Consider the following 72,089-nt stretch of genomic DNA (forward strand, 5'->3'; position numbering starts at 1 on the left):
ACATTTTGTTGTGTTACAGCCTGAATTCAAAATGGATTAAATATATTTTTTCACCCAATAACCCATAATGACAAAGTGAAAACATGTTTTTTTAAAAATATATATTTGCAAATGTACACCCAGTCAATACAAAGATACAGGATTGAATGAAAATTCAATGAGAAAATCTGCTTGCCAGCAAGTAGGAAGGTTTTTAGCGGTCAAATTAAATGTATTCAGCACGCTCAAGGGAACCTTGCCTGCAAAGCCCATTACATGAATACCAACTACTGAGATGTGCGTAGGAAAGCCATGTGTAAGAAAGGCGTAATTTTCTAAGTTGGAATCGGGCCCATAGAGACTTACCCAGAAAGACTCACAGCTGTAAATCGCTGCCAAAGGTGAATCTAACGTATTGACTCAGGGGGTTAAATACTTATCTAATCAAGATACGTTTCATAAATGTTAGAATTTTTCTTCCACTGACATTAGAGTATTTTGTTAAGATCATTGAAAAAAAATGACAATTAAATCCATCGTAATCCTACTCTGTAACACAACAAAATGTAGAAAAAGTCAAGGGGTGTGAATACATTCTGAAGGCACTGTACTTCAACAGTTTGTTGCTTCAATGCTTGTCTCACTTTCATCTCCCACAAGAGAGTTGAAAACACTATGCTACATTGTGTGGCTACTGTTGCTCTAATCTCGGTTAACCCAGAACTAAAATCTTCTTTATTTGGTCAGATGCTAGATTATGTTCTGGGGGGAGACGTGTTAAACATTGTACTAACACGACTTGCGAAGTCTACACCCTCGTAAATGGAAACTCTCACCATCTTCGCTCAATCCTGACACCTCCAAATAACCAGTGACGAAAAACCCAAGTACCTAAACTACTGATGCTCGTTAGTCGAAACATCCCATAGCCCCTAACAGACTTATGGTACCATTTATGTTACGTAGTCTGTCCACGAGAGAGTACTGCTGCTCTAACCACGTATTGCACTCTTGTTGAACATATGACAAGTGCATCTGTAACCACTTGTAATATAGAGAGATATGCACCATGTTCATTCAATAAATGGGATCAATTGGCATGAATTAGCGATGTGCCACTGGCAAACTGCTGTATGCTCTGGGATTGGACATTCACCCAGCCCTTTGAGTTGATAGGTTATCTGTGTTCCCTGTGGCTACACCAAGGGCACAGCTGATTGGCTTGTCTACTGTATGTCTATGTTGACATGTGGTCTTAGAATTAAGCCTAGCCCTTTAGTATCACACCATCCAAAATGAAAATGGCAACTCACTAAAGAACTGTGGAAGGAGCAGAATGGCTTGGGAAAATGTATCAAACAAAAAGTGTTGAAGTATGTTACAAAGTTTAGTTCAAAGTTTAGTACTCTTAATGCCCACTGGTAGTATTGTGGTAATAACTTGCTATTCTGCAAGCAAATACAATGCCATTGGAATGAGAGGAGGATTAAATCTCCACTTTACAAAGCTATTATCTGATATGATGCCTTTCGGACACAAGTGCCTCTCACAATGTACAATGGAAATAAAACTCTTGAAAGGTAAAATCAATTGTTTTCCCAGCTCTATACTGAATAGCTTGCACAGGACAGGAAACATAATTCAGATAATTCAAACGATATACTCTGAGGAGTACCACCATTGGTTGATTAATGCCATGGTAAGAACCAAGATTAATTTTCCACTCCAGTAAAGCAATATAATACTGTAAATGTATGTGATAAAGGTTACTGAAGCAATGAAAACAAATTAGAGAATGCATCGTGATAACACTATTCAAGACACAAACTTTTGAAATACACTACCAGTCAAAAGATTGGACACACCTACTCATTCAAGGGTTTATTTTTACTATATTTTACATTGTAGAATAATAGTGAAGACATCAAACATGAAAAATGAAATAACACATATGGAATCATGTAGTAACCAAAAAAGTGTTAAACAAATCAAATATATATTTGAGATTCTTCAAATAGCCACCCTTTGCCTTGATGACAGCTTTGCACACTCTTGGCTTCAAGGAGTTCAAGTAACAGACACATCTCAACACCAACTGTTCAGAGGAGACTGTGTGAATCAGGCCTTCATGGTCGAATTGATGCAAAGAAACCACTTCTAAAGGACACCAATAATAAGAAGAGACTTGCTTGGACCAAGAAACACGAGCAATGGACATTAGACCGGTGGAAATGTTTCCTTTGGTCTGGAGTCCAAATTTGAGATTTTTGGTTCCAACCGCCATGTCTTTGTGAGACGCGGTGTGGGTGAACGGATGATCTCTGCATGTGTATTTCCCACCGTAAAGCATGGAGGAGGAGGTGTTATGGTGTGGGGGTGCTTTGCTGGTGACACTGTCAGTGATTTATTTAGAATTCAAGGCACACTTAACCAGCATGGCTACCACAGCATTCTGCAGCGAAACGCCATCCCACCTGGTTTTCGCTTAGTGGGACTATCATTTGTTTTTCAACAGGACAATGACCCATCACACCTCCAGGCTGTGTAAGGGCTATTTTACCAAGAAGGAGAGTGATAGAGTGCTGCATCAGATGACCTGGCCTCCACAATCCCCTGACCTCAACCCAATTGAGATGGTTGGGGATGAGTCAGACCGCAGAGTGAAGGAAAAGCAGCCAACAAGTGCTCAGCATATGTGGGAACTTCTTCAAGACTGTTGGAAAATCATTCCAGGTGAAGTTGGTTGTGTGCAAAGCTGTCATCAAGGCAAAGGGTGGCTATTTGAAGAATCTCAAATATAAAATATATTTTGATTTGTTCAACACTTTTTTTGGTTACTACATGATTCCATATGTGTTATTTCATAGTGTTGATGTCTTCACTATTATTCTACAATGTAGAAAATAGTAAAAATAAAGAAAAACCCTTGAATGAGTAGGTGTGTCCAAACTTTTGACTGGTACTGTATGTAAATTTACATTAAATGTAACATTTTCCCAGGATTTCGTGATCCCACGAACAAAGCATTCTCATGTGTTGTCCATAACGGCATTTCAAAATCAGGCCATATTTTATACTTTTTTTAAAGGCCCAATGCAACCATTTTTATATCAATATCAAGTAATTTCTGGGTAAAAATTAAGTACCTTACTGTAATAGATTTCCATTGAAATGGCTTTTTAGCAAAAAACTATTTCTCAAGCAAGGACTGTCTGGGAGTGGCCTGAGTGGGGAGGTGGAAAACTGAGAACTAGCTGTTATTGGCAGAGAGGTTTGGAATTATCTTTGTTATTGGTCTATTAACCAATTTGATTGTGTTTTCAACCAGCAACGATCACGATTTGTTTTCCACACTTTTACGGTGTTAGTTTCCTCAGCTGTTGTACAATGATACAAAACACAGGAAAAACAGAATTTTGACTGCGCTGGGCCTTTAACTGAAAAGTATATATAATTTTGATTTGTTCAACACTTTTTTGGGTTACTACATGATTCCATATGTGTTATTTCATAGTGTTGATGTCTTCACTATTATTCTACAATGTAGAAAATAGTACAAATAAAGAAAAAACGGTGTTAGTTTCCTCAGCTGTTGTACAATGATACAAAACACAGGAAAAACAGAATTTTGACTGCGCTGGGCCTTTAACTGAAAAGTATATATAATTTTGATTTGTTCAACACTTTTTTGGGTTACTACATGATTCCATATGTGTTATTTCATAGTGTTGATGTCTTCACTATTATTCTACAATGTAGAAAATAGTACAAATAAAGAAAAAACTGTGTTAGTTTCCTCAGCTGTTGTACAATGATACAAAACACAGGAAAAACAGAATTTTGACTGCGCTGGGCCTTTAACTGAAAAGTATATATAATTTTGATTTGTTCAACACTTTTTTGGGTTACTACATGATTCCATATGTGTTATTTCATAGTGTTGATGTCTTCACTATTATTCTACAATGTAGAAAATAGTACAAATAAAGAAAAAACGGTGTTAGTTTCCTCAGCTGTTGTACAATGATACAAAACACAGGAAAAACAGAATTTTGACTGCGCTGGGCCTTTAACTGAAAATTAGGCTAACCCTTCCGGCAAGACATAATTTCATTGGCATTTGTTGTTTGTGTCATAACGCTGTAATGTAGAGTCCTGATTGATGATGATTAAGACGACATTGGCAGCTTTACTTTGTTGTAAAATGCAATAGGCCTAGATGATGAAACACAACCTATAATGCTGTCATCTGGATGAGTCGGACGTTGGCATTGGACATTTCTGTAAGTGACAGAATTGTGGTTACTACAGCTGTACACATCTAGTTAATCTGCTATCAGGTCACATGGCTCCATTTGTGTTCCCTATGGAGTCTGTGGAGGTTTGGGTGAAGGACAAGACCCCTGGCTCTCAAAGCTTGTCGCTCTTCCTGGCCACTGTGGACAAAACAGACAATTAGGGTTAGTTCTACAAGAGTTGGCTAGGTCTCCAAAGCTGCTATTGCTTTGTGTTTAAATATCAGTTTTCTAAAGTACCTGGATTCAAGAAAGCATTAACGATATATTTTTATCCTTCAGCAGTTTAGAATATTAAGAACACTTATTTCCATGTTAGGCTACTTTGAGGTATTTTAGATTTAAAGGAGCGCCATGTCATAGGCTGAGTACTCCTCCAATTCTTGTTTCTTTGTTCAAGCAAAATAGAATGACAAGGCTCTTTGTTCAATGCACAACCACAAGGTGAAGTCTTTCCCCTATGCAATCGATGGGTCTAAATTCAACTACTGTTAATAAGGATTTCTCTGGATAATAAAGATTGGAATGTTTCATGCATTTTTCAAGGATATCGTCTTGTGTTCATAGATTGTGAGTTCTAATAGCACAATCTACAAACATTCTCTACTCTCCTGAAGAGCAAGGAAAAGGGATGGTCCACCACCATAATATGTGGCCCCCAGTTATGGGACCACACCGTAGAAATCAAGCTAGTCCCCCCATCCAACCATCCTGGGTGGATATCAGGGCACCAACTCTCCAATTACTTTAAATGCTTCTATACTGAACAAAAATATAAATGCAACAATTTCAAAGATTTTACTGAGTTACAGTTCATATAAGGACATCAGTCAATTTAAATAAATTCATTATGCCCTAATCTATGGATTTTACATGACTGAGAATACAGATTATGCCTCTGTTGGTCAGAGATACCTTTTAAAAAAAAGGTAGAGGCCTGGATCAGAAAACCAGTCAGTATGTGGTGTGACCACCATTTGCGCATAGAGTTCATCAGACTGTTGATTGTGGCCTGTGGAATGTTGTCTCACTCCTCTTCAATGGCTGTGCGAAGTTGCTGAATACTGGCGGGAACTGGAACACGCTGTCGTGCACGTCGATCCAGAGCATTCCAAACATGCTCAATGGATGACATGTCTGTTGATTATGCAGGCCATCGAAGAACTGGGACATTTTCAGCTTCTAGGAATTGTGTACAGATTCTTGCGACATGGGGCCTTGCAATATCATGCTGAAACATGAGGTGATGGTGGCGGATGAATGGCATGACAATGGGCCTCAGGATCTCGTCACTGCATCTCTGTGCACTCAAATTGCCATCGATAAAATGTCTGTAGCTTATGCCTGCCCATACCATAACCCCACCGCCACCATGGGGCACTCTGTTCACAAGGTTGACATCAGCAAACCGCTCGCCCACACAATGCCATACACGCTGTCTGCCATCTGCCCGGTACAGTTGAAACCGGCATTAATACATGAAGAGCACTCTTCTCCAGCGTGCCAGTGGCCTTCGAAGGTGAGCATTTGCCCACTGAAGTCGGTTACGATGCCAAACTGCAGTCAGGTCAAGACCCTGGTGAGGACAACGAGCATGTAGATGAGCTTCCCTGAGACGGTTTCTGACAGTTTGTGCAGAAATTCTTCAGTTGTGCAAACCCACAGTTTCATCAGCTGTCCAGGTGGCTGGTGTCAGAGGATCCCGTAGCTGAAGAAGCCGGATGTGGAGGTCCTTGGCTGGCGTGGTTACAGGTGGTCTGCGGTTGTGAGGCTGGTTGGACGTGCTGCCAAATGCTCTAAAATGACGTTGGAGGCGCCTTATGATAGAGAAATTAACATTAAATTATCTGGCAACAGCTCTGGTGGACATTCCTGCATACAGCATGCCAATTGCACACTGCCCCAAAACTTGAGACATCTGTGGCATTGTGTTGTGTGACAAAACTGCACATTTTAGAGTGGCCTTTTATTGTCCCCAGCACAAGGTGCACCTGTGTAATGATCATGCTGTTTAATCAGCTTCTTGATATGCCACACCTGTCAGGTGGATGGATTATCTTGGCAAAGGAGAAATGAGCACTAACAGGGATGTAAACAAATTTGTGCACAATATTTGAGAGAAATAAGCTTTTTGTGCATATGGAAAATGTCTGGGATATTTTATTTCAGCTCATGAAACATGGGACCAACACTTTACATATTGCGTTTATATTTTTGTTCAGTATAGTTCAAACTAGCCCTTACATTTCTAGAATCAAATTGGTATTTTATTCTAGTACAGACAACATCCTTGCATCTTTTTAATGCTGCAGTGTTATACATCTCTGTTGAAATTGACAGGGTTATTTCCCCAAGCTCTATGATTGGCTGCAAAACCGCTGGCTTTATCTGCCCTCTCAGAGTGATGCAGCGAAGCATTGGGGGAGCTCTGGAAAGTCCTGCAATTGACTTGTACCTCCTCTTACTTTGAGGGAAAAAAACGAACAGTCCTCTACCTCTCCCAGGGCATGCCAGTGAGTAATGGGCTTGCGTGGGTAGGCCAGCATCTCGTTCCAGTGGTACCTCCCCAGGCCCTCAGCATCTGGCCCCGTCCGACACACACCTATAACCTCGTTGTGGCCCACCCTGTGGGCATCACACACACACACACACACACACACACACACACACACACACACACACACACACAATATCTTGAGTGCACCAAAGAAATATGACACCTAAATGCTGAATGCTAGTTTGATGAAATAATACTAAACCTAGGTTTGGTCATTACAGTCAATTATGTGGTCATGATTAGATTGCAGGATTTGAGTGAAATGTTCTGTTCACCTCAGTTCAAGTTCAACTCAAAGTTAGAACATATCTCATTCCGCCTACCTCCTTTGACGCAAACATTTTTTAAAAACTTGTTTGTTGACTATGTATGTACTGTACAAGCATGCTTATGACCACCATATGTGTTGAATTGTGGGTGTTTCTTTTAATAGTTTTACTCACCGGTCATAGTCCATCACCATGATGGACAGGCTGACTTGTTCCACGTTCTCTGGGGGGATATCAAAGATTATGGCCTCGTTGTACACCGGGTTCAGAGTGCTTTTCTTGGTGGTGGTTTTCCGCTTCTTCAGCCTCCGTCCGTCACAGAGCAGGGATACCTTTACATAGGGATCTGTGTTGCACAAATAGCATCTCTGTGAAGTCAGTCGTGTAGATTGCAGGTAATGGCAACATTCAAATATTCAGTTAGACTAAATTCAGTTATATTGTTTTGACAAGGTAAGTCAAATGTATTTTCTATTACAATTTCACCACAAACAGTGAAAACACATGAAAGAAGTATGTCCCTGCCCACTCTTATCTAAGGCACAGCATGCTGCCTCACGTTACTCTGCCTTCTGATTCATTGCTTGCTCCTTTAGAGCTTTACAGTCATCCCTCATTGTTTTTCAGAGAACCATCATGTTTTAAGGTCCAGCCTAAATGGCTGAGAGTTTTGTATTGTTGTTGTTGTGGTTGTTACCTGAGGAGCCAGTGATGTCCATGGCTTTGAGGTTCCGGCACTTGATGACGGTCAGGGTCATCCGTCCTGCCGTGGGCAGGTAGCATAGAGAGTACATGATCTCCCCCAGATCCACACTCTCCTGGAGAAAGACAAGGAGAACACTCTGCATCAAGGAAAGGTCACTGTTGCTGTAGTAGAACTCTTTTAGGAAAGCAATTAGCCCAAATTGCTTTAGACAAAGTATGAACACCCAGAGGTGTCCTCAAAACTGAGAGAGAACATATAGATTTTCTTACAATGGGTGATTCATCACGAAACTAGAACAAATCCAATTTGTAAACATTACCAACAGAGTGAATGTCGCCTACTGCTAGTGATTTGCAGGATGTGCAAAGATACAAGTAAAAGGAGGGCTGTGATTGGTTACATTCAGGGCTCTAAAGCACTACCACTTTGAAATATTTAGCTGTGTGAATTTTTATTTGGGAGCACCAGTGCACCTAGAAATAAAACCTGCCAGATAATTGTTGTAATGATTAGGCTTCGCTGTACCGCTGTGTCCAAGTGCCCGAGAGATTCGTGACCCTGTTGGTTGTACAATTACTACAGAGAAAACTGCTTGTCTCTTGCCCAAACCGTTCAAAAGTTGTGACCCATATTACCAGCGCTACAATTTTTTCCTTCTATTGTACATTGGCGATGCAGCTCCATTGTCAGGACGCATTTTGCATTCATAACCATGCTCAGACGTTGCATGCATCAACCAATGGTTGCGTGCCATGTCGTCGAATGTGCCGCCGGGCACCAGATTACTATAACATATTGACGTGGTAAACTGATACGTAAAATACCTATCCAAGCATTGAAAGATCTGACATACGTAGCCAACACCTGGGCAGATGAACGCGCCTCATGTTGTGGGCCGTTCTTAAACTACTCACGGGCCATTAACACCTTGTTCAGTCATGTTACCTCATTAGCTAGCTAGTTAACAACCTGGTAGCTTTACCAGTATATCCAAACATTTGGGGGCACAGAAAGAATGGAAAAGGGATAGCTTCTTCAGGAGATCAATGATCATAGCAATGCATGAATGACAGATCTGTATGTCATCACTGAATGTCACTGAGCATCTCCATAGGAAACAGTGCTGTTTACACAACGTAGAAAGCTAATATTCCACAAATTACTTTGTAATTTCAATGGCAGGTATTTGTATCAACATTTTAGATTTTATAATAAACAAATGTCTTTACATGGTTACATATTAGTTTATAGGATACAATATGTGCTTCAAAAGTAGTTAGAATTCAAATAGGCTCAATAAAGGCTGTATCTCAATCAATTTTTTTATTGTATTTTCTGGTTTCTCAAAATGTTTATGTGGTGCTCCTAACTTTTTAAGTTGCGAGCACCAGTGCTACAAACTAAACATTTTCATGTAGAGCCCTGGTTACATTGCCTCTATGCCAATGTCTCTGTATAGAATTGGCCATAACTTTAAAACTAACACAGATCCCACTCTGGAACTTTGATATGTCCATAGAGCATATACTGTATATACAGTGGGGGAAAAAAGTATTTAGTCAGCCACCAATTGTGCATGTTCTCCCACTTAAAAAGATGAGAGAGGCCTGTAATTTTCATCATAGGTACACGTCAATTATGACAGACAAAATGAGAAAAAAAAATCCAGAAAATCACATTGTAGGATTTTTAATGAATTTATTTGCAAATTATGGTGGAAAATAAGTATTTGGTCAATAACAAAAGTTTCTCAATACTTTGTTATATACCCTTTGTTGGCAATGACACAGGTCAAACGTTTTCTGTAAGTCTTCACAAGGTTTTCACACACTGTTGCTGGTATTTTCGGCCATTCCTCCATGCAGATCTCCTCTAGAGCAGTGATGTTTTGGGGCTGTCGCTGGGCAACACGGACTTTCAACTCCCTCCAAAGATTTTCTATGGGGTTGAGATCTGGAGACTGGCTAGGCCACTCCAGGACCTTGAAATGCTTCTTACGAAGCCACTCCTTCATTGCCCGGGCGGTGTGTTTGGGATCATTGTCATGCTGAAAGACCCAGCCACGTTTCATCTTCAATGCCCTTGCTGATGGAAGGAGGTTTTCACTCAAAATCTCACAAAATCTCACGATACATGGCCCCATTCATTCTTTCCTTTACACGGATCAGTCGTCCTGGTCCCTTTGCAGAAAACAGCCCCAAAGCATGATGTTTCCACCCCCATGCTTCACAGTAGGTATGGTGTTCTTTGGATGCAACTCAGCATTCTTTGTCCTCCAAACACGACGAGTTGAGTTTTTACCAAAAAGTTATATTTTGGTTTCATCTGACCATATGACATTCTCCCAATCCTCTTCTCGATCATCCAAATGCACTCTAGCAAACTTCAGACGGGCCTGGACATGTACTGGCTTAAGCAGGGGGACACATCTTGCACTGCAGGATTTGAGTCCCTGGCGGCGTAGTGTGTTACTGATGGTAGGCTTTGTTACTTTGGTCCCAGCTCTCTGCAGGTCATTCACTAGGTCCCCCCCGTGTGGTTCTGGGATTTTTGCTCACCGTTCTTGTGATCATTTTGACCCCACGGGGTGAGATCTTGCGTGGAGCCCCAGATCGAGGGAGATTATCAGTGGTCTTGTATGTCTTCCATTTCCTAATAATTGCTCCCACAGTTGATTTCTTCAAACCAAGCTGCTTACCTATTGCAGATTCAGTCTTCCCAGCCTGGTCTACAATTTTGTTTCTGGTGTCCTTTGACAGCTCTTTGGTCTTGGCCATAGTGGAGTTTGGAGTGTGACTGTTTGAGGTTGTAGACAGGTGTCTTTTATACTGATAACAAGTTCAAACAGGTGCCATTAATACAGGTAACGAGTGGAGGACAGAGGAGCCTCTTAAAGAAGAAGTTACAGGTCTGTGAGAGCCAGAAATCTTGCTTGTTTGTAGGTGACCAAATACTTATTTTCCACCATAATTTGCAAATAAATTCATAAAAAATCCTACAATGTGATTTTCTGGATTTTCTTTTCTCAATTTGTCTGTCATAGTTGACGTGTACCTATGATGAAAATTACAGGCCTCTCTCATCTTTTTAAGTGGGAGAACTTGCACAATTGGTGGCTGACTAAATACTTTTTTCCCCCACTGTATATAGAAAATTGTGCCAAATCAAAATTTTTATATTTTCAATATTAATGTTTGTATTTTTCTACATTCATAAATGTATGTCTTTTTTTTTATTGAAACCAAAATACTACTCATATTACAGAGCAAGTTGTAAAGCTTCATATGACACCAAGCTTTGTAGCACCTACAGGATGAAACATTATTGAGTCTTAAAGGAGGCCTGGGTAAGGCCAACATTTCACAAATGTTCCATCTTCAATTAATAATTTCACATATATGCTTTAAAATACAAATGTCAAATATATGTAAATAATTCTTCCTCCAAAGGACCAATTCTCTGGATTACAATTTGTGAAAATCCCCAAAGTTACGGTCTTTATTTGTTCTAGTGTTGTGAGGAATCACCCCAATACAATGTGTGTTATGGATCAGTTTAGACTGCAGCACCACTGAATGCAAAAGGGCAAAAAAGTGTGAGCAAAGGGCATCAGATGGACTCTTGAAAGAGAAGAACATTACTTGATGTACTGACGTGGTGTGCTTGTATTGATACTGAATCGGAGTCAATAAAAAGTCCCCTAAGGTGGCACTCCAGAGATAAGATTTGATTGGCCAACCAGAAAACACAGAGGACTGACTGGGAGGCATCTCCCTAGTGCACTGATGTTTGTTTAGTGTGTTTACATATACTCTTCCAAAGGGGTTCTTTGGCTTTCCCCATAGGATAACCCTTTTGGTTCCAGGTAGAACCCTTTTTGGTTGTAGGTAAAATTATTTTGGGTTCCATGTAAAACTCTCTGGGGAAAGGATTTTACATGTAACCCAATAGGGTTCTACCTGGAACAAAAAGGGTTCTACCTGGTGCCAAAAATGGTTATTCAAAGGGTTCTCCTATGGGGACAGCCGAAGAACCGTTTTAGGTTCCAGATAGTACCTTTTTTACTAAGAGTGTAGTTAGAAATAGAGCTATGTCACCATATAAAAATACACTTAGAATAAGGGTTGCATAAGAGTTGCTCTCCAAGGACAGAATCCTTACTTGAGATACGTTTGTGCAAAGTCTTCCAGTGTCATCAATGTATTGACATGTAGGAGTTTCACAATAACAATGTAACATGTGAAACAGAGGATGCCTTCCCAGCCCTAGAAGCTCTCTCATACAGCCAATAGGACTTCACTAGCCCAGTTCCTCTGGCCATTCAGCAGATGTTCTGCACATCATAACAGAGAGTCAATACCACCACAGCTCTCCAGCCATGGTGGGTTCCAGAGCACCACCCCCACCCACCTAACCATTGTGGGCTCCAACTGCCTTTGTGTCAACCTCAGCACGGACACCCACAATCAAACAACTGAAGGCGGGAAAAACTCAACGTCTCATCAAACATACCGTGACCCTCATAGGCAGGTCACAGGTTGTTTTAGGCATTGGCACCCCTCCCATTTCCCTGACTTGTTTCTACCCATGATATTGACACAAAAGGTCACATGCATAAAAATACATCAATCTAGCCCAGGGAAATTAGGTTCTGAAATACACTACATAATAACCTTCAGCTGAATGTGAGGCATGGCTAGGGCATATTAATGTCATTTGTTGTGGCAAATTACTGTCATGCAATTTTGCTTCCACATTAAATTGAAAATAGCTTGAAGTGTAAATACACAGAGGGTTTTTCGAATTAGGCTAACCTCTGAATTTCCCGTGTTGTTTCTGTTCATATGTAGTTGCATACTCATTTTTTAAGAGAATTCAAGGAAGGAGGTAACACAAAGTACACACTACTTTGGTACACCAGAGCACGACATGACAGAAGTCTGAAACATCAGGAAAACAAGTTTCTCTCAAGAATAATCAATTCATTGTTGTCAGACAGTGACAAGTAAAGTCATCGCCAAGTAATTGATCATCGCCAAATAAATTGCATAAAGGATGCCACTTTTGAAAGGACTCTCATTAATGTAAATTTGAAAAGGTGGAATGAAACACTGTCAAAATAAAATTAATGGCAAACTGCATTTGCTATGAGTCATTATCCATTCAAACATCCTTAACCTCATTCCCCTCTGTTGGAGGGAAGTTCTGGCAATGTAATTGCCCAGAGACAGTATAAACAAAAACAATGCAGCAAAGTGAGATAAAATGAACCCAAGATAGACATAAATAACAATTGAACACCAGACCAAAGATACGTCTAACCATCAACAACACCACAGGGAGACAAAATAGAAGCATGAATATTTACAATAATTGCTACATTTTTCTTCTATGCTGTAGGCAATATTGAAAGGGGTCTCACATTATATTCAATAGCCCATCTCAATTGTAGCTCTCATATTCAACACTATCAACCACAGTCAAAGTAGCAGTAAACTTGATGTTGTGTGTATGGATGCTCAAGCTTTTGAAAGTGTAATTTCCTCACAGCACACAGTAAACATTATGTAACACATAAAAACTTCCTGGAGACAAACTACACATTGAAGTAAACACCATGGCTATTGACATGGGCTAACTGCATTAATGCCCAGCCAGTCCGCCTCCAATGGCTAAGAACCCAGTCTTCTTTAAACCCACCTAAACCTGCCTGTATAATGTGAAATAAACTGGTGTTACTTTGTTTACCAGAGTCAAATAGTACCTGTAGAGGTTAGGGCTCAATTGTGCTCTTGATGATTCATCTGAAATCCACAGTGCACTTTCTCTCAAGTTGATCCACTCTTGTTCTGTTTTCCACAGTATACCATTCAGAGATCAACTGATTAATGAACCATTAATCCATCTCCATGACCATCAGATACAATAAATACCACCAGAACACACACATATATTCATAAACTGTTGAGTAAACAAACTGTGATAAAGCTACCGAGGCGTAAGAAGTGTGTGGGCTCAGATAAAGCTGCACTATCATACTCAAGTATGTCAGTGAGGGGATAAAGGTGAGGAAAAAGGAGAATTGTGCCCATGGCTATATTTAAGTCTACAGTGTGTACTTCAGTTTTCGGAGGTGTTGTGTGGGTGCTTGGATTCTAAATTCACTGCTCCTGGCAATGGGGTTATGCAACACATGCCATTTACCAGTCATGTAATACAGCACTGATGATTCCAGGACTTAGAACCTCATCCAATCAAATAATTGAAAATGGAGAGATCATTGTCAAGTGTTTCCCTAAATAATTCAGATCATGTGCAGTGCACGACCCCATTTGAAACTATGCTGATGTTAACTACGGCACACTGACCACAGCTCCACCCTGAAATCTACACCACCATCATTGCCATTGACATTTTTGAGTCATTTAGCGGACGCTCTTATCCAGAGCGACTTACAGAACGATCAGTTGCGGAGATCACTGTTCCAATAATCTCCACACATACTGATATCCTCCATGTACTACACCTATCTCAGCTAGGTGAGGCCCGGCCCACTCACCGTGGTCGCGGCGTGAATGTCCTTCCACACCACTGCTTCCCTCGAGAGGTCGGAGAGCTCAAAGAGGTTGTCCACCACCACCTCGCCGATCATGTCATGGCTGGTGAAGCGGTCAAAGTCGTAGACACTGAAGTGCAGTTTGCGGTTGCACAGCTGGTCGTACTCCACAGGGAAGAAGAAGGCCTCATCGAACGTGGGGTTGAGCGTCTTGCGGTGGACACGCGTCTGGAACTTCTTCTGCCTCTCTGGCAGCAGGTAGATCTTGACGTAAGGGTCGGAGGTGCCAGTGAAGTCCTTGGCCGGCAGTTCCAGGGCTTTGAGAATCGTGACCATCAGCGCCTGTTCCTCGTAGTCGTAGAGCAGGGAGAAGCTCAGCTTACCGCACGTCTCCACCGGCTCCTGGGTCCCGTCCTCAGAGTCCACAGACTTCTGCTTGTAGAGCTCGGGCTTGATGCGGCCGATGCTTACGGTGGACGACTGGCGGATGGGGAGCATGTCCATGCTGAAGTCCACACTCGTCACGTTCATCTGGCGAGGCAGATGGCGGCGGAATGAATTGTGCCTGTTGAAAATCAACAGATCAGTCATCTACGGTTCCTGATACCTTTCAATAGGCAGGTTTCCATTGACCCAGGTTTATTAGACAAAAGCAATGTCGCAACAACTAAAAACATTGAAACGTGTAATGGAAACGGCAGCTATAGGAGAAATGTACTAAAGATCAACAATATTTTGATCTGTTTGACAGGGGTGGATTTTTCTTTTTTAAAAGACAAATTATGATGGAAACTGTGTTTTTTTGAATAAATTATGTTTGCAGAATCATTTTGAAGGTACATGGGGCACGTGATGTCATCACGTAACTATAAAGCTCCACTCTTGCTAAATCTAATTTTTCAACTATTCAAAATGTTTCTTTTCAGGACAAGGATTGTTCTGACTTTCAAGAATGCCTGAATTGCTTCTCCTTGTTTTTCTGGTTAGCTGGATGCAAGTTAAACCATCCAATTATTTCACATCTACAGGAGTGCAAGTTTCACCATGGCATGGATCATGGTGATACATTGGCAAATGAGATTATTAGAATATGGCAGATATGTCAATTCTTGCATTCTATCCATGCTGGCTTTTGCGGGCTACCTGTGACATGAAATGGATAGGTGGGAGGGCATACAGGCTGTCAACAATTTGCCTAAATGGATAATGGAAACACTTCAACCACTTCATTATTATTCGATATATATTTTTTAATAAAACATTTTTTGGCGTGGGTGTGATGTCATTACATCCAGCTGTGTTTATAGACACAAGACAGTTCAATGGAAACGCACCGTAGCAGGCAATTGTCTCATCTATTTTCTATCTAAATGTCGACAAAAAAATCACTGGACAAGTTAATGGAAACATAGCTTGTGATTCAGGAGGGAGAAGTTATTAAAACTTACTCTTATTGAAATGTTTGAAACCAACAGCATCCATAAGACAAAAGATGCAAGTTGTTAGTGCGGCTGCCATTGTTTTTTCTAGTTTACTATTCTTCATAAATGTTTTTACAATTCCTTGCTTTTTCTTGTAGTTCTAGTATTACTGTTGGTAGTAAAATGCTTGTTGTGATTTTTTTGTTCACTTTGATGTTGTTAATCCATTCTCTCAGCATTAATGAGAAAGATGTTACTGGCTTTGGGTTTAAAGTGATGGAGTTACTTTATGATTTAACTCTTACGAACATCAGAAGCTACGAGACTGAGTGAGTTGTTTTTCACAGGACTTCTTTTGGAAAAGAACATTACCTGGAACACCTTGAGGCCAGTTCCATGTACTGATAATGACTTACATACTATGAGCAAGAGACTGCTTTGTTCGTCTCCTGGTTGTCACCTAGCAACTGGTAACCCCTTCCCCCCCTACTGACGCCAATAAGAAGATCACAATAATCCGACAGGGTTAGTTTTGGTACAAATTATAAAAATGTGGGAAACACAACACATATGGGATATGAAAAAAACATCACAGTATATTCAAACCTCTTATAAAGAGGTGCCTTGCATGTTCTAACATATTTTCTGGGACACAATAGGACACAGTGTTCTTTGTGAAAGACACTTTGGAAGTCCTATTATTTCAGACAAGGGACATCAATTTACAACCTCCCATGATTCCTACAGTTGTTAGAACATTCAGTGAAGGGCATCCAAGAGGATGAATAGTATACACTGGAGAAGGTGATAATGGCGGAGGCTGGAGGATTTCATCCAAATTTGCACACAGATTCTTCCCTATTGTGTCAGCCCTGACCCAGAATCAGTTTTAGTAGGCCTGCCATCCCAACCCCAGTAGAGACATTCTCTCTTTCTCTACCTCTCCCTACATTCATATGCTTCTTCTCCAGAGCCACATTCATTATTTTCTTCCATAAGATAACCCATTTTCTATCTCCCGCTTTCTCAATCTTATAGGATCAGGGATGGGCTCTCAGTATCCGTACTCTAATCAAACACTTGTGGCTCAGTTGGTAGAGCATGGCGCTTGCAACGCCAGGGTTGTGGGTTTGATTCCCATGGGGGACCAGTACGGGAAAAAGTACAATAATGTAATTTGCTCTGGATAAGAGCATCTGCTAAATGTAAAAAAGGAACCAATGTAAAAAATCTTTATCTCTCGTAGGGAAGTTGTCACGAGTTACTAAGCCAGAACCCAGAAGCAGACCAGGACAAGGTAAGTTGAAACGAAGGTGAGTGTTTATTTACAACTTCAAGAGTGATGCTGAATAATCCAGGGAACAGAGCGGGCGGCGTTGATTAGTTGTTAGGGGTGCAGTGGTTGATCCAATCATGGCTCGGCAGCCGCCGACCACCAGGCAGAGGTTGGATGAAGGTTCCGGACGAGTGACTGCAGATGGAACAAAACGGAGGTAAGTAAACAACAAACCAACAAGGTGCAAAACAACAAAACTAACGCTAGAAGCTCTAAGACTGATACTCTGGTAAACCTACTGTTCATGGCTAACGATCCGGCAGGGAATGGATGTTAGGCCAGAGCCTAAGAAGGGTGATGATCAGGACCAGGTGTGCAGATTGCTGATGGGATGCAGGTGCGGAAATCAAGAGAGCTCCCCGGAGCGTTCCAGAACCCTCGGGAAACTGGAGATCACGAGCAGAAAAACTAGTCCACAGACAGGACCCGACTCAGACTGCCGGGATCGTTACAGTACCCCCCTCCGGCCAGACGCCACCGGGCGGACTCCCCGGAGCGCCAGGATGGAGGCGGTAGAAGTCACGGATGAGGTCAGCATCTAGGATCTGTCGCCGCGGAATCCAACTCCTCTCTTCAGGACCATACCCCTCCCAGTCCACGAGATACTGGAAACCCCGGCCCCGCCGTCTGGAATCCATGATGCGTCGCACCGTGTAGGCAGGACCACCTCCGATCATCCGAGGAGGAGGAGGAGGAGGCGGAGGAGGCAACAGAGGACTGAGGAAAACAGGCTTGAGGCAGGAGACATGAAAGGTGGGATGGACTCTGAGCGTCTCGGGAGTTTGAGTCGAACTGCCACCGGATTGATCACCTTCTCCACCACAAACGGACCAATGAACTTCGGTAACAACTTCCTAGACTCAGTCCGTAAAGGAAGATCCCGTGTGGCCAACCAGACCCTATCTCCGATGGTATAGGTGGGAGCGGGGATCCGGCGACGATTCGCCTGGAGCTGATACCGGTCCGAAACTCTAAGGAGTGCCTTTCTGGCCCGATGCCAGGTCCGGTGGCAACGCCGAATATGGGCCTGAACAGAAGGCACTGAGAGCTCCTTCTCCTGAGAAGGGAACAAGGGAGGTTGGTAGCCATACAGGCACTGGAAGGGAGACATCCCAGTGGCAGATGTAGGGAGAGTATTGTGGGCATACTCAACCCAAGGCAACTGAGAGACCCAGGAGGTGGGGTTGGAAGAGGCCAGGCAGCGTAGCGTGGATTCCATCTTCTGGTTGGCTCTCTCCGCCTGACCATTAGATTGGGGGTGAAAACCAGATGTGAGACTGACTGTAGCTCCAATGGCCAAACAGAAGGACTTCCAGACAGCAGAGGTAAACTGAGGGCCACGGTCGGAAACGATATCACTGGGCAAACCGTGGACCCTGAAAACCTCCCTAACCAGGATCTCGGACGTCTCCGAGGCAGAGGGAAGCTTGGCAGTTGGCACAAAGTGGGCGAACTTGCTGAATCTGTCCACGATAGTCAGAACGACCGTGTTCCCCTCAGAAGCGGGCAACCCAGTGACAAAGTCCAGGGCCAGATGCGACCATGGTCGCCGGGGAATAGGAAGGGGGTGAAGTAGTCCAGAGCTGGGCCGATTGGTACTCTTATTCTGCGCACACACTGGACAGGCAGCAACATAACCCCGAGTATCCTCGGCCATGGCAGGCCACCAAAAGCGTCTGCGAAGAAACGCCATCGTCCGAGCCACGCCAGGGTGACAAGCCATCTTGCTGGCGTGGGACCATTTGAGGACCGCCAGGACGAACCGACTCAGGCACAAACAACCGACCCGGGTGGACCGTTACCGGGACCGGGCTGCGTCCGAAGGGCCGCCATCACCTCCTCCTCAATCTTCCACCTAACAGCTCCCACGACGCAGTTCCGGGGGAGAATTGTCTCGGTCTTGGACCCACTCTCCTCCGTCTTGGAGAACATCCGAGACAAGGCGTCCGCCTTGCCGTTCTTAGATCCAGGTCGGAACGTCAGGGAAAAAATTGAATCGTCCGAAAAACAACGACCACCTGGCCTGACGGGAGTTGAGACGTCTAAGCCGATTGCACGTAAGCAAGATTCTTGTGGTCAGTCCAGACAATAAACGGTTGCTCCGCCCCCTCCAACCAGTGGCGCCACTCCTCCAAGGCAAGTTTCACCGCGAGAAGCTCCCGGTTACCCACATCGTAATTCCTCTCCGCAGGCGAAAGGCGACGAGAGTAGTAGGCGCAGGGATGGAGTTTACTGTCCGTGGAGCATCGCTGCGACAGGATGGCGCCAACTCCCACATCAGACGCGTCCACTTCAACGACGAACTGACGGGCCGTGTCCGGTTGAGAGAGAATCGGTGCGTTGGTGAATCGCCTCTTCAAATCCAGAAACGCTCGATCCGCCTCCGGATTCCACTTGAAGCTCCTGATACTGGAAGTCAAGGCAGTCAACGGAGCGGCCACACGGCTGTAATCCCGGATGAATCTGCGGTAGAAATTCGCAAACCCCAAAAATCTCTGGAGCTGCAATCTCGTACCGGGCTGGGCCCATTCCAGAACCGCTCTAACCTTCTCCTGGTCCATCCTAATCTCTCCCCTGGAGATGATGTACCCGAGAAAGGATGTCGTGTGGGCGTGAAACTCGCACTTCTCGGCCTTCACGAACAGGCGATTCTCCAACAATCGCTGCAGAACCTGCCGGACATGCTGGACGTGGTCGGAAGGTTCCTTCGAGAAGATCAGAATGTCATCCAGATAAACAAACACAAAGAGACCGATCATATCTCTCAGGACGTCGTTCACCATACTCTGGAATACCGCTGGAGCATTGGTCAGTCCAAACGGCATCACCTGATACTCGAAGTGACCCATCGGTGTATTGAAACCCGTCAACCACTCGTCTCCCTCTCTGATCCGGACCATGTGATACGCATTGCGTAGGTCTAGCTTGGTGAACACCGTAGCACCCTGTAAGGAGTCGAAGGCAGAACTCATCAAGGGCAGGGGATACTTGTTCTTGACCGTGATGTCATTCAACCCCCGATAATCAATACACGGTCGAAGAGAGCCATCCTTCTTACCCACAAAGAAGAATCCTGCCCCCCAGGGGGTGATGACGAGGGACGAACGAGACCAGCAGCTAGGGACTCCTTGATGTAGGTCTCCAAAGCCTCACGTTCAGGGCGGGAGATACTGTATAACCTTCCCTTGGGGTAGACCGCTCCAGGGAACAGGTTGATGGCACAATCATATGGTCGGTGGGGAGGGAGTGACAGAGCCTTCTGCTTACTGAACACTTCCCCCAAATCGTGATATGTCTCGGGAACCAGGGACAAATCTGGGGGTTTTGCCTCAATCACCTGACTGGGAACCGAATGGGGACAGGCAGTCTTGAGACAGTTAGCATGACAATCAAGGCTCCAACTCGTTACCTTGCCCGTCACCCAATCGAACGTGGGATTGTGTTCCTTCAGCCAGGGGTATCCAAGGACCAGAGGAACATGGGAAGACGGCAGAATGAAGAATGAAATCATCTCCGAATGATTCCCCGACAACAGCATCTTAACCGGTTCAGTCCTCATCGTGATACGTGCCAGACTACTGCCGTTCAGAGTGGTCGCTTCAATGGCTTCCGGCAATTGCTCCTTGGAAAGCCCCAGCTGTTCCACCAACTCGGCATCAAGAAAGCTTCCATCGGCACCTGAATCGATAAAAGCGTTAATCGCTAAGCTCTGATTCCTGTTCACAAGGGTAGCCGGGAAACGGGGTCTGACAGAGGTATTGAGAGGTCGAAACTGGCTCGCTAAAAGTCCTCCCAACTTTAGCGAGCCGCGCAGTTTGACGACCGCCGGGAACAGGTGGCGAGGTAATGTCCCGAACCACCACAGTAGAGGCAACAGTTAGTCCCTACGTCTGAGTTGGCGTTCCTCCTTGGTTAACCCGTGCCGCCCTACTTGCATTGGTTCCGAATCGGGAGACAGGACCTCTCCACTAATCCTGTGTGGTGGACGATGATCGACGTATTCTGGTCCAATCCCCGACCCGACTGGAACCTGAGAAGCTGATCGATTGGACGGACCCCATTGCTTCTCCCTCCTTCGCTCTCGGACTCGATTATCCACCCGAATAGACAAGGCTACCAAGCTGTCCAGGTCACTAGGCTCCGGATAGGAGATCAACTCATCCTTGAGCTGCTCCGACAGACCCTGGTAAAAGGCCGCTTGCAGAGACTCCTCATTCCACCCACTCTCCACAGCCAACGTCTTGAACTCGATCACGAAGTCGGCCACGCTGCGAGTTCCTTGGTGAAGCGAAAACAGGCGCCTAGCTGCGTCCCTCCCTCGGACGGAATGGTCGAAAAGCTTCCTCATCTCGGCCGTGAACCCCTGGTATGAAGCCATGCAGGGGTCTTGTCGTTCCCAAACGGCTGAAGCCCACTCCAGCGCTCGACCACGCAGCAACTCAATCACAAAGGCTATCCTAGCCTTGTCTGTGGCATAAGAGTAGGGCTGTAGATCGAACACTAACCCACACTGCATAAGGAAAGAACGGCATCTTCCCAGCTCCCCCTCATATTTATCCGGCGTCGGAACCTTGGGCTCACGGAAGGACACCGCTCCAGACGCGGCAGGCGAGATGGGTGAAACCGGTAGTGGATCCTCCACCGGAAACTTGCGCTGGTTCTGGACCTCCGTCAGACCGGTAGAAAGGTTCCGAACTGCCAACGCGATCTCCTGTAGCTCCGTGCTATGATGGCCCAACATCTTCTCCTGATGGGTAATGGCATGGCGAACAGAGTCCAGGTCCGCTGGGTTCATTACTGGCCGGATCGTTCTGTCACGAGTTACTAAGCCAGAACCCAGAAGCAGACCAGGACAAGGTAAGTTGAAACGAAGGTGAGTGTTTATTTACAACTTCAAGAGTGATGCTGAATAATCCAGGGAACAGAGCGGGCGGCGTTGATTAGTTGTTAGGGGTGCAGTGGTTGATCCAATCATGGCTCGGCAGCCGCCGACCACCAGGCAGAGGTTGGATGAAGGTTCCGGACGAGTGACTGCAGATGGAACAAAACGGAGGTAAGTAAACAACAAACCAACAAGGTGCAAAACAACAAAACTAACGCTAGAAGCTCTAAGACTGATACTCTGGTAAACCTACTGTCAGTGGCGGCTGGCCGATAGAGGGCGCTAGGGCGCCGCTTCTTAAATAAAATTATTTTAAAAAATAAAAAAATAAAAAATAATAATAATAATAATAATAAAAACATCAGTATGTCAATATTTGTGTGTTTGAAATATGGAATGCACACAGTAATATGTGTAAGATATGATAGAAAATCATATTCGCAACCTTTCCTCTGCCTGTCAAACGCCTCGTCAGCTCTGGGCGTACAGAAAGTGCCCCGAGGAGGCGGGTCTACGTAGCAGTTAAGCCAATTGCTAATTTAAGATATGAATGTATGACATAAAATGTAGTCAATAAGCGATCTTAAATCGAATCCAAGGAGGCGATTATTTTACGCCCCCAAGCTCGCCCCCTGATAAAATAAGGACCGGGGTCCAGTGACGCCATTTTTACTAGACAACAATGGCGAACGCAAACGTTACTCCTCCAAGACCCAACCCTAACTCGGTGAAATCTCTCCTCCAAGATCCGTTTGAGAGGAGAACTTTGTCAGAGAAAGTTCGGGTGAAAGAGCTGGGCCCAGATCAACCTGACCTCTCAATCAGACAGCAGGCTAGCGAGAAAGGGAAGCAGTATATGCGCGGCTTCTCCCGTAGCTGGTACACCAGGAAGGCTTGGCTAGCTGGGTGCACTGATGCTAATGCTTTATTTTGCTTTCCGTGCTTGCTTTTTTAAAACGACGGGGTCAGATTCAGCATGGACAGGTACCGGAGTGAGGGGATATGAAGCACCTGTCAGAGAAGGTAAAGAAACATGAGAACACCAGGGCACACATGGACAACTCTGTAAAGCTAGCTGTATTAGGAAGGGTGAACATTGCTACGCAGCTGGATGACGGCCACAGGATTGCGGTGAGGAAACACAATGAGGAGGTGGATAAAAACAGGCACATTCTATCCAAAATTATCGATTGTGTGAAGTTCTGTGGGGCTTTTGAGTTGGCCTTGCGTGGGCACGAGGAGACTGACTCCTCAGACAACCCCGGCATTTTCCGGGGCTTAGTGGATTTTGTTGCCTCCCTCGACAGTGTGCTGGAGGAGCACCTGAAGACAGCTACCGTTTTTAAGGGCACGTCAAAGACGATACAGAACGAGCTGTTGGACTGTATGCTGTCAATGCTTAAGGATTACATCCTGGAGGAAGTAAAGAGTGCTGATTTTATCGCCATTCAAGCTGACGAGACGACTGACGTTTCCACCCACTGCCAGTTGGTGCTTGTGTGAGTGATTATCATAGAGCCGTCACAATTATATTTGTTTTAGTATTTTAAAAGGAAAGAGAAGACACAATCAGACGTTGATAATAATGCAGGAAAGTACTACACAGTTTGTAATAATTATTCAGGTGTCCACCAGGTCAATTTCTAGAAGAGGCCTAGTTGTTATTGAATATTAACTTTATTGCTAAGTGAACAGCAGAACAAAATTATGTTGCATCCCTCTCACAAATGTAATAGAAAAAGGCTTTAAAACGTAATAACATCAGTTAATTATGTACATCACAGGTTAAAAGCAGTTACTAGACATAGTTTGTGTGTATATACACACTGTCTGTCTGTCTGTCTGTCTGTCTGTCTGTCTATATATATATATATAAGTCACTGGTTGTGTGTTGAGGGGGAATTACAGTGAGTTAAGAAGTCTGATTGCAAGTTATCAAATTAAACTTTATTTTTTGGACCCAGGGCCTCAATTCCCTCTTTGTGTGGGGACAGCGCATCTGACGAGCAGCAACAGCCCATCAAGCGACGGAGGATGCTGGGACCAGGAGAACAACAGAGGTTGGCTATAGAGGTAAGTTGTGATGTAATTGTCAGTGTTTCCCACCTAGAACTTTTTTCAGGCCTGGTAGTATGTAGCCAAAACCCTGAACAATCAGCACCTTGGTAATCATATACTTGAGTTGGACATAGGCATGTGTCAGTCAGGATCACTTGCATCAAAATAGCTTAATTGCAAATTAAAGCTGATGATGTATCTTTTACAGGTATGTGATACCATCCTGAGTCATGCCAAAGAGAGGTTCTCCTTCACCCAGCACCTCATCAGCGCAACACTATTGCACGGAGAGTTGTTCCCACAACACAGTGTGAAGTTCCCGATACAGCGCTTGAAACAACCGTGGAGGCGTACCCCATGTTGAACAAGGCCAAGCTCAAAACCAAACTGTCCCTCATCTATGAGAACAGTGAGTTCAAGGCTTGTAGTGGTGCAGTGCCCCTGTACCAGTTCTTCATGGAGAACAACCTTCAGAGCACTTTCACAGAGACTGCCAGCCTCCTCAAGATCCTCATCACCACACCCATGACAACTGCTGAGTCAGAAAGGTGCTTCTCTACACTGAAAAGGATCAAGACCTTCCTGAGAAACAGCATGACACAGGATCGCCTGAACGCTCTGGCCATGCTCTCCATGGAGAAGAAACTTGTCAGGGACATTCCTGACTTTAATCAAAGGGTCATTGAGAGGTTTGCCACTCAGAAGGACAGACGGGCAAAATTCCTGTACAAATAAGATGACAGACACACACACACAGAGCAGCTCTGGCCGCATGTTTCTTTGTATATAGTTGACCTTAGCATAAAAAATCCAGTTATATATGGTACTCTAGAAAGTCTTAATAGTGTCTTTGCTAATATTACTGTATATATGTTGTTTTGTATCAATTAATTGTTGCAGTTCTGGAGCACATTAACAATTAGTCACATTTAGTATGATCATAAAATACTGTATGCTATTCTTCCAGTCAAAGGTTTGAGTTCATCCACTTGATATCCATTTCTATATTATACATCCTTTCATACAGTGTAAGATTTCCTATAAACTTTATAATAATTTCATGTTATTGTCCACTTTCCACTCTGTTCTGACAGCATGCCTGTTGCGTTGCCTGTTTACTACCAATGGTGAAAAGTTCACTTTAAATGCAAATGAAAGGCTTGGGTTTGTGTAATATGTTTTTGTGTAAGAATGCCTCAACTTTTTAATATTGGCATTAAATAATTACTGAATGTTTCACTGAGCACTGCTGTCCTGCAGTTTGTGTTAAAATATATCGCGATGGTTACAGGAAAAAAAAAAGTATGGCACAGCCCCACCGAGAATATTTTTTCACCAGCCGCCACTGCCTACTGTTCATGGCTAACGATCCGGCAGGGAATGGATGTTAGGCCAGAGCCTAAGAAGGGTGATGATCAGGACCAGGTGTGCAGATTGCTGATGGGATGCAGGTGCGGAAATCAAGAGAGCTCCCCGGAGCGTTCCAGAACCCTCGGGAAACTGGAGATCACGAGCAGAAAAACTAGTCCACAGACAGGACCCGACTCAGACTGCCGGGATCGTTACAGAAGTAAGTTGTACACTAATAAAATAGCATGACAGATCTCCAGTCTCATACCACCTGGCGTTGTGCCTGGATGTAACATATGATGATGTGATGTACTGATATACAGTTGAAGTCGGCAGTTTACATACACTTAGGTTGGAGTCATTAAAACTCTTTTTTCAACCACTCCACAAATTTCTTGTTAACAAACTATAGTTTTGGCAAGTCGGTTAGGACATCTGATTGTGCATGACACAAATAATTTTTCCAACAATTGTTTACAGACAGATTATTTATTATTATGTGCCTTTAAACAGCTTGGAAAATTCCAGAAAATGATGTCATGGCTTTAGAAGCTTCTGATAGGCTAATTGACATCATTTGTCAATTGGAGGTGTACCTGTGGATGTATTTCAAGGCATACCTTCAAACTCAGTGCCTCTTTGCTTGACATCATGGGAAAATCAAAAGAAATCAGCCAAGACCTCAGAAAGAAATTGTAGACCTCCATAAGTCTGGTTGATCCTTGGGAGCAATTTCCAAACGCCTGAAGGTACCACGTTCATCTGTACAAACAATAGTACGCAAGTATAAACACCATGGGACCACGCAGCCGTCATACCGCTCAGGAAGGAGACGTGTTCTGTCTCCTAGAGATGAACGTACTTTGGTGCGAAAAGTGCAAATCAATCCCAGAACAACAGCAAAGGACCTGTGAAGATGCTGGAGGAAACAGGTACAAAAGTATCTATAGCCACAGTAAAACGAGTCCTATATTGACATTAACCTGAAAGGCTGCTCAGCAAGGAAGAAGCCACTGCTCCAAAACTGCCATATAAAAGCCAGACTACGGTTTGCAACTGCACATGGGAACAAAGATCCTACTTTTTGGGGAAATGTCCTCTGGTCTGATGAAACAAAAATAGAACTGTTTGGCCAAAATGACCATCGTTATGTTTTGAGGAAAAAGGGGGTTGCTTGCAAGCCGAAGAACACCATCCCAACCGTGAAGCACAGAGGTGGCAGCATCATGCTGTGTGGGCGCTTTGCTGCAGGAGGGACTGGTGCACTTCACAAAATAGATGGCATCATGAAGAAGGAAAATTATGTGGATATATTGAAGCAACATCTCAAGACATCAGTCAGGAAGTTAAAGCTTGGTAGCAAATGGGTCTTCCAAATGGACATGGACCCCAAGCATACTTCCAAAGTTGTGGCAAAATGGCTTAAGGACAACAAAGTCAAGGTATTGGAGTGGCCATCACAAAGCCCTGACCTCAATCCTATAGGAAATGTGTGGGCAGAACTGAAAAAGCGTGTGCGAGCAAGGAGGCCTACAAACCTGACTCAGTTACACCAGCTCTGTCAGGAGGAATGGGCCAAAATTCACCCAACTTATTGTGGGAAGCTTGTGGAAGGCTCCCCGAAACATCTGACCCAAGTTAAACAATTTAAAGGCAATGCTACCTAATACTAATTGAGTGTATGTAAACTTCTGACCCACTGGGAATGTGATGAAAGAAATAAAAGCTGAAATAAATAATTCTCTCTACTATTATTATGACATTTCACATTCTTAAAATAAAGTGGTGTTCCTAACTGACCTAAGACAGGGAATTTTTACTAGGATTAAATGTTGAACTCCTGAGTGGCGCAGTGGTCTAAGGCACTGCATCGCAGTGCTAACTGTGCCACTAGAGATCCTGGTTCAAATCCAGGCTCTGTCGCAGCCGGCCGCGACCGGGAGACTCATGGGTGGCGCACAATTGGTCCAGGGTAGGGGAGGGAATGGCCGGCAGGGATGTAGCTCAGTTGATAGAGCATGGCGTTTGCAACGCCAGGGTTGTAGGTTTGATTCCCACGGGGGGCCAGTATAAAAAAAAAAAATGTATTCACTAACTGTAAGTCGCTCTGGATAAGAGCGTCTGCTAAATGACTAAAATGTAAAAATGTCATGAAATGTGAAAAACTGAGTTTAAATGTATTTGGCTAAGGTGTATGTAAACTTCCGACTTCAACTGTATACTGCTCTGTAGCGTTTCATCAGAGATTGTTGGAGGGATGTCTGAAAATCACCATTAGAGTAGACTAGCACATTCTGTACAAGCCTCTCTCAGACTTTGCTCTTGGTCAATGCCTTTGTTTAGAGTGTGTCTGCACAATGCATAAGCAGTGAATACTGATGTAGCTGTCGGAGAGGATCGATGTTAACAGAATGTATCTGTTGCTCTTCTCCATGGTAATCACCCGCTCTGCAAGTCACATGGTTGCAAAGCCTCATAGTTTTGCCCTGAAGACCAGAGTGACACAAAGCGTCTCCTCCCACCTTGTCTTGCATTAACACATTGTCCACGTCTCCTAAAATGGATGCCTTCATGCAGTGTATCATCATCAAATTATTCCTAATTACTTGGGTGTACACCCAACCTCTTTAAGAAACCCCACCTCTTTAAGGAATACCTGGGATAGGATAAAGTAATCCTTCTACCCCCCCCTTTACTCCACCCCCCCAAAAAAAAGAAAAAAATTATGAAAAATAAAAAACAATAAAAAAATAAAATAAAATAAACATTGTTAAGTGGTTATCCCACTGGCTATAAGGTGAATGCACCTATTTGTAAGTCGCTCTGGATAAGAGCGTCTGCTAAATGACGTAAATGTAAATGTAAATGTTGTGATTGTGATGATTTGTATTGGAAATTATAGGTTTGTGCTTCAGATTCAGCCGAACTGATACATTTAAATTTAGATATTCGTAGCCCTTTCCTGCCGTCAAATGACCGAGTGGCCTCATCGGTGGAATGTTATTAATATTTTTTATAATTTCATAATTAATCAACATTTTTTTTTTTTTTTTAACAGCTGAAAATCCAGTGTTTCTATGTCAAACAGTTTTGTTATATTTCAGTCTTCTATGCTGTATATAAAGTGTAAAATTGGGATGCAAACTCAAAATTGAATGCCTTTCAACTCTATATCTGACATGGTACAGGTGTCTTCTTTTTTTAAAGCCCATAACCATGTGTGTGATGTGTACACTTTTGTTTCAAAGTCGATTTGTTTAAGACTACCAAAAAACACTCTGCTTGTCCCTGATTTAGCCCACTGCAGTAAAAGGTTTTTTTAAGTGTCTTACTCTGTGAGAGCACTGGGAAGCATACTTTCAAGAGATAAACAGTAACATGATTATAGACCTGCCATCAACTCTACTGATCATACTTTTCAATCATATACAACAAGTCATTACTTTTAGGGTTGAATCTCCCTCAGATGCTCTTGCAAGCTTTTCATGTAGGGGAAAAAATAAGAGAAGGAAAGATTCAAAGAAGGGGAGGAGAGCCACTATGTAATTTCCCCTTTCTGCCCCCCTCGTCAGTGTGTAATTCATGAAAAGCGCCAGGCTCGATAAATTGCATCAACGTTCCTAATGACAAACTTAAGCGTCAATAATGGCTTCCTGCAGGAGATGGAGTGCAGCTGCTCAGTGGGTCTCAGTAGGACGATCGCCTCGCAGCACGTCAGTTCCCAGCCTACGGCAGCGCTAATTACAGACGCGCTTGTTTAAACAAAGAGAAGAGGAGCTGATTGTTTCATTACCGGGGTTGCTTATCGCTGTTGCCATGGCAGCATGACTCGCGCCCGCCCAACACAAGACGTGGCCTGGGGTGATTACAGGGCTTGTGTGTGTGTGTGAGGAGCAAGGGGGCGTGCTGTCGCCCCGTTGACGAGTACCATGGGAGATCTTCCTTCAGGTCATTTACTGAGCATCTAGTTTGCATGTGTCGTGCCGTTTTAAGGTTATTCGTCACAAATTGTCCTGAACTGTCTTATTGACATTTGTCATGGCTATACTTGATGTGTATGGTTCAAGTGTCATCATTTGCCACTTGATGTCACTTGTCACTTGCTTGAAAGTATTATGTAAATAACTTTCACTCAAAGGAGGTTGGTGGCACCTTAATTGGGGAGGACGGGCTCGTGGTAATGGCTGGCACAGGATCAGTGGAATGGTATCAAATACATTAAACACATGGTTTCCATGTGTTTGATGCCATTCCATTTGCTCCGTTCGAACCATTATTATGAGCCGTCCTCCCCTCAGCAGCTTCCACTGCCTCCACTATATGTGTGCACAGCTCTGTGCATGCATATGACATAACACCTTGTCATCACAGAAATCCTTAGACCCAGTGCAACCAAAAATGTATACCATCAGAATGGGGGGGAACTTGAGTGGTTCAGATAAAGAGACCTAGAGACAGGAAAGAGACAGGGACACTACTCTGTATTTGATACCATTCCACTGATCCTGTGCCAGCCATTACCACGAGCCCGTCCTCCCCAATTAAGGTGCCACCAACCTCCTTTGAGTGAAAGTTATTTACATAATACTTTCAAGCAAGTGACAAGTGACATCAAGTGGCAAATGATGACACTTGAACCATACACATCAAGTATAGCCATGACAAAAACTACTCTGGGAGGGGTCCTATAATGTTACCTGGAGGACGAGGTGGGGTCGGTGGTCTGCCTCTGGATCTTGGCCTGCTGGCCCAGCCTCTCCCTGAGGGCCATCTGCACCTCAGCAGGGATGTCCGGGGACGTCTGGCTGATCTTCATGGCTGCCTCCAGCAGCTTCACGGAGCTGCACCGCCCGTTCACCTTCACCACTGGCACAGGCTTCTTCTCCTCCTCCACTGGTGCCACCTTGTGGAGGGGTGTGATGGGCTGGGGGGCCGGCGGAAGGGCCTCTGGGAGCCCAACCCGGGGGCCATTGTCGGCGTGGGACGAGAGGGCCTTGCTCCTCCAGATGGGCCAGCACAGCTTCCAAAAGACAAAGAGAGAGACTACCAACAGGGCGAGTCCACAGAAACCCACGACCACAGCAAGGAGACTGATAGAGATGTCTACGAGCGACCACAGAGATCAACAGAGACAGATAGAGAGAGAGACAGAGGGAGAGAGAGGACGGGCAAGCGATGAACAGAGCGTGACAGACAAACATGCAAGAGAAAAAAGAGAAGAGAAAGCAAGCTGTAAAAGAGGAGGCTGCAAATGCCCTCGTTTGGTAGAGATCAGAGGATGTTAGAAAGTCATACAGCTTCATTCCAAGACAGACACACGGACAGGACAGCTCTCAGGACAGCCAAATAGCTCTTCATTGCCATATTTGATCAAGTTGACAATTAAATATTTCGGAAACCACAATCCCTTCCTCTGCAACTATATACAATGGTTCCGGCTTTATGCACAAACCAAGATTTACCACAGGCTATTACAAAATGCATGATGCATTCCATTGTGTGCATGTTACACAATTGTATGGTTTCTTATAAATAAAGTTAGACAGTATACACCTGTTTATGGATTGCAATGTGCAGAATATTACACTGCATGATGTCATGTTCTTGGCTGTGTTCTTTCTCCGTGTTACTCTCTCTCCTGTTGCTTATTCACTCTCACAAGGACACTTATGCTTTGTAATCAAAGTGGTGCACCATCTCAAAGCCATAGCCTACATAAAAACAAGAACGCGGCTCTATAGGCAACAATCAGTCCCACTTTATATGAAGTGGCACTAAAAGCACTTATTTATTTGTCAGACTACTAACTTTAACAGGCATGCTAAACAGCTGAGGTTTACAATTAATTTGAGTTTGTTTGCCAATGTAAATGTAGTTATGGAAATTACACAAGCAGGTAGGCCTAGACAGTTATCAGTTCATCAAGTAATATGAAGCATTGTGTAACTGTGTTGTAATTATCACATGGATTTAACTCCATTAGTTTAGAAGAGTAAAAATCTACTGCAATAAATGCCATCTAGCAGATAGATTGACTGAGTGACCGACCAACGCCATTTCCATCCCATCCGTTTCACTTTACTCAAAATCAGAGACAGTATTGCATCAGAAACAAAGCTGCTCCAGTCTTATGCAACTCACATAAACCCAGAGGGAATAATGACATGCTGTTATGATATAGCTTATTATTTCTTGTCAAGCCTACAAAAAAAATAATATGTAGAATTTAGAACTGTTTCAACATCTTATCCAAGCCTTACCATAAAATAAAAAAGGCACTAATGACTAGGCTACAATATAACTTTCACCAAATCAACGATAGAGACATTATCAAGCAAATAAATGGGTTCATTTGACAGAAGGGGATCTATGTTAAGAACATGAACTGGTAGCCAACAGTATGACTAATCTCAGACATGCTGGTCAATTGGCGCATGATGGAGTGAATGAATGCAGGATCACTGAGAACACATCTCCTCTTTCAACAAGCTATCGGTCTCACACTATCAGATTGCACGCGCCAGAACCATGGAAAAATGAGAATACACTGATGCTGCAACAGGTGCAGTCTTTTTCCTTTGCAGACACAGATGTTTCACCTGTTGTGCATCGCAGCACTTCAAGGGAAAAGTTTAGTCAGGTGAAGTTTAACTTTCAACGCATTTTACTGTTTCAACTCATCATTCTCATACAACCTTGTGCAGCAGGTTGACGCCAGAGAAACCAAACCATGACAAAATAGAGGGATGCAAGCTTTAAAGAGGGGTAGAGGAAGAAAACGTTGCTTTTGTCCTATTTACCTGCGCTCCCTTTACCTGGTATGTTGCTCTCCAAGGGAAATATAGCCGAGCATTTCTCCCCATCCACATGCCCCGCTAGACAGAGCTCCGTAACGATCTGAAGGGCCCTTTGGCACAAGCTGATGTTGTCCTCCGTTCGGACACTCATGTCTCTCCTGTTAAGCCATTGCACGCTGGAGGAGCCGGGAGGGCGTTGATTCATTTGGCCACCCTGCGCGCCGCTGAGTGCAGCCTCTCCACGCCAAAGATCAGAGCGCACGAGGCGTCCACATCCATATCCACTGCGCAATGCCGGGACTGACTTCCAGCTCGCTTCTTGTGTTTGAACAAAAGATTCTTCAGCACTTGGCGTCCACCAGCCACTGTCCAATAGGAGTGAAGCACCGGTTAAGCAAGTCCCTAGTGTTGGAATTACACACTATTGAACTGACAAATAGCCTATTTGACCTCATTAGACTTGGACTAATACCAGTGAAGCTTGACATTACTTCTGTGAATGCCCACAATTTCAATCAGAAGCCTGAATAGTCTTCCAAATATTATTCCTGTGCCTAAGGTTTACTATAATGACATCTACAAATACTATTTTAAGTTATAAACCTTGGTTGAATGACAAAGATGAGATTCCTCAACCTACATTATACTACTCTCTTTTTAAAATGTCAACCTAATGCCAGAATCTTAATTAGCCAACTGAATTACCAAAAGAGCCCACAGATATTTAAAGGGCAAAGTAAGAACAGTATCAACAAAATAGTCACCGGGGAAAACAAATTGAAATCCAATATGCCAGTACCAGTAGAGTTCAACATTTAAAATATGTGAATTGCATATGCAACAATGCTATCAGTTTCACAGCCACAGAGCCATGAAAAGGTACTTTAAAAAAATTAATATTAATATATTTTGGGAACAAGCATGGGGCAGTTTTCACTTATAAATGAATTTATGCAATTGCTAAAGTAGGATCCGTTGCCAAGAATCCATAATGCAATACAATGATAGCTCATGACCAGGATGAGGTAAGGTGCCACTCAGGCAACAGGCAGAGGCAGACAGTCTCCTAGACAACAGGACATTAATAATGAGCAGCCTCCTTGGGAGAAATTAACTTCCTCTATCAGTTTGGTGAAACTGTTGAGAGCTATGGTGTATGGGCAGAACTGGCTCCCACATTGTTCATTAATTCATTAATCTCTCTCTCTCTCTCTCTCTCTCTCTCTCTCTCTCTCTCTCTCTCTCTCTCTCTCTCTCTCTCTCTCTCACTCACACACACACACACACCCACACTCTCTAGCAGTCTTGACAGGCAAAGTGGCAAATATTTAAATATGGGTGATAAGGCAACTGTCAGGCACTAAGGACATGAATATTAATAGTGTCATCTAATATATTTTTACTAGCAGTCATATTTATCACTGTGGTTTGCCAACTAGGTGGGTAGACAGGGTACACTCTCCGACAGATTTTCACTGGAACATTCTCTGAACATGTCCTTGATTGTGCACAAAGGGTTGTGCAAGGACAGCACTGCATTCTTTTTCTGAGACTATTTAGTTTGTCTGTCTCTTTCTCATGTCTTTCTCTATATGGTCTGTCCCACTGATAGCTGCATCCATCACAACGTCCACTGTAGCCATATTCTACAGTCACGTTCACATTCTACAGTCATATTCTAACAGCTATATTCTTTAAAGACATCCTCCAGCGATTTTTGAACTTTTACTGTTGAAAAGTTTTATCCCAAGTATAAATACAGTAAAGTACACACAATAAACAACCGCAAACTTCAAGGAGGCGGGCAGGTCATTCAAGGATTTGGTCAGATGGGAATCCGTTATGTCATCGGCCTTCCCCCTTGATTGAGTAACAATAGAGGACAAAAGTGCTGTCATGACTTACCTGGACCACCTATTGCGATGTGCCTTTTGTTAAGTAAATCAGGTGTTAAATGAGGTGAAAAGGAGACTGGAGTTCCACTTTAAGGTTGTTTATTTTGATGGTGGAGATGTTTTGAAACATTAATGGTGTCTTTTTTTCTGAATGAGCAGAAAGATGATGACACTACCCACTGGGCACACCACGTCATTTCAAATGTGGACATTTGGGTAATATTTGGTTGAGACGTTGATCATTGAGATTTCAACTTTTATTCACCCACTCAAAAAGATAGCCAACAGTTATTTTTAAAATGTTGGTACTATAGAGTTTGAAAACTATACTTGACTAATAAATCAACTACATTTAAATATTGGAACAAGGTTGGGAACATATTGTTATCTGATTTGACCAAAACACCATTAATTCAACATGTAAAAACATGTACAAAACAAAAGTCAAGAATGGTTGAAATGAAAATGTATTGCACCACAAAATAGATGGAAAAAAAAAAATGCTTTTCTGGCACAGGCTTCTGGGAACACAAATTACATACAATAAACAAAAAAAGGCACTTTCGGAAAAGGTTTTGATGCCTTTAACTTCTTAAGAACTCTCATCCCCTTAGTCATTGGCCCTCCCACTGGCCCACTTGCTGTCAGGTGCATATTTCAGGTAGGTTTACATCGCCTGTGTGGTGTCGAGAAAACGTTGCTAATTATGCTGTGAAAACAAGGAAATCCGCTAACGCTGTACTTTGATTATAAAGGTTTATTATATCAAAGGGTTACAGCTTCAATTTACAGATATCTGCAGAATATCTGGAGAATAACTGCCCAATCTCAAATATGATTATTCTGTCCTCCTTTGTTTTAACCGTGGTATTTATATCCTATGCCCTATGTAACATAATATGGGTGTTTTCCCATACAGACCAATCCCAGGAGGCCACCTAACAGACTTCCTCGGCTTTAGGGTGCCCCTATAGAACTACTCTCCAGATCCTCCCTTTAAGCTGAGTCAACATCCTCTAAAACCATTTGAAACCATTAGCAAAGTCATAAATTCCTCAGATACCACATATTCCCCCCTTCGAGACAAATTAAGTCTCGAAAACAAAAAGAATAGGATTATGACAAATAACAATTTCTCTTATTGAGTATCTCTTAACAATAAACCAAAAACACATTTTTCTATGGAGTGTAAATACATTTCTATGAAATATGAACAAATCTCTATGGAGTGTGAATACATTTCTATGAAATATGAACAAATCTTTATGGAGTGTGAGAGTGAAAAACCTGTCTGGCAGCTTTCTTTCCAAATATCCCTCCATCAATCAATCAAGACAGTAAAATTCTCTCACGGCCCCTCTGCCCCAGGCAACCACTTAAGTACTCCAGATCAATTCATACATCTTTATCAATGCATTTTAAACTATGATGCAATTTGAATACACATTGCAAACAAAATACAATCAAAAATGTCCACATTCAGGCTGGTCGAACCATCGGACCCTCCTGTGGATTCTCTCTATCCCTACCTAGACCCAATATCCCTAAGCTTCCACGAAATAAACAAAAACATCTGAGATCCCCACATGTATCCAATAACAGCAAATATCATTCTTCAAAAATTAATACAGAAAGAATATGACACAAATTATGTCTGACACATGCAAATATGTCTATATATCATTGCAGACACTGGAATGTAGTCCACTACACTTCATCTCCTCAGCAGTGTCGACTTCCAATGCATTGTCGATGATGGAATCTGAACCTTTCCACACCTTCCTTGTTCCACTTCCTCCAGTCCCTTCATATTGTCCCTTCATATTGTCCCTTCATATTGTCCATGTTTGAGTATTTGAATCCCCTCTACACATTCCCCCATATGCTTCTGGAAGAAAAGAAAAGACCAAACAGTATCTTTTGCAAAACAACACATGCAAATTAAAACATCAATATCAACAAAAAATATAAAAATGATATATAAAATGAATCACATACCATTTCCCTCCTTTGATTCATCACAAAATACTAAAATCACCATAATATTAAAAAACATTTGAAAAATGATCGGATATTCAAAAATGGATATCTATCTATCAATACTCCTTTGAGTCTTGACAGAAGGTTAAACCCTCCTATCGTTTCATTTGCAAAACCCTTCAAATTATAGGTAATATTATCTATGTTATCTCCCCAAAATTTTACACCATACCATGGAAAAAATCCCCACTTCTTTCCTAGACTTATCCTCCAATGGTAGGCTTCCCAGACTATGAAACTTCTCTCTTTCAGAATCAGATTTATCTCTTTCCCCGTGCTTCCCCTCTTTTAATTTTAAAACCTCATATGGAAGCTTCAACTTCAACATGTAACAACATCCTATCCATCCATAGGGTAAGAATATATTCTCTCACCACAAACCCCAGATGTTTCTAAAATCCCCAATAGTCACATTACCATGCAACACTTCTCTCTCCATTAAAGTCCTTCTCTTCTTACTAAATTAAACATCAAAAGTTACATCATATTTCTCATTACTAACCTTATGTTCATGCTTACCCCAAAGTCATCATATAATCATCACCATCTGATATTCCCCTAAACATCCTCTTTCCATCATATGTTTTATTTCAACAAAAACAGATTTTAGCCCTCACTGGTTTCACCTCCACTGCTTCATGAAGCGCTGTTAACTGATTTTCCTTCCTATCTAACAAATTCACATAGGTTAATTCATTTAACCAATAACACTTAAACCTAGGCCTAAACAAATGCTTACACAACAACATTATTTTATCTCTTAATGATTGTTGCTGATACAACAGCCCTTATAAAGCATACGATTGACACATACTTGATAGAGGTTTAGCTACCTTCTCTAAAATTCAACCCCATGTTCCTAGTGCTAGAATTCTCAACAGACATTTACCCTCAAGATTCCTCACTGATCTTACAGTATGAGTTAACTTCTTGAACCAAAGATTCCTACCTGCCCATCCATCTTTAATTTCCAAACAGAAGAATTAAATCCATATGCCTTCCATTTAGTTTCTCTCTACCCTAACGAACCGTATTGATCAGATATATCTTCTTGTCTTCCATTAAAATCAAACAACTCATCCTGTACCTCCATGATAGTATTCTCCCTCTAACATTACTCAAAATAAGTTAGCAATCACTCATAACCCTCTTCCACTTCATATCATTTTACAAAATATACTTCCTTTCACTAGGTGAAACAGCTTCTACTTCTTGTCCTCATAACAACACTTCTTCTCCATAAATATCTCTCCACATGAGAGGAATCTCACCTCTAATAATAATAACAATAATAATATGCCATTTAGCAGACGCTTTTATCCAAAGCGACTTACAGTCATGCGTGCATAATTTTTTTTTGGGTGTATGGGTGGTCCGGTCCCGGGGATCGAACCCACTACCTTGGCGTTACAAGCGCCGTGCTCTACCAGCTGAGCTACAGAGGACCACCCATGTGTAGAGGACCACCTCTACACATTCCTTCTCTCACATCTACAAGGAAGATGAGCTGTACCACCCATCCTAACCCTAATGACAGTATTTTATACATTTATAGCTTTAATAACTGTCAATGTTGAAAGAGTTGAATTGCTTCTCACTGTTGTTATAATATCCCCCTGCTGGGAATTGTAAATATAGATACTGCAATCACCCTCAATCTTCACTCTTCTCTTATCATTCAACAACGCATACTTTCTCAATGCATCTGCTCCTTACAGATCTAAACTCCTACCATATCTATCTTCCCACTGAACTCTAAATTTCCCTTCACCACTGTTCTCTCTCTCTTCCTACTAACATTGAAGCTGAGCTGACTGTCCTAGAGTTCCTTCAACCCTAGTTTTCTTAACTTTTTTAATCTGACTTTTCTCCTAACTTTTCAAAAACCATTTCACTGATTTAGCCACAAATTCCTTTCCCTCTAATTTTAGGATATTTGATCCGGAAGTCCCCACCTGCTTATGACTTCTTTACACAAAAACATGGCAAACGATTGAGCATCTTTTAGCTTAGTTTGACATCTTATGCACCTCTTGGTGTAGGAATGTAACCAAGAATAACAGTCACCCCTTATAAACCTTATTTTTCAGACAGATGGTCCTCCTTCCTATGATATAGTCAATCTTTTCAAGCAAATATGGTTCCCAAAAACCCTACTCCTTTATGATCTGTCTCCTTGCAACATTAGCTAACCCCTAGCTTCCTAAATCATCAGACCTAATAGGTCTAGAGGCGCTACTATCAACCCCTCATGGTTTCTCCCCAAAACAACAATTGATTCCTACTCTAAGGATTTTTTCTCTTGTCTTCAAAACACCTGCTTTTGAAAGTCCTTCAATTTCTGGTTCAATCCCTTGGATTGCTTCATCTTTCAATGGATACTGATTCTTCCAAGGAGGTCTGCCTCCTCAAAATCTTCACTGAGATTTCCAATCCAGAATACTGTAGACAAATCCATCTCTGTCATCATCAACAATTGGTAAACCTTTTCCTTTGGCACTTCTACCAGACAGCCGTCTGGTGTACATCTTATTGTACAGTTCAACTTACACAATGCATCTCTTCCCAACAATGCAATAGGTATATGTTCTGATACCAGTATGGGTATTGTAATTTTCTAATTTTCATAGCAGAGCTCAATTGGTTCCTTAAGAGTAATCAACTGTTTTACTCCCTCAAATCCCTATCCTAATTAGTTAATTTTGACATAGTGAGATGTGTAACCTCTTCAGGCTGAACACAGATAAAAGCCTTTCCGCTATCCATCATCACTTCCCATGGTCCGTTGTTTATTTTCACTTCAATTGTTTGATCTTTTTCCGGTCCTGATGCTACCAGCTGACACCCCCCTTTCGGATCTTCTAGGCACCCCTAGAATCCTTGCTCCTTGCCCCTATAGGGTTCACCTGTCCTCCAGATGATCTTCACTTGCTCCTGTATCTTCCTCTGAAATTCTTTCTTGTGTTTCCTTCTGGCCCATTACACTCACAGCAAAGTCACCAACCTATCCACAATCATAACACACTTCTCAAGATTGCTGGAAGTATGGCTTAAATCTTCCTCCTCTTCCTAAGCCTTCTCGTCCTCTTCCTCTCCAATTCTTTCAGTCCAGAAACTATCTATGGATATGAAACAGCTTGTACCACTAGTTGTGGCTGGTACAATTGCATTTGACCTTGTTCAGTTGAAGCTGTGGCAGTGGTTGTTGATTTGGTGCACACTGATTCTTCATAACCAAAGCTTTTCTTCTCCTTCTTATTTTCCCCCAGTTGTATTTCATCAAGTTTTCTGAGAGTTTCTTGGTCCTGTTCTTTCTAGTTGTTGACATATCGGTATTCTTCAAAGGCTTATATTCTAAGTTCTGTCCTCGAAATATCATCTTCTTACTTGTGCTCTCTTTCCTTTCCTCAATGTATTATTCTCCTCCTCCAATTCTTGGGATCCTTTTCTCAGCAGTTTTTTCTTCTCTTCTGTATCTTCAGCTTCTTGAGTTGTTCTTCCAGTTCTCTTACTCCTTCTAAATTATTCCCCTTATCCAGGCATAATACACATCGGTCTATATCTCTTTCTATTTCTTCTGTGCTAGTCATTGTAGGATAAAATCCTCTTGAACATAAACCACCTTTAATCTCCAAATCTTCATTGCTTTCTCCATCTTCACTTTCCTCAGAGATCGAATCTCTAGTATCCTTCTTCTTCCTCCAACTTCCATCTTCCTGAACCCCACTCTACCCTTAGTTTCCAGACATCTCGTTTTCTTCTTACTTTTGGAGTTTTGATTCATCTTTATGGTCGTTTCTGCTTCTCCTCTCTCTATTATTCAATCACTTTCATCATGTTGATGACGTCAGGGTTAAAAAGTCCCTTCCACTAGCCATGGTTGTTCAATGTCAGGCCAACGTTTATTCCCTTTCCAGATAACCTTGCAATACCATTAACTAAAGGTTTACTATTTTCTACTACATCAACAGGAGTAATTACCTTCATAGTTTTTATGTCATTTTTCCCCCTTGTAACAACTCTTTTATATTCCTTTATTGTGAATTATTTCATTATTTTAGACTATATAGCCTATAGTTTCCCTCTTATTTTTATATATTTTTTTCTTCCCCAAATTAATTAATTAATCAATTAATTTATTCATAAATTTATTTATTTGTATCAATTTATTTATTTTTATTTTACCAAATTATTGATTAGTGCCAATCTTACCACATCCAATCAGGAAAAGTAAATGAAAGTAGTCAACTTCAGAGCCACCCAAAAATAAAGACCTCTAATCCAGCAACACTACAGTACTCACAACCCCATTGCTTAATAAGCACCCAATTACCTTAACTTTACAGAATAATGTCAGTACTCGATTCCCCACTCAACTCTAATCAAACCCACTCATGCACAAAAACTCCTAAATGAAATTCTTAATTACATCCATTGATCAGTCTGTTGCCAAGTTTTTGTCAAATTGTCATAACATCAAATATGCTAGGCAACCAAAATATCCTCTATGGGAAGGTACGTTTTGTAAATAGAACAGTACTGGCCTTGATTTGACTCAATCCGTTGCAGCACATTCTGTCGCATGATGCACTCGTCAGCACTTCCTCTCTCTCTCTGTCTCCTCCTTCTTATCACTCATATGACAAAAGAACAAAGAAACAGACAATAATTTAGTAGTTTATGCACTCACTGAGTTATTTCAACCATTCAATACTCCTCTAGTCACACAGCCTTGTGCAGGTCTACAATTGTATCCCTGATGTCCTTACACAGCTCTCTGGTCTTGGCCATTGTGGAGAGGTTGGAGTCTGTTTGATTGAGTGTGTGGACAGGTGTCTTTTATACAGGTAACGAGTTCAAACAGGTGCAGTTAATACAGGTAATGAGTGGAGAACAGGAGGGCTTCTTAAAGAAAAACTAACAGGTCTGTGAGAGCCGGAATTTTTACTGGTTGGTAGGTGATCAAATACTTATATCATGCAATAAAATGCAAATTAATTACTTAAAAATCATACAATGTGATTTTCTGGATTTTTGTTTTAGATTCCGTCTCTCACAGTTGAAGTGTACCTATGATAAAAATTACAGACCTCTACATGCTTTGCAAGTAGCAAAACCTGCAAAATCGGCAGTGTATCAAATACTTGTTCTCCCCACTGTACATACATACATTTTAAGAGGCTTATCCCATTCCTATGGACCCCTAAGGCAGTATGCTACCTCCATTGCGCCGTATAATTCCATTGTTCCTAAATTTCTGCTACCACGAGTTCCGCGGACATTCGATGAGCGGTCACATCAATCATATAATTCGTCAACCATATGTTGAGCGGTAACTTGCAACCGAATATATATACCACAACCTCGAGTCCCCGGGACTCACCTAAATACACCTAACGTGTTTTTAGGATTTTCGGCCCATCCTAATGATCGCCTCCTTAGAGGGCTTCCATAGATTTGCAATGGCCTAATTTGTATACATTTACCTTGGCCTTATTCCTTCATTCTATTCTTCAATAGTTATAGACACTCCCCCCTGTTTGCGTTGCTTTCAACGCAAACACATTTAGAATGGACTCCTATCCCACAGCAAATAACAGCAAAGCACACACGCAAGTTCTTAACGGTGCATTCATTCAACGCACACACACAGACACACGAACTGACCAGTGCCCAAAGTAGCGAGAAAACTCACCCTTATCTGCCGGACTCTGGAGCGAGAGTCAGCTCGGCGCCCATGAATGGAACGCTGAGAAAAGACGCAACACGACCCAAATACCTCGTCGCCATTTTGTGGTGTCGAGAAAACGTTGCTAATTATGCTGTGAAAACAAGGAAATCCACTGACGCTGTACTTTGATTATAAAAGTTTATTATATCAAAGGGTTACAGCTTCAATTTACAGATATCTGCAGAATATCTGGAGAATAACCGGCCAATCTCAAATATGATTATTCTGTCCTCCTTTGTTTTAACCGTGGTATTTATATCCTATGCCCTATGTAACATAATATGGGTGTTTTCCCATACAGACCAATCCCAGGAGGCCACCTAACAGACTTCCTCGGCTTTAGGGTGCCCCTATAGAACTACTCTCCAGATGCTCCCTTTAAGCTGAGTCTACATCCTCTAAAACCATTTGAAACCATTAGCAAAGTCATAAATTCCTCAGATACCACACCTGTAATATATCTGCCTCTGTAGCCTTTGATTCGCCAAGACTCATACCTGCTGTAAAGGGGGAAAACAAATATTAGCTAGAAAAGGTATTCAAATGTCATGTAAAAGGTCATGATTTGGACTCCACTGTCCCTATAATGACACTGCAAATGCTGGAGTCCTCAAAGGCCCTCTTCCCTTTGTTACCTTTCATAGTCATTGTTGACATGAGGCCATTTGTCAGGGTTCTGTATAGAACACAAGGCCATTTGTCAGGGTTCTGTATAGAACACAAGGCCATTTGTCAGGGTTCCGTATAGAACTCAAGGCCATTTGTCAGGGCTCCGTATAGAACACAAGGCCATTTGTCAGGGTACTGTATAGAACACAAGGCCGTTCGTCAGGGTTCCGTTTAGAACACAAGGCCGTTTGTCAGGGTTCTCTATTGAACACAAGGCCGTTTGTCAGGGTTCCGTATAGAACACAAGGCCATTTGTCAGGGTTCCGTATAGAACACAAGGCCATTTGTCAGGGTTCCATATAGAACACAAGGCCATTTGTCAGGGTTCTGTATAGAACACAAGGCCGTTCGTCAGGGTTCTTTACAGAACACAAAATATGTACTTTACAAGCAACACACCATGACTTAATCTAAAAGTGAAACAAATATGGTAATAGTTTACCTGTGCATTGCTCTCTTCACCCAGTCTGGGATGTCTTTCCCCCCAGTTTTGAGATCTGAGATATCTGTAATTTTACAAAAGGACACTAATGTATTACACATGTATAGTCATTTTCCATCCAGTACTACATGGCAATATAATGTCATTCAACTCATACCAATTAAACATTTCATTTCTCACCATGCATTTTCGAAAATCATTCTCCATTAGCTGCTCTTCCATCTTTAGTCAATATTCCTCGGGCTCGTTCAGGTTGAAGTCGAATTTCTCAACCAGATTTGGGCGACTGTCCTTTAAAAAGGTCACAGATCTCACAAAGGAGATGTAGGACTCTTTTTTTGAAATTCTGAAACGTAGTAGTTTAACATTTATTCACTTCCAAATATAACAGCGTAATTTCATTATCGTAAAAAAATGTCTTAAAAATAAATGAGTCATACTTGCTTCCGGGATAAGAAAAAGGTTTGAGCCTTTGCAGTTCTTTGGTGAGGGGGACCTCTCATCTGAAGAGACAGAAGGAAACCTCAGTCTCCCACATTACCTATCCCTGGAGCTTAAGATTCTCTGCGGTAAAATATTGGACAACATGGCAATTCATGGTACAATTAGAATACCTTTCCCAAATACATGAAGAATGAGAATAAGGGGTTGACTTACGTTGTTAAGGGCTTGGTGGCTTGCGTGGTGTTTCAGTTTGCCATTTCCCCTCACCACCAATACTTGGTGGCTTGCAGGGCATTTTAGCCATTTGCTTCTTAAGCCTTGTTCACATTGTCAGTTTGAAGTGACTCAAATCCATTTTTTTTGTGTATCCGATTCGAATCCGTTCTTTTTTCTGCAGTCTGAACAGCCGAAAAGCACATGGAATTGGCTATTTCAAGCCACATTTCAAACCACCTTCTTAGGTGGTTTGAAGTCAGATACAATCTGATTCCTGGCCATGAGACGTGTGTCTGAACGGTCAAATCTGATTTATTTGCTCACAAGTGGTTTTAGACTGTTATTTGGCATATGTTGTTGCATGCTAGCTACTCTGTTGACAGTTTGACAAGAACATGTCAAACTGTCACATCTTATCCTTTGAGGCTTTAAAAGTCTTCTTACAGTATACAAACGTCCATGGAAAGCATTGTTGTCACCTTAGCTTGCTACATTCTGTAACTTCTAAGTGATAGGAAGCATGAGTACCACCAATCAGCCTACACCACTGTGCACACACCCATCATTACTATGACAACTAGCTTAGCCATGTCAGCAAATGACTGCTGTCTGAACACACAAATCCTATTTGGTCAATTGTAACTTACTGTTTGGACAGTCAGTACTCCAAAACAGATTTTAAAAACAAAACTGATTTGAGCATTAAGGCCTACAGTGTGAACAAGGCTTTAATGGCACTGGCACTGGTTTTCTGGGGCTTCAGAACAGATTTTAGTGGGGGCTTGGGTAGGCCCCAAAAAATTATACACATTAGTAAGGCAATGTAAAAGGCAACCTAAACACAATCTAATTTCAACCAAAGTTTAAACCAAAATGATAAATGGAGAGTTTCATACTTGTGTCTGTCACAGGAAAAGGGTCTGATCCCTTACAGCGATTTGGTGAGGGGGATTCCTCGATTAAGAAGGCGGCCGAGCCCTCATTCTCCAGGATTAAGCCATGTGAGAGACCAAGATGATTCTCTAAAATAAAAGATTGGACAACATAATGCCAATTGTTTTTCCAATTAGAATACCTTTCTCAAATACAATGGTCAAGAATAAGGAGTTGGCTTATGTTGTGAAGGGTCGTCCTCACTGTCATTACTTGGTGGCTTGTGCTGCGTTTTAGCCTTTTGCTTCTTGGCAGCAGTGGCAGAGTTTTTCTGGTGCGTCAGGGCATATTTTTGTGGGGGCTTGGGTAGACCTTTGCCTGAAAATAAACATGCAAGTGTAAAATAACATCCAGCCTTTTTCTATTTGTCGTGTCTTTACGTTTTATTGACGTGGAAGAAGACTATAAAAAAGTCAACCTAAACATATTACCAAACTTTAAACCAAAATTCTACAACATGCCAAAGTTAACCTACCAAGTTCCTACCCCTAGCCTGGAAATCCAGACGGACTTCAGCTAAGTTTCACGTTTGTTTCACTACACTAACAATGGTGAAACATGGAGTGATTCCATCTGGGTTGAGGCTAACTTCCCACTAGCCACACACTTGTCGATTTGAAAGGATCAGTTAAAGTAATACTGTAAAAGGTCCTCCCAGTCAATCAAAAGGCAAGGTAGTTGTTCAGTGGCTAGGGTTTAGGGACCAGGGGTTGATTAGTAATCAGCATTGCAGGCTACCATACTTACATAACTTGCCAGTAGAGGTGGGCGATTACATTCCTCATGCGATTCTAAACACACAACAATATACAGACTTAAAACCATGCCAAGCTAATTGAATGGACACAAACTGTCAATGCGTGTTTAAACATACCGGTTATTACACTTCACTGGCTTCGGTGATTTCGACGACTTCACATTGCTGTATTGATTCTGAATGGTGGGGTGAGGGTTTGAACAACTTAACAGTCATTTTTTACTTTTAAAACTTTTTACTTATTGCATTTTCAATTATAATGTATCTGCTATTTCTGTGATGTCAGTTTTATGCTCAGAAGTATGAAATTACTTCAATTTCACAGACGGTGTAGACCAATCCTTTACTGCTTTGTCATATTTGTTTGGGGGACACCACACAGTTTGGTCTTTGATCCAGTGCTCTGGAATAACTTCCTTCTAATTTTCCATCCACACTGCTCTGGCCCACATCCTCTGAGGTTAGAACCTGGGGAAATAGACAGTCAGTATAATATAAGGCCTAATTGCAAACCAAACTATTCCAATAGATGTGATCTTACTTGGTAACACTGTGCAACAGAGATATAACTGTGTATTGCTTATGATAGGGAAGACACAGCCTTGCTGATGAGGTCCTTGGGATAAATAATTGATCTTGCATTTGCGGATATATGAAATACTTGCAATGTTGAAGTCTTTGGAGGCATATTGAAGAAGTTGTCAGTTTGAGTATGGTCAATGACATCACAGACAAGGTTTCCACTGTCTCTTATTTATTTTACAAATGCATATTTGTCCTGGAGGAGGAAGCAACCAATCTCATATGTTATTCTTGATGTATGGTTGGATGTTCTTGGCAGAATGTTTCACCTCGTCGCTTGTACCAATGGATTATGTGGGCTTTTGATGGCACGTTTAAGCCACTGCAAATGGTTCTCAAACCAATTAAGGTCATTGAGTGAGCAGTTGTGAAATGCACCATCTGCCAAGTGAGTGAGACCATGTACATTGTACAATGTACTGTAAATGTATCACCATAGATACTCTTGCTCATCTCAACAAAGTGCATCAGGAGCTGTTTGGCATAATCAAGTAATGCCTCCTCCTGTCATCAGCTGAATCTAGCAAAATTGACATGGCTACACTGAGGGACATAAAGTGGTGATAGACCTTTTTGGAAACAACATCCTTCAATACTATGGGACCCGTGTAGAGCAAAAACCGCCTGTATTCAGTGGCCTTCCATAGCTCAAGTTCTGCCAGTGACCAAGGTTTTCGGGCAAATTATTTTGGCAAAAAAAGGAGATCAGAGCCTCTGACGACTTGGTTTTCTGAGAGGAAAACCCTTGTTTAAGGAAAATCAACATCCTCCTCACGACACCCAAGCACACCATATGCATAGAATCTAATGGAAACCCTGAAATACAAGAAACTCCAGCATCTATCAATGGAGATGTAGGTCTCTTCACAGTCCCCAGGTCCAGAACAGAGGCTTGGAAACACACAGCATTAAATAGAGCCACGACTAAATGGAACTCTGACACCTCAGGTAACTCAAGCTAGCAATAAAACCAGATTTAAAAAACTGATAAAAGACCACCTTACAGGGACTGTGAAGGGACAGACAGACATTTTTATGCATGTTGTATTGTATTTTGCATTGTATTATGTATTGTATTATGTATGTGATACATGGTTGGGATACAACTGTGATATGTGGTTGTCTCGCCTGGCTATCTTAAAACCTCTACAGGATCGGTGTCCCTTATACGGGACGGTTGTTGCTCAATATGCGATATGTGACTAGAATGGTGTTGTAAACAACAGCCAACTTTCCGGGACACAGACATGTCTTATATGGGCAGAAAGCTTAAATTATTTTTAATCTAACTGCAGTGTCCAATTTACAGTAGCTATTACAGCTAAAAAATACCATGCTATTGTTTGAGGATAGTGCACAACAACACTTTTATCACGGCAACTGTTTTGGTACATTCACATCTGAAGGTAAATAATGTACTTACATTCAGTAATCTTACCCTGATTTGTCATCCTGAGGGTCCCAGAGATAAAATGTAGTGTAGTTTTGTTTGAAAAATCAATTTTTATATTCAAATGTAGGAACTGGGTTCTACAGTTTGACTTCTGACTCCACACCCACCCCGCCCGGGCATCTAGATGTGTGAAGGTTAGTGTCTTTTCTGTAGGGAAGCTAATGATCCATCATTTATGACATTCCTGGGAGTGTGCAAACTTAATGTTGTATTACCATTGCATTTTTGTATGTTCTCTATAGTTATATACTTGAAAACCAATTCGGCACATTTGGGAAAACTCCTGGCAGACTTCACACAAGATATTGTGTAGTGATGCAATTCTTCACTGGATCAGTCTGAAACTTTGAACACACACTGCTGCCATCTGGTGGACAACATCTACATTACATCTAGAATCCTACATCACTGTCTGGTTCTTTGTCTTGCATTTCAAAGATGAAAATAAATAACCTATCTTTTACCAGATCTAATGTGTTATATTCTCCTACATTAATTTCACATTTCCACAAACTTCAAAGTGTTTCCTTTCAAATGATATCAATAATATGCATATCCTTGCTTCAGGTCCTGAGCTACAGGCAGTTAGATTTGGGTATGTCATTTTTGGCGAAAATTGAAAAAAAGGGTCTGATCCTTAAGAGGTTGATAAATGCACTAGCTGTGGGTCACTCTGGATGGGAGCATCTGCTGAATGGCTGAATTGAAATGTAAATGTAGTGAGAATATCTAACATTAGGAACACCTTCCTAATATTGAGTTGCACCCCCCTCCTTTTGCCCTCTCAATTCGTCATGGCATGGACTCTACTAGGTGTCGAAAGCATTCCACAGGGATGCTGGCCCATGTTGACTCCAATGCTTCCCAACGTTGTGTCAAGTTGGCTGGATGTCCTTTGGGTGGTGGGCCATTCTTGATACACATAGTAAACTGTTGAGCGTGAAAAACCCAGCAGTGTTGCAGTTTTTGACACAAACCGGTGTGCCTGGCACCTACTCCCATACCCCATTCAAAGGCACTTCAATCTTTTGTCTTGCCCATTCACCTTCTGAATGGCACACATACAATATACATGTCTCACCTGTCTCCTCCCTTTCAGCTACACTGATTGAAGTGGATTTAACAAGTTACATAAATAAGGGATAGTATTTTTCACCTGGATTCACCTGGTCAGTCTATGTCAGGTGTTCTTAATGTTTTGTATATTCAGTGTATATTGAATATAAAATGAAAAACAGACAATGATTAAACAGTGAGAATATACAGACATTTCAACATCTAAAATATGATGAAAATGTGATGTGGATCTGATGTTGCATGTTCATCGTATTTACAACACCACATGACATGAATTGTGTTGCAATTTCCACATATATTCTACATTCAATTTTTAACCATTCTAAGTGGAATATTCAACGCAACTTCAACGTATACATAGTTTTGATGATTATGTTGAAATTAGATTGACGTAACAACCTGTTAGTCATTGTATTTAAGTTGAAGTTTTACCGTAATTTCGATGTTTCCAATGCTGGTTGAAATTATATGAAAACAGTACTGGTTGATGACTTTTTGCAAAGCCAAATGTGTTTCAAACATAGATTCATCGTCACAATAAGTTGACAAATTACATTGAAACAACATTGCTTCAACCAGTTTGTCCCCAGTGGGTACTAAGGTTGTTGATGAAAAAAACCAAGAGGCTTGTGGTTTGAATTGAAATACATCTACAATATCCTTTGGGGATTTTGGGGCAGAGCCAGCTAGACCAACAGAGATTGAAAAAGGCTGAGTTTGGTACTTAGAATGAGGCAGGAAAACAGCCCTTAGAGTCATAAATCAATAATCTGAGATTTTACGGTGGCTGCGAGTTGAGAAGATCCCTCTTAAAAGCCATTGTCTGTAAGGCAGAGAGAGACCTGTGATGACTATTAAATGATGGAGGCAGGCTTTTGTGCTGCATAAATACAGGAGTGACACAGCCCAGCCCACAGCAACTGAAGGAGGATGTGGCTGTGACTCTGTTTCAATTTCTGAACATAAGATTGTTGGGGAAAACACTGTATTCTCAGTTCTGTTAGCTTGGAGGACTAAAGGGTTATGTGAATGTCAAGTGTCAATGGATGTGTCAGTGAACTAACAAGAGCACTGAGTTAGAGAGGTGTTCAGGTCCTAAATGTATGAAAGGACATACTCAATTACATTTACTAGTTTTTCCATGAGCCAAAAAAAGGCTTTAGTAAAGGAGTGGTGTGGAATTTCTGTATAAACCAAGAGTAATTGTCATGAGAAAGAGTGTAACTTTAAACACTGAACCTTAGTATTGAAAGCCAGCCTCCCTCTGTCTTGAATTGTTGCTGTGGAATTGCATCCGTTGACATTAACTGAGGCTGAGAGTGAGAAATGATTTAATCATTATCATTCATGACCAGAAACACAGAGGCCTCCAGCTCTCTGTGTTGAACCACAGCCAGTGTGCCACTGAAATTACAGCTGTAATTGATTATTTGGGAGACAATGACAACATCAGAAATCTGGTGCAAAACACATTTCGGGAAGAGCTCAGGCTTATGTAAGAACAAACTGACATGAATACCAAACAGACTGTCACTTTTAGAAACGGTTGTATAGAGCCATTCCAGAACATGGTGTTTGCCAGCTTCCTGAGAGGTGTGAGGAGTTTTAGACACAGTCCCCTAATGACTATAGAAAGAAGTTGTGCCGGGCTGCCACCGGTGAAGTATAATGAATGGTCTCATTTTCAGCCGTTTTCAATTTGTCTCGTTATGGCCCCCGGCCGCAGCCACGTCGCCATATTTTGTTAAGTTCAGCAGTGAGGTTAGATCAATTTGTTTGCTAAACAGTATAATTGTGCTTCAGCTCCATTGGCACTCTTAAAAGGGCCAATTTGTGAAACATGGAGAGAGTCTCGCACGCACAGAGAAGCCAAAATTGCTCTCTTCTTGAATTGCACAGCAAATCCATTCATTTGGAGAGAAAATTAATATTTTCTCCAAACACTAGAAGCCATTATATCTGGGATTTGTTGACATTTCAGTGAGTGCCTTTTTGCATATTTAAAATCCTGAACAATATGCTGAGGATTATTTCTCAATATTTGCACACCGGAGAGAATTAACCTGCCGTATTAATGTAATTTTTTGACTCCAGCTTCTGTTTCAGTGAACTGCTGTGTTTGCTGGCGTAGGGCACTGTTATCGTGAGACAAATGTGCTGCAGTAGTTAATTTGGAGCATTATTATACACCTTTTACCCAAATATTGGCTACAGCTGAAGTATGAAATCAACAGGATAGGCTAGCCATGCTTCAACAAGCTACAATCATTGTGATTAGAGCTCTATAAAATCGAATTCCCCTTGGTAAGGGACTATTTTGTTTTGACAAAACACTGACGTTTTCTGACATTTAGCTGGACAAATCAGTTTTCTCCAGGATGCCTGTGTTACTGAGATATGAGGGGATGTCGAGTCACAAACCTGTTGCTTCTGCTGTCAGAGACCCAGCTAGACTTCCAAAGACCAGTAACACTGTTCTGTTGTTGAACGGCAATGATCCTAATAGACCATGTCCTCAGTCATTATTTCATGTCAAGCCTTACTGTACTTCAAAGGTTCCCAGTGTTCTTTGTGTGTACATTTCGTTCAACCTCAGTTCTTTTCCGTGTCTATTTCTGCCTTATTCATGTTCTTTGTAATTCACTCTTTATTGAAGTCACTGCCTTCCCTGATAAAGATGGTAGAATGTTTAGAGATTTGGTGACATACTCGGTGGCAGATGACACAACAGAGCCATCGCTCCTAGCATGGGTTGTTAATCAACGGCTGTGTGAATGACTCATATACAGTGGGGGAAAAAAGTATTTAGTCAGCCACCAATTGTGCAAGTTCTCCCACTTAAAAAGACGAGAGAGGCCTGTAATTTTCATCATAGGTACACGTCAACTATGACAGACAAAATGACAACAAAAAAATCCAGAAAATCACATTGTAGGATTTTTAATGAATTTATTTGCAAATTATGGTGGAAAATAAGTATTTGGTCAATAACAAAAGTTTCTCAATACTTTGTTATATACCCTTTGTTGGCAATGACACAAGTCAAACGTTTTCTGTAAGTCTTCACAAGGTTTTCACACACTGTTGCTGGTATTTTGGCCCATTCCTCCATGCAGATCTTCTCTAGAGCAGTGATGTTTTGGGGCTGTCACTGGGCAACACAGACTTTCAACTCCCTCCAAAGATTTTCTATGGGGTTGAGATCTGGAGACTGGCTAGGCCACTCCAGGACCTTGAAATGCTTCTTACGAAGCCACTCCTTTGTTGCCCGGGCGGTGTGTTTGGGATCATTGTCATGCTGAAAGACCCAGCCACGTTTCATCTTCAATGCCCTTGCTGATGGAAGGAGGTTTTCACTCAAAATCTCACGATACATGGCCCCATTCATTCTTTCCTTTACACGGATCAGTCGTCCTGGTCCCTTTGCAGAAAAACAGCCCCAAAGCATGATGTTTCCACCGCCATGCTTCACAGTAGGTATGGTGTTCTTTGGATGCAACTCAGCATTCTTTGTCCTCCAAACACAACGAGTTGATTTTTTACCAAAAAGTTCTATTTTGGTTTCATCTGACCATATGACATTCTCCCAATCCTCTTCTGGATCATCCAAATGCACTCTAGCAAACATCAGACGGGCCTGAACATGTCCTGGCTTAAGCAGGGGGACACGTCTGGCACTGCAGGATTTGAGTCCCTGGCGGCGTAGTGTGTTACTGATGGTAGGCTTTGTTACTTTGGTCCCAGCTCTCTGCAGGTCATTTACTAGGTCCCCCCGTGTGGTTCTGGGATTTTTGCTCACCGTTCTTGTGATCATTCTGACCCCACGGGGTGAGATCTTGCGTGGAGCCCCAGATCGAGGGAGATTATCAGTGGTCTTGTATGTCTTCCATTTCCTAATAATTGCTCCCACAGTTGATTTCTTCAAACCAAGCTGCTTACCTATTGCAGATTCAGTCTTCCCAGCCTGGTGCAGGTCTACAATTTTGTTTCTGGTGTCCTTTGACAGCTCTTTGGTCTTGGCCATAGTGGAGTTTGGAGTGTGACTGTTTGAGGTTGTGGACAGGTGTCTTTTATACTGATAACAAGTTCAAACAGGTGCCATTAATACATGTAACGAGTGGAGGACAGAGGAGCCTCTTAAAGAAGAAGTTACAGGTCTGTGAGAGCCAGAAATCTTGCTTGTTTGTAGGTGACCAAATACTTATTTTCCACCATAATTTGCAAATAAATTAATTAAAAATCCTACAATGTGATTTTCTGGAAAAAAAATCTCAATTTGTATGTCATAGTTGACGTGTACTTATTATGAAAATTACAGGCCTCTCTCATCTTTTTAAGTGGGAGAACTTGCACAATTGGTGGCTGACTAAATACTTTTTTCCCCCACTGTAGATTCATCTGAAATCCTCTACACCCCATTATTCCAAAGTACAAACACACACATAATAATATGCCATTTAGCAGATGCTTTCATCCAAAGCGACTTACAGTCATGTGTGCATACATTTTTACATATGGGTGGTCCCGGGGATCGAACCCACTACCCTGGCGTTACAAGCACCATGCTCTACCAATTGAGCTACAGAGGACCACACATGTGCACTAACGTGCAAGTGCAGGTGTGCATGCACACACACTCGCACGCACTCTCACACACACACACACCCCCACACACCCTAAAGTCACTACTGTATAAAAGCAAGTCTTCATACTTTGCCTGTTGTGACACATCTCATTATAAGAGAGGAACACTTGCACCACAGCCTGTCTAATGTTCCCTCTCATCTCAGCAACAGTCCTAATTAATAAAGGGTTATGTAATGGCATTGGCAGTGATTTACAGTAATTAGGCCATTGAAAGGTTAACTGCCAGGTCTGCTCCCACGTCCACAGCAGTCAGAAACCTCACTGAGCCCGGCTAATTGCCTTTAATACAGATACTTATCACCACTGATGAAGCAGACCTTCTCGTCATTGCAAAGAGAACATGGCTCTGACCGAAAAGGTTATATGTTCATGTGAAAGAGTAGACATGTATTATTGTAATACTTACAGTATCTGCAATGCAATGCAATGAAAGATAATGTAAGTGAGGTTCTTCAGGTGTTACAGAAGTGGAATCTTGTTCACCTGTTATGCATCAGAACGAATTGGATTAAAACCCAGTCCTATCTGGTTTTGCATTGTCAATGGACATTGCTTTGACTGAGACTTCTGTTCACATTGTCAGTTAAACTTTATATTTCATGTCTTAATCAATTAGTTGAGTCCTCCTTCACTGGCAAGTCTGACCCTCACCCTTTCATCTTGAGTGATTTATTTAAAATAATTACATGAACTACTGGACTATGAATAATTGCTACTTTGTTCCCATGATTGACCATCTATGCTCAGTCTGCGTGAATGTCACGTACGTTCATCGACGGGTCAGACCAAGGCGCAGCGTGATATGCATACATGTTTATTTAAATGAATAAACAACCGACAAAGCAATGAAACGTGAAGTCCAAGGCAGCACAACACAACATACCTTAACCAGAACAAGATCCCACAACCCACTAGTGCCAATAGGCTGCCTAAGTATGGTCCCCAATCAGAGACAACGAGCGACAGCTGCCTCTGATTGGGAACCACACCGGCCAACATAGAAATAGACATACTAGAACACCAACATAGAAATACCCAACATAGAGCATACACACCCTGACTCAACATTTAAGCGTCCCCTGAGTCAGGGCGTGACAGTACCCCCCAAAGGTGCGGACTCCGACCGCACAACATAAACATAACAGGGTAGGGGCCGGGCGGATCCGGCTCCGGGCGTGACAACCACCGATTCTCCGCCTCCCTGTTGCGCCCCTGGTCTGGTCTGGACCTCGGCGCGCTGCTTGCCCTCTCCTTCCTCCCACGAAGTACCAAGCCCTGTCTGGACACTAGTGTGGGAGACCCCGAACCTGGAGAGGGGCTGACTTCTGGGTCTGGACTGGAACCGCTGACTGGAGCTGGACCCGACGACGGTGGAGCGAACTGCTCTGGCTCCGGAGTGGAGCCACTGACCGGAGCTGGATCAGGCACCGGTGGAGCGGACTGCTCTGGCTCCGGAGTGGAGACGCTGACCGGAGCTGGACTGGACCCCGGTGGAGCGGATTGCTCTGGCTCCGGAGTGGAGCAGCTGACCGGAGCTGAATTGGGCACCGGTGGAGCGGACTGCTCTGGCTCCGGAGTGGATCCGCTGACCGGAGCTGGACTGGACCCCGGTGGAGCGGATTGCTCTGGCTCCGGAGTGGAGCAGCTAACCGGAGCTGGATCAGGCACCAGTGGAGCGGACTGCTCTGGCTCCGGAGTGGAGCAGCTGACCGGAGCTGGATCAGGCACCGGTGGAGCGGACTGCTCTGGCTCCGGAGTGGAGCAGCTGACCGGTGCCGGACCAGGCACCGGTGGAACAGGCACGGGCTGTGCCGGACTGGACACACGCACCACTGGCTTGGTGCGAGGAGCAGGAACAGGCCGGGCCGGGCTGGCGACGCGCACCACTGGCTTGGTGCGAGGGGCAGGAAAAGGCCGGGCCGGGCTGGCGACGCGCACTACTGGCTTGGTGCGAGGGGCAGGAACAGGCTGGGCTGGGCTGGCGACGCGCACCACTGGCTTGGTGCGAGGGGCAGGAACAGGCCGGGCCGGGCTGGCGACGCGCACCACTGGCTTGGTGCGAGGGACAGGAACAGGCCGGACCGGGCTGGCGACGCGCACCACTGGCTTGGTGCAAGGGGCAGGAACAGGCCGGATCGGGCTGGCGACGCGCACCACTGGCCTGGTGCGAGGAGCAGGAACGGGCCGGACCGGACTGCGAAGGCTGACTGGAGGTCTGGAGCGGAGAGCTGGCACAACCCGTCCTGGCTGGCTGCCCACTTTCACACTACACGTGCGGGGCGCTGTTACAGGACGCACTGGGCTGTGCACGCGCACTGGCGATACAGCTCGTAGAACTGGCGCAGGATACGCGGGACCGAGGAGGCGTACTGGAGACCAGGAGCATTGAGCCGGCACACCCCGTCCTGGCTGGATGCCTATCTTCGCACGGCACGTGCATGGTGCAAGCACAGGACGTACAGGACTGTGCCGGCGCACTGGCGACACAGTACGTAGCTCCGCATAACATGGAGCTTGCCCAGTCATACGCCTTCTCGCGTGAGTACGGGGAGTTGGCTCTGCTCTAACCCTAGGCTCCGCCAACCACCCTCTTAGCCCCCCCAAAAAAATGTCTTGGGGCTGTCTCGCTGGCTTCTTCCTCGACCGGCTTCCTCTGTGCTGCCGTTGCTCCTCTCCTGCCTGGGCATCTCCCCGCAAATATCTCCTCCCATGACCACCATTTGCCCACCTGTGACATGGCAATTCGCTCTTCCTGGGCACGCTGCTTGGTCCTCGTTTGGTGGGATCTTCTGTCACGTTCGTTCATCGACGGGTCAGACCAAGGCGCAGCGTGATATGCATACATGTTTATTTAAATGAATAAACAACCGACAAAACAACAAACCAATGAAACGTGAAGTCCAAGGCAGCACAACACAACATACCTTAACCGGAACAAGATCCCACAACCCACTAGTGCCAATAGGTTGCCTAAGTATGGTCCCCAATCAGAGACAACAAGCGACAGCTGCCTCTGATTGGGAACCACACCGGCCAACATAGAAATAGACATACTAGAACACCAACATAGAAATACCCAACATAGAACATACACACCCTGACTCAACATTTAAGCGTCCCCTGAGTCAGGGCGTGAGAGTGAAGAATAATAGTTTTTTTAAATCGCTTTGGTAATTACATTTTTCAGATTTAATTGCAACATAGGTATAATGTCTGTAATCAAATGTAAGAAATTAAATCAAACAAAATAAATGAATGAAAATAAACATAACGTTTGGCACGCATTACAGTTTTTTTTATCGCTTTGGTACTATTTTTACAAGTATGTGGTACATTTTAACAACTCAGAACTGGTCACACTTGTAACGCAGCCAGTCTTTCATTCAAAACCTGTCATTGTGCATTCATTTGGATTGTAAACATCTCACCACACAACCATTGATTCAAAATATACGTTTATTGTGAAATGTAATTACAACATTGGTTTAATCACCAAAACACAACATAATGATATCTTTTCAATTGAGTTGTTTTAACTAGCAGTTAATCCAATAGCAAACAATGCAAGATACATGTTTCAAGTCACACTTAGAAGTGCTGAAACTAATACGCTACAGTACTGTAAATTACACCATTTTCATGTTAGGCAATACACTTACATTACCCAACAAAGTATACAGAAAATCTATAATTTCCATCATATCTATCCAATGTGTAATCAAAGGTGTGATCAATGAAGACATCCTCTACAATCATTCATATATATAATTTTTTTTTTCCAGATATAATTGCAACAAAGGTGTACTGTCTAATCAAATGTAAGAAATTAAATGAAACAAATTAAATGAATGAAAATAAAACAAAGTTTAGCACACATTCATTTGCATCAGGTCTGTCTTGAGCATTTGGCCATACATTTTCATCCACATCACAGTGAATGTCCTCATTGTTTATGCACCGTGGGAAAAACCTTTTGACAAGGCGATTCCAAGCTTGACATTGGTCTGCATTGATGTCGTCTCATGCCTCAACCATGGCCAGAAGGAGGGTGGCACGCACATTGGGACGACGATCGTACACCTTCCACCTCCATGCTGAAAATAATAGGGTTGAGGAAAGGAGAGTATGGGGGCAGATATAGGGTCATGAATCGGGGATGGGCCTGAAACCATGCCTGAACCACCTCTGCATGGTGGAGCCTGACACTTTCCCAAACAATGAAATAGGTAACCCCTTCCCCTTGACAGGCCTGCTCAATAAGGTGTGCAGCGTTGTAGGATCCAAGTAATGGCCTATGTCCTACCACACCATCTTCAGAGACAGCTGCACACATGGAGATGTTTCCCCCACGTTGTCCAAGAACTTGGACTGTTGCTCGTTGGCCGATGAGGTTCCGCCCACGGCACTGAGTTTTGGCCAGGTTGAAGCCCGCTTGATCTACAAAGATACTGTATAGTTGTGATGGTTCAATCAAGCACCATCACCCTCTAAAAATATATTTAGTGTAGTTATTTTTACACTATAGTTCCAATATGATATTGTGAAGTAGTATGTGCATCAAATATTAACAGTAATACAGTATACAGTGCTGTACCTGAACATACTCGGCCCACAGTCGTTGTTTCTCTCAAAAGGCACCAGGTAAATGTGTTTCATAGATACCTGGTGTCTCTTCAAAAGGTGGGCGATTTTTGGTAGGCTGATGGATGCGCATTGGCAAAGGTGTCATCGTTCTCCTCAATGGCCTGCTTTATTTTGGACAGCCGTATATCATTCCTGGCCCTCACCATTTCCACCACTGCTCACTCCTGCTGGTCGGTCAGCACATGGCCAAGGCCACCACCATGGGGTCTTCTGTCAATTCTGAGGGTAGAACAGAGTATACTGTCAATAGATCATACTATAAGAATACTGTAACATGTTTTGTGAATTTACTTGCATTATAATATGTAATTTACTGTAAATGTAATGGTAAAGCATAGTGCATATCCTGCAGACTTACCGGTTTTCATGGCGAAATGTTCTCATGATCTAATTGACAGTTGATCTTTTCAGATTGGGGTGAACTAATCTGTCAGCCTCTGCCATGGTAAGGCCTCTGTTTACCACATGGTCAACAACGATTGCCCGGACTTCATTAGAAACAACAGTTCCCTGCCGTCTGCCTCCCTCTCTCTCTCTGATTTCCACCTTTTTGATGGGGCCCATGCCCACCTCTTTGGCCTCTTTGACGGGGCCCATGCCCACCTCTTTCACCTCTTTGATGGGGCCCATGCTGAGCCTCTTTGATGGGGCACATGCCCACCTCTCTGACAGGCCCCTTGTCCTCGAGCTTTTTGATTTTTTCCTCTCCCTTGCTGTCTATCCTGCTCCATGTTGAAAGAAATTGCAAGTGTTCACAAACCCCCTTTTATATTGTGACCAATTGTGGTTACCACTATGTGAAATCAATTAGCAATAACGAGTAGTCATTATGTATGTATCATACATGTAATTTAGATTTTTATACTTTACAAACACATTTTATTTCTGTAGTTCTCAAAATCCATATATAGTAGACAAACCAGTTTAAAATCTATAGGTTTACCAAACGGTTAAATCATTAACCATTAAGCACAGTTGGATTAAGTGATGGTCAAATGTATTTAAGCAAATGAGAAGAGAATCATATGAAAATCATTGCATTGTGAAAGGCAATTACTTTATATGAAAGGTATTTCTAGATGAAACACTGATTAGGTTTGGTGGAAAATGTACTTTGTGATTTTGTGTGTTGTACTTAGTCAATTGAAAATGTGCTTTTTTTTAAACAGCCTTTTTGATTTACATTTACATTTTACATTTTAGTCATTTAGCAGACGCTCTTATCCAGAGCGACTTACAGGAGCAATTAGGGTTAAGTGCCTTGCTCAAGGGCACATTTACGTCATTTAGCAGACGCTCTTATCCAGAGCGACTCACAAATTGGTGCATTCACCCTATAGCCAGTGGGATAACCACTTTACAATTTTTTTTTGGGGGGGGTAGAAGGATTACTTTATCCTATCCCAGGTATTCCTTAAAGAGGTGGGGTTTCAAATGTCTCCGGAAGGTGGTGAGTGACTCCGCTGTCCTGGCGTCGTGAGGGAGCTTGTTCCACCATTGGGGTGCCAGAGCAGCGAACAGTTTTGACTGGGCTGAGCGGGAACTATGCTTCCGCAGAGGAAGGGGAGCCAGCAGGCCAGAGGTGGATGAACGCAATGCCCTCGTTTGGGTGTAGGGACTGATCAGAGCCCGAAGGTACAGAGGTGCCGTTCCCCTCACTGCTCCATAGGCAAGCACCATGGTCTTGTAACGGATGCGAGCTTCAACTGGAAGCCAGTGGAGTGTGCGGAGGAGGGGGGTGACGTGAGAGAACTTGGGAAGGTTGAACACCAGACGGGCTGCGGTGTTCTGGATGAGTTGTAGGGGTTTAATGGCACAGGCAGGGAGGCCAGCCAACAGCGAGTTGCAGTAATCCAGACGGGAGATGACAAGTGCCTGGATTAGGACCTGTGCCGCTTCCTGTGTAAGGCAGGGTCGTACTCGCCGAATGTTGTAGAGCATGAACCTGCAGGAGCGGGTCACCGCCTTGATGTTAGCGGAGAACGACAGGGTGTTGTCCAGGGTCACGCCAAGGCTCTTCGCACTCTGGGAGGAGGACACAACGGAGTTGTCAACCGTGATGGCGAGATCATGGAACGGGCAGTCCTTCCCGGGAGGAAGAGCAGCTCCGTCTTGCCAGGGTTCAGCTTGAGGTGGTGATCCGTCATCCATACTGATATGTCTGCCAGACATGCAGAGATGCGATTCGCCACCTGGTTATCAGAAGGGGGAAAGGAGAAGATTAGTTGTGTATCGTCAGCGTAGCAATGATAGGAGAGGCCATGTGAGGATATGACAGAGCCAAGTGACTTGGTGTATAGGGAGAAAAGGAGAGGGCCTAGAACTGAGCCCTGGGGGACACCAGTGGTGAGAGCACGTGGTGCGGAGACAGCTTCTCGCCACGCCACTTGGTAGGAGCGACCGGTCAGGTAGGACGCAATCCAGGAGTGAGCCGCGCCGGAGATGCCCAGCTCGGAGAGGGTGGAGAGGAGGATCTGATGGTTCACAGTATCAAAGGCAGCAGACAGGTCTAGAAGGACAAGAGCAGAGGAGAGAGAGTTAGCTTTAGCAGTGCGGAGAGCCTCCGTGACACAGAGAAGAGCAGTCTCAGTTGAATGACCAGTCCTGAAACCTGACTGGTTTGGATCAAGAAGGTAATTCTGAGAGAGATAGCAAGAGAGTTGGCTAAAGACGGCACGCTCAATAGTTTTGGAAAGAAAAGAAAGAAGGGATACTGGTCTGTAGTTGTTGACATCAGTGGGATCGAGTGTTGGTTTTTTGAGAAGGGGAGCAACTCTCGCTCTCTTGAAGACGGAAGGGACATGGCCAGCGGTCAAGGATGAGTTGATCAGCGAGGTGAGGTAGGGTAGAAGGTCACCGGAGATGGTCTGGAGAAGAGAGGAGGGGATGGGGTCAAGCGGGCAGGTTGTTGGGCGGCCTGCAGTCACAAGTCGCAGGATTTTATCTGGAGAGAGAGGGGAGAAAGAAGTCAAAGCATAGGGTAGGGCAGTGTGAGTAGGACCAGCAGTGTCATTAGACTTAACAAACGAGGATCGGATGTCGTCAACCTTCTTTTTAAAGTGGTTGACGAAGTCATCCACAGAGAGAGAGGAGGGGGGGGGAGGGGGGGAGGATTCTGGAGGGAGGAAAATGTGGCAAAGAGCTTCCTAGGGTTAGAGGCAGATGCTTGGAATTTAGAGTGGTAGAAAGTGGCCTTAGCAGCAGAAACAGATGAAGAAAATGTAGAGAGGAGGGAGTGAAAAGATGCCAGGTCGGCAGGGAGTTTAGTTTTCTTCCATTTCCGCTCCGCTGCCCGGAGCTCTGTTCTGTGAGCTCGCAATGAGTCATCAAGCCACGGAGCTGGAGGGGAGGACCGAGCCGGCCGGGAGGATAGGGGACACAGAGAGTCAAAGGATGCAGAAAGGGAGGAGAGGAGGGTTGAGGGAGGCAGAATCAGGAGATTGGAGGGAGAAGGATTGAGCAGAGGGAAGAGATGATAGGATGGAAGAGGAGAGAGTAGTGGGAGAGAGAGAGCGAAGGTTGCGGCGGCGCATTACCATCTGTGTAGGGGCAGAGTGAGTAGTGTTGGAGGAGAGTGAGAGAGAAAAGGAAACAAAGTAGTGGTCGGAGACATGGAGGGGAGTTGCAGTGAGATTAGTAGAAGAGCAGCATCTAGTAAAGATAAGGTCAAGCGTATTGCCTGCCTTGTGAGTAGGGGGGGACGGTGAGAGGGTGAGGTCAAAAGAGGAGAGGAGTGGAAAGAAGGAGGCAGAGAGAAATGAGTCAAATGTGGACATAGGGAGGTTGAAATCCCCCAAAACTGTGAGGGGTGAGCCATCCTCAGGAATGGAACTTATCAAGGCGTCAAGCTCATTGATGAACTCTCCAAGGGAACCTGGAGGGCGATAGATGACAAGGATATTAAGCTTAAATGGGCTAGTGACTGTGACAGCATGGAATTCAAATGAGGAGATAGACAGGTGGGTTAGGGGAAAAATTGAGAATGTCCACTTGGGAGAGATGAGGATTCCTGTGCCACCACCCCTCTGACCAGATGCTCTCGGGGTATGCGAGAACACATGGTCAGACGAGGAGAGAGCAGTAGGAGTAGCAGTGTTTTCAGTGGTAATCCATGTTTCCGTCAGCGCCAGGAAGTCGAGGGACTGGAGGTTAGCATAGGCTGGGATGAAGTCAGCTTTGTTGGCAGCAGAACGGCAGTTCCAGAGGCTGCCTGAGACCTGGAACTCCAGGTGTGGGGTGCGTGCAGGGACCACCAGGTTAGAGAGGCAGCAGCCACGCGGTGTGAGGCGTTTGTGTAGCCTGTGCAGAGAGGAGAGAACAGGGATAGGCAGAGGCATAGTTGACAGGCTGTAGCAAATGGCTACAATAATGCAGAGGAGATCGGAATGAAATGAACTAAACATCTGGAAGAAGAGAGAGCAGGGCCTCCCTCACCAAAACTTCCACCTCAGAAACTATAATTGTTTCACTGAACCACCCGAACAAAAACTCTCCCAACTTCCACCTTTAGAAATCAGAATTGTTGTGAACCACAGCGGTTCAATGTTTAAAGGAGTAGACTCAACCCACTTTATTCAGCTAGCTAACTATGACACCATAGCTAACTAGCATGCTAGCATCCAATAACACACAGTTTAGCACCAACACTTGGTCACAACAAACCACCAATAGTGTGTTAACACACTAAGCAGATAATTCGTGTCCGTGTCTAGTTCCTTTCATAACGCAGCAATAATTAAACGTTGGCTAGCTTAGCACAAATATATTGTATTTAGCTGCCACAGTACAGCACACAATGGCTACTGTGTTGACTCTGTTCGAAAAACGGCTAGCTAGCTAGCTTCGTGCTACACCGAAGACAATGCCAACCTACAGTAACTACCCACAACAGCCCACGATGCCTAACTATGACACCATAGCTAACTAGCATGCTAGCATCCAATAACACACAGTTTAGCACCAATACTTGGTTACAACAGACTACCAATAGTGTGTTAACACACTAAACAGATCATTCGTGTCCGTGTCTAGTTCCTTTCATAACGCAGCAATAATTAAACGTTGGCTAGCTAGCATAAGTATATTGTATTTAGCTACTACAGTACAGTTAGCTGGTCGTGTTGGCTAGCTAGCAATGGCCACTGTGTTGATGATCTGTTTTGAGTTTTGCACTAAGAGTTGTGGAATTTTACCACATACTTGTGATAGAACAGTATTGTATGTATCTCTATGGATACAGCCACTTCTAAGCTATGTTCTCAACAAGTTACATTTTCATACTCCAAGCTCGCAGGTAATTTAGAGCAAATAATGACTTACAAACTGATACAGCTTTACGGGATATAATGACTTGGTATGATAATGTATAACAAAGTAGTTGACTGTCCAGGGAAGCTATTTATTAGAGCACATGGATACACTGTGATGAAGAATGTAGTGCGTCTACTTACTTGAACTTGTACAGCAAATGCATATTCACTTTAGGTTGATATCACACTATCTCTGTACATAATGCATGTTCACATTAGGTTGATATCACTCTCTGTACATAATGCATGTTCACTTCAGGTTGATATCATTCTGTACATAATGTATGTTCCTCACACACACTATGAGTGCCTTTACTTCTGAGCACCTGGCAGGAGGAGACAGACACACACTCAGAGATGGACACACGCAGGCGCCTACACATGCTCTCTCTTAGAGATGGACACACGCGGGCACACACACACACTTTCTCTTAGAGATGGACACACGCACACACACTCTCTTTCTCTCTCGCTCTCACTCACTCTCTCTCTCTCTCTCTCTCTTTCTCTCTCTCTCTCTCGCTCTCTCGCTTTCTCTCTCTCCCTCTCACACGCTCTCACACTCTCTCTTTCTCTCTCACACGCTCTCACACTCTCTCTTTCTCTCTCACACACTCTGTCTCTCTCTCTCTCTCTCTCTCTCTCTCTCTCTCTCTCTCTCAGAGATGGACACAAACACACACACACTCTCTCTTTCTCTCTCTCTCTTTCTCTCTCTCTCTCTCTCTCTCTCTCTCTCTCTCTCTCTCTCTCTCTCTCTCTCTCTCTCTCTCTCTCTCTCTCACTCTCTCTCTCTCTCTCTCTCTCTCTCTCTCTCTCTCTCTCTCTCTCTCTCTCTCTCTCTCTCTCTCTCTCTCTCTCTCTCTCTCTCTCTCTCCCTCTCTCTCTTTCTCACACACTTACTCTCTGTTTGGATGAGCTGATCACAACTGAGAGCGCAACACTGGGCTGTTCAGAACAATTATGTCCACCCGACTGCCACTCACGACCCCTCAGGTGAAGTCGTAATGGCAACCTGAGGCTGCTCTTTGCAGTCACAGCTATTTATTCACATTAACATTGGAAACTGAGCAGTCAGGGGCATCTGCATGGAGGCCAGGCTAAATACCCATTCCACTGGTCATAATTAGATACAGAATGCAAATGAAGGTGAGGCTAAAAGTATATCACTGGTCACACTGTTGTGTTTATCTTGTAATCTATCAAGCAAGAGTGACGTATGTATTCAAAATCTTTTGGTTACATCTTCATTAGTCCTCCTTTCAAATCTGAAATGCACGCATGAGAGGAATTATCCTTATGGATGATTTTCTAGTACATATTTTCTAGAATGAAACGCCTATATGCCTTAAATGGATTAAGAACCAATTAAAGGGTTAAAACAGAGCAGAGACATTTCTTTAGTGCAAATGCTGTGCTTCTGATAAAGAATGGTTCCCTCTAACTCCCCGCAGCTGGTCTTGGTATGTCAATGACATGTGACGGAGATAAAACATCTTGTTGTGGCTGTGTGGAGATTGGAGTAACAATGGAACTAGTGTTATCACTTGTTTGTGCTTATGACCTGACACACATAGTCACATGCACATAGTCACAAGGAAAAACCATAGTGGCTCAGGGTCCTGGGAGGATGGCTGTTGGTAAAGGCTTAAATGTATGTTATGGACATGACATGTGTAAACCATGTTTAAGTATTAATTGATATGTTTTATAATGTGTTATGAAATGATAAGGGTAAAACAGAATTAACATGATTGATACTTTGTACTCCAGATGCATGTCTGGATAGTGAATATAGTCAATACAGAGTGTGATTGTTCTTTAACGTACGTATGTATATAATTTCTTGAGTCACGCTACCAAAATAATGAGATAAGTGACAGAGGCCCCATTTAGAGAAGCGCACGTAGCCCTCGTGAATAAACAACATGTGACACCGAAGGATGTTAATCATGTACATATAATGGAGTAACTGTGTAGGTTGTATAAGCATGACTATGCATTTGTGTCTGTATAAAAGGAGAGCTCTGGGTCAGGGCAAGCAGTTGCTCCATGGACCAGCTTGGCTTTGTTACGCTTTAATAAAGTATATTCTGAATTCACAAGCTCCGGTTTTTTGAGATATATTTTTGAGTTAAATATTTCTACCACATCCTACATGCCTTTATCCAAGCCTTAGTGGACAGCCTCAGCTGGTTAATTCTTTAATAACAGTAGTTTTTACACAAGGTTCCAATTTAGTTTATTCTGGAGAGGACAGTTCAGACAGATGAGATATACTGTGGCAAAACTAGCTAAGAATAGAATACCCGCGTTTACAAGACGGAGCTGATCTTACTCCAGGTAAAGGCCTGCCTGCTCCAAGACCTCTCCATCACGGTTGACAACTCCATGGTGTCCCCCTCCCAGAGGTCAAAGAACCTTGGCGTGACCCTGGACAACACGCTGTCATTCTCTGCAAGTATGAGTACGACCTTTCCTCACACAGGAAGTGGTGCAGGTACTAATCCAGGCACTTGTCATCTCCCGTCTAGACTACTGCTACTCTCTGTTGGCTGGGCTCCCCGCTTGTGCCATCAAACCCCTGTAACCTATCTAGAATGCCGCAGCATGCCTGGTGTTCAACCTTCCCAAGTTATCCCATGTCACACCGCTCCTCCGCACACTCCACTGGCTTCCAGTTGAAGCTCGCATCATCTTCAAGAACCTAACCCTAACCCTACGAAGAAGCAAGGGAACTGCCCCTCCCTACCTTCAGACCATGGTCAAACCCAACACCCAAACCCGAGCAATCCATTCTGCCACCTCTGGTCTCTTGGCCCTCCCACCGCTACGGGAGGGCAGCTCCCGCTCAGCCCAGCCAAAGCTCTTCTCTCTCCTGGCACCCCAATGGTGGAACAAGCTTCCCCCTAATGTCAGGACAGCTAATAGTACCTGCCCAGCTTCCGAACGTCTGAAACACTAATTCTTTAAAGGGTATCTTAAATAAATCCCACAGAAATTACTTGAGAATTTTTTTTTTGTCTCTGACTACAGAAGAACATTTCTAAATTACTAAACATTTGCACCTGTGCAAAGTCTGCAGTGTGCCGGTTATTTTCAGAAGGGGATAAGACGCCAGAACAATAAAACTTAGCCTAAACCACTAAACTGTCTTTATTTATATTTAGACATAGAATAATTATAAATATTTGTAGTTGAAAAAGTATAGATAAATAAAAGATTGATTGATTGCTTGATAGGATAAGATAGCCTGAACATAAGTTGGTTTGGTGTCTTAGCTTGAACAGTTCAAGAGTTACTATTAATGTTGGTGGATTATTTTATGCTAATTTTAATTGTTATAATTTATAAGGATTAGAAAATGTTAAAGTTGATTTAATGTCTGTAGCTGAAAGTGTTAAAGAGCAGTAGCATTTAAAATGTCTACCAGTGTGTTGTTAGGGTTGGTTTAAAGTTAAGAATATACCGTAAACTCACTCCACAGCTAGCTTGAAATATCGCCAATGGATCTTTTTCGATAGCTCAAACGATTGATACGTTATCAAGTAGGGTGGTCAATCCACGTGTGTTTGCGAGCAGAGGATCACTGGGTTGAGCATGGTATGGGGACAGGGACAGTGGAGGAAGAGTGTAATGGAGTTAAGAACGTACCGTAAGCTCACTCCACAGCTAGCTTGAAATATCGCTGATGGATCTTTTTCGATAGCTCAAACGATTGATACGTTATCAAGTAGGGCGGTCAGTCCACATGTGTTTGCGAGCAGAGGGTCACTGGTTCGAGCATGGTATGGGGACATGGACAGTGGAGGAAGAGTGTAATGGAGTTAAGAACCTACCGTAAACTCACTCCACAGCTAGCTTGAAATGACGCAGATGGAGAAATCAAATGAAATGTTTTTCCATAGATCAACGGTTGTTACGTTGTCAAGGAGGGCAGTCGTGTGTTTGCGAGCAGAGGATCACTGGTTCGAGCCCAGTATGGGGACAGGGACGGTTTATGAAGCTGTACTGTTAGCAGCACACTGACATACGTTTCACTGGTGCCATGACCAGGATCGGCAGTTAGGCTCAGCTCAACGGCCGGTGTCACTCGCTGTGTTGCGAGTTTAGAAGGGGTGAGTGTAACGGAGTTAAGAATATACCATAAACTCACTCCACAGCTAGCTTGAAAGGTCGCCGATGGAGCTATCAAATTATATATTTTTCGATAGCTCAAGAGGTTAGTACATTGTCAGGACGGCGGTTACATGTGTTTGCTAGCAGAGGATCACTGGTTCGAGCCCGATATGGGGATAGTGGCATTGAAACCATTACAATTTATGGAAATGATAATGGTTTATAGTTTTTAAAGGTGTTAGAGAATTTGAAGTTAGAAAAGCTTGAACATTTAAAAGTTGGTCTTGTAGCTTAATTGGTCAAGGAGCAGGACCATTTTGAATAGCTATCACTGTATTCCTATGGTTCTCATTCAAACCCATGATAATTTATGCAAATGTAAAATGGCTATAATTCAAAAAGTATAAATAGTATAAAAAATCTGAATAAAATAAATCAAAGTTGAGCCAGTCTGCACATTTCAACATTGGTTTGGAGTTGATAGCTTAAACGTTTGAAGACGAGTAGTGTCTAGAATTTGTTTAAAAAACAACAACAACAAAAAACATTCAAGTCTACAGCCATTGAAATGCATTGGGGTTCATTTTAATATTGTTGTAGTTCAAAAAGTATGAATAGCTTAAAGCAGGGGTGTCAAACACATTTTTCCCCCGGGCCGCATTCGGTCTTCACCGCGGTCTGGAGGGCCGCACTTAAAATGTATTATATTTCCTCGCCACAAAAATCTGCAAAATATTGTCCTCTATCCATCGCTATTGGAATTGTCTATGCTCCCTGACTGTGTAGCATTCATTTTGAACACTGTTAGCAAGCTGGTCAGAGCGAAGAGACTATAAATGTAGGTCCGTTATCATTTCTATGGCCCTGTGGGTAGGTAATGTCACGAGTTACAAAGCCAGAACCCAGAAGCAGACCAGGACAAGGTAAGTAGAAACGAAGGTGAGTGTTTATTTACAAATTCAAGAGTGATGCTGAATAATCCAGGGAACAGAGCGGGCGGCGTTGATTAGTTGTTGGGGGTGCAGTGGTTGATCCAATCATGGCTCGGCAGCCGCCGACCACCAGGCAGAGGTTGGATGAAGGTTCCGGACGAGTGACTGCAGATGGAACAAAACGGAGGTAAGTAAACAATAAACCAACAAGGTGCAAAACAACAAAACTAACGCTAGAAGCTCTAAGACTGATACTCTGGTAAACCTACTGTTCATGGCTAACGATCCGGCAGGGAATGGATGTTAGGCCAGAGCCTAAGAAGGGTGATGATCAGGACCAGGTGTGCAGATTGCTGATGGGATGCAGGTGCGGAAATCAAGAGAGCTCCCCGGAGCGTTCCAGAACCCTCGGGAAACTGGAGATCCCGAGCAGAAAAACTAGTCCACAGACAGGACCCGACTCAGACTGCCGGGATCGTTACAGTACCCCCCCTCCGACGAACGCCACCGGGCGGACTCCCGGAGCGCCAGGATGGAGGCGGTAGAAGTCACGGATGAGGTCAGCATCTAGGATCTGTCGCCGCGGAATCCAACTCCTCTCTTCAGAACCATACCCCTCCCAGTCCACGAGATACTGGAAACCCCGGCCCCGCCGTCTGGAATCCATGATGCGTCGCACCGTGTAGGCAGGACCACCTACGATCATCCGAGGAGGAGGAGGAGGAGGCGGAGGAGGCAACAGAGGACTGAGGAAAACAGGCTTGAGGCAGGAGACATGAAAGGTGGGATGGACTCTGAGCGTCCTCGGGAGTTTGAGTCGAACTGCCACCGGATTGATCACCTTCTCCACCACAAACGGACCAATGAACTTCGGTAACAACTTCCTAGACTCAGTCCGTAAAGGAAGATCCCGTGTGGCCAACCAGACCCTATCTCCGATGGTGTAGGTGGGAGCGGGGATCCGGCGACGATTCGCCTGGAGCTGATACCGGTCCGAAACACTAAGGAGTGCCTTTCTGGCCCGATGCCAGGTCCGGTGGCAACGACGAATATGGGCCTGAACAGAAGGCACTGAGAGCTCCTTCTCCTGAGAAGGGAACAAGGGAGGTTGGTAGCCATACAGGCACTGGAAGGGAGACATCCCAGTGGCAGATGTAGGGGAGAGTATTGTGGGCATACTCAACCCAAGGCAACTGAGAGACCCAGGAGGTGGGGTTGGAAGAGGCCAGGCAGCGTAGCGTGGATTCCATCTTCTGGTTGGCTCTCTCCGCCTGACCATTAGATTGGGGGTGAAAACCAGATGTGAGACTGACTGTAGCTCCAATGGCCAAACAGAAGGACTTCCAGACAGCAGAGGTAAACTGAGGGCCACGGTCGGGAAACGATATCACTGGGCAACCCGTGGACCCTGAAAACCTCCCTAACCAGGATCTCGGACGTCTCCGAGGCAGAGGGAAGCTTGGCAATAGGCACAAAGTGGGCGAACTTGCTGAATCTGTCCACGATAGTCAGAACGACCGTGTTCCCCTCAGAAGCGGGCAACCCAGTGACAAAGTCCAGGGCCAGATGCGACCATGGTCGCCGGGGAATAGGAAGGGGGTGAAGTAGTCCAGAGCTGGGCCGATTGGTACCCTTATTCTGCGCACACACTGGACAGGCAGCAACATAACCCCGAGTATCCTCGGCCATGGCAGGCCACCAAAAAGCGTCTGCGAAGAAACGCCATCGTCCGAGCCACGCCAGGGTGACAAGCCATCTTGCTGGCGTGGGACCATTTGAGGACCGCAGGACGAACCGACTCAGGCACAAACAACCGACCGGGTGGACCGTTACCGGGACCGGGCTGCGTCCGAAGAGCCGCCATCACCTCCTCCTCAATCTTCCACCTAACAGCTCCCACGACGCAGTTCCGGGGGAGAATTGTCTCGGTCTTGGACCCACCCTCCTCCGTCTTGGAGAACATCCGAGACAAGGCGTCCGCCTTGCCGTTCTTAGATCCAGGTCGGAACGTCAGGGAAAAATTGAATCGTCCGAAAAACAACGACCACCTGGCCTGACGGGAGTTGAGACGTCTAGCCGATTGCACGTAAGCAAGATTCTTGTGGTCAGTCCAGACAATAAACGGTTGCTCCGCCCCCTCCAACCAGTGGCGCCACTCCTCCAAGGCAAGTTTCACCGCGAGAAGCTCCCGGTTACCCACATCGTAATTCCTCTCCGCAGGCGAAAGGCGACGAGAGTAGTAGGCGCAGGGATGGAGTTTACTGTCCGTGGAGCATCGCTGCGACAGGATGGCGCCAACTCCCACATCAGACGCGTCCACTTCAACGACGAACTGACGGGCCGTGTCCGGTTGAGAGAGAATCGGTGCGTTGGTGAATCGCCTCTTCAAATCCAGAAACGCTCGATCCGCCTCCGGATTCCACTTGAAGCTCCTGATACTGGAAGTCAAGGCAGTTAACGGAGGCGGCCACACGGCTGTAATCCCGGATGAATCTGCGGTAGAAATTCGCAAACCCCAAAAAATCTCTGGAGCTGCAATCTCGTACCGGGCTGGGCCCATTCCAGAACCGCTCTAACCTTCTCCTGGTCCATCCTAATCTCTCCCCTGGAGATGATGTACCCGAGAAAGGATGTCGTGTGGGCGTGAAACTCGCACTTCTCGGCCTTCACGAACAGGCGATTCTCCAACAATCGCTGCAGAACCTGCCGGACATGCTGGACGTGGTCGGAAGGTTCCTTCGAGAAGATCAGAATGTCATCCAGGTAAACAAACACAAAGAGACCGATCATATCTCTCAGGACGTCGTTCACCATACTCTGGAATACCGCTGGAGCATTGGTCAGTCCAAACGGCATCACCTGATACTCGAAGTGACCCATCGGTGTATTGAAACCCGTCAACCACTCGTCTCCCTCTCTGATCCGGACCATGTGATACGCATTGCGTAGGTCTAGCTTGGTGAACACCGTAGCACCCTGTAAGGAGTCGAAGGCAGAACTCATCAAGGGCAGGGGATACTTGTTCTTGACCGTAATGTCATTCAACCCCCGATAATCAATACACGGTCGAAGAGAGCCATCCTTCTTACCCACAAAGAAGAATCCTGCCCCCAGGGGTGATGACGAGGGACGAACGAGACCAGCAGCTAGGGACTCCTTGATGTAGGTCTCCAAAGCCTCACGTTCAGGGCGGGAGATACTGTATAACCTTCCCTTGGGGTAGACCGCTCCAGGGAACAGGTTGATGGCACAATCATATGGTCGGTGGGGAGGGAGTGACAGAGCCTTCTGCTTACTGAACACTTCCCCAAATCGTGATATGTCTCGGGAACCAGGGACAAATCTGGGGGTTTAGCCTCAATCACCTGACTGGGAACCGAATGGGGACAGGCAGTCTTGAGACAGTTAGCATGACAATCAAGGCTCCAACTCGTTACCTTGCCCGTCACCCAATCGAACGTGGGATTGTGTTCCTTCAGCCAGGGGTATCCAAGGACCAGAGGAACATGGGAAGACGGCAGAATGAAGAATGAAATCATCTCCGAATGATTCCCCGACAACAGCATCTTAACCGGTTCAGTCCTCATCGTGATACGTGCCAGACTACTGCCGTTCAGAGTGGTCGCTTCAATGGCTTCCGGCAATTGCTCCTTGGAAAGCCCCAGCTGTTCCACCAACTCGGCATCAAGAAAGCTTCCATCGGCACCTGAATCGATAAAAGCGTTAATCGCTAAGCTCTGATTCCTGTTCACAAGGGTAGCCGGGAAACGGGGTCTGACAGAGGTACTGAGAGGTTGAAACTGGCTCGCTAAAAGTCCTCCCAACTTTAGCGAGCCGGGCAGTTTGACGACCGCCGGGAACAAGTGGAGATGTAATGTCCCGAGCTACCACAGTAGAGGCAGCAGTTGGTCTTACGTCTATGTTGACGCTCCTCCTTGGTTAACCCGTGCCGCCCCACTTGCATGGGTTCAGAATCGGGAGAGAGGACCTCTC

At 43.8% G+C, this 72,089-nt stretch overlaps 1 protein-coding gene across 1 annotated transcript; it reads right to left on the reverse strand.

Annotated features, from left to right (window-relative positions):
* Positions 1-3,229: 3,229 nt before the first annotated feature.
* LOC121580059 (synaptotagmin-10) lies at positions 3,230-32,490 on the reverse strand. The gene is made up of 7 exons (XM_045221700.1): positions 32,225-32,490; positions 30,107-30,512; positions 14,366-14,927; positions 7,798-7,918; positions 7,275-7,446; positions 6,770-6,899; positions 3,230-4,415 (listed from the first exon to the last, which is right to left on the reverse strand). The coding sequence occupies exons 1-7, from the start codon at positions 32,409-32,411 to the stop codon at positions 4,344-4,346; spliced, it is 1,650 nt and encodes a 549-aa protein (XP_045077635.1). The 5' UTR covers positions 32,412-32,490; the 3' UTR covers positions 3,230-4,343.
* Positions 32,491-72,089: the final 39,599 nt, after the last annotated feature.

This window comes from Coregonus clupeaformis, chromosome 7 (assembly GCF_020615455.1).
Source record: "Coregonus clupeaformis isolate EN_2021a chromosome 7, ASM2061545v1, whole genome shotgun sequence".
Taxonomy (NCBI): domain Eukaryota; kingdom Metazoa; phylum Chordata; class Actinopteri; order Salmoniformes; family Salmonidae; genus Coregonus; species Coregonus clupeaformis.

What these genes read in the sequence shown, in the direction of transcription:
- LOC121580059 (XM_045221700.1), bottom strand. Translation starts at nt 32,411, where the DNA reads ATGAATCAACGCCCTCCCGGCTCCTCCAGCGTGCAATGGCTTAACAGG. An exon ending in GACCCCACCTCGTCCTCCAG is followed by an intron (nt 14,928 to 30,106) that starts GTAACATTATAG and finishes GATTTTCAACAG; the next exon opens with GCACAATTCATTCCGCCGCC. An exon ending in ATGGTGATGGACTATGACCG is followed by an intron (nt 6,900 to 7,274) that starts GTGAGTAAAACT and finishes TGATGCCCACAG; the next exon opens with GGTGGGCCACAACGAGGTTA.